We start from the raw sequence: 69,066 nt of genomic DNA, 5'->3' as shown, positions 1-69,066 counted from the left end.
ACTGACTGCGGGGCCCTCACCTCCGTCCGGTACACCAGCTGCTCGCTCTGGTCGCCGTTGACCCGGTACAGCTCCAGGAAGGGGTCCGACTTGCTGAAGACGTCCTGGGGAGCAGCAGGGTGTGGGGCGCAGCCCAGCCCAGGCCCAGCCCTCTCTGCCGTGTCCCGGCTGCGCCTGCACCCCCAGTTCTCTGTCTCCCCAGCGACCGCGGGGAGGGCACGGCCCGCCTGGGAGTGTCTCAGATGCCCGCGGCCTTGCCCTTGACCTCCAGAGCAGCGGCTCCCAGCCCTGTTTTGGCCACGCCCCACCTAAGCATCTCTAACACCCCCCGCCCCCCGAACCTGGAATTCTTATACAAAAAGGGAACTTCCGCCTCGTCACTAACTCGGTCTAACGAAGCTTCCAAAGCACATGGCGTCCACGAAAGAGAAAAAGAAAAGAACGGAAGGACAGTGTGGACGTGCCGAGGAAGAAATCACTAAGAAATGGTTTAAAAATAATAATACGAAGTGAGCCCTGGCTGGTTTGGCTCAGTGGATAGAGCGTCGGCCTGCGGACTGTGGGGTCCCAGGTTCGATTCCGGTCAGGGGCATGTGCCTTGGTTGCGGGCACATCCCCAGTGGGAGGTGTGCAGGAGGCAACTGATGGATGTTTCTCTCTCATCGATGTTTCTGACTCTCTATCCCTCTCCCTTCCTCTCTGTAAAAAATCAATAAAATATATTAAAAAATAATAATACAAAGTGATAGGGAAAAACAGCACATAAAGTTTCAAAACATAATAGAGAACTGAAATGCATAAAGACGTCACAATGTGTGTTTATGTGCCGTATATGAGGCCCCTAGGACCATAAGAAAGGCAAAAAATTCACGGTGAGTAACTCCTCGAATGGCCCCCCTTAAACATCCAACTGCCCCCCTGTGGGCGTGGCCCACGCGGGAACCACTGCTCCGGAGCCCTCGCTGGCCCCCAGCACCCTGGCTGCACCCCTCCCGCCAACACCACCCGCTCCCCCTCGGCAGAAAGGACGCCGTGGGGCTGGCGGCCATGACAGAGACAACGCCGCCACGGCCGCCCCCACGTGACCCCACAGGACGCATCCCCTGTGTCTTCGAGGCCAGTCTGTCCTGGGCCTCGTCTGAGGGGCGGCGGCCCTGAGGCAGGGCCCAGGCTGGGCTGGGGGTGCTCTCACCGCCCTGCAGCCCAGCCCCGGGCGGGCACCCCCACACTCACCTTGTCGTCCAGCTTCTGGGCCCGGAAGGAGAGCTCGACGTACCCGTTGTTGGTGGAGATGTCCTCGGCTGTCACCTGCACAGGCGAGGCCACAGCTGTCGCCCCACCCTTCAGTCCGCAGAGCAGCCCGGGCCTTGCTCTCATCTTCCCCCAGGACCCTCAGGGGCGGGGCGAGGGCGGGGCGAGGGCGGGGCGAGGGCTGGGCCAGGGTGAGGGCGGGGTCACGGCGAGGGCAGGGTCACGGCGAGGGCGGGGCCAGGGCGAGGGCAGGGTCACGGCGAGGGCAGGGTCACGGCGAGGGCAGGGCCAGGGCGAGGGCAGGGCAAGGGCGAGGGCAGGGTCACGGCGAGGGCAGGGCCAGGGCGAGGGCAGGGCCAGGGCGAGGGCAGGGCCAGGGCGAGGGCAGGGTCACGGCGAGGGCAGGGCCAGGGCGAGGGCAGGGCCAGGGCGAGGGCAGGGTCACGGCGAGGGCGGGGCCAGGGCGAGGGCAGGGCCAGGGCGAGGGCAGGGTCACGGCGAGGGCGGGGCCAGGGCGAGGGCAGGGCCAGGGCGAGGGCAGGGTCACGGCGAGGGCGGGGCCAGGGCGAGGGCAGGGCCAAGGCGAGGGCAGGGTCACGGCGAGGGCAGGGTCACGGCGAGGGCAGGGTCACGGCGAGGGCAGGGCCAGGGCGAGGGCAGGGCCAGGGCGAGGGCAGGGCCAGGGCGAGGGCAGGGTCACGGCGAGGGCGGGGCCAGGGCGAGGGCAGGGCCATGGCGAGGGCAGGGTCACGGCGAGGGCGGGGCCAGGGCGAGGGCAGGGCCAAGGCGAGGGCAGGGTCACGGCGAGGGCAGGGCCAGGGCGAGGGCTGGGCCAGGGCGAGGGCGGGGTCACGGTGAGGGCAAGGCCAGGGCGAGGGCGGGCTCAGGTATGAAGGGCGGGACCGGGCGGGAAGCGGGGCGGCCTCACCGTGATGGTGGACTTGCCCGCATTCCTGCCGAACTTCAGCAGCAGTGGTCGGGTCACCTTCTTCTGGGCCACAATCTGGAGGTCAGCAAGGTCAGGGAGGGGTCGGCCGCTGCCGCCCGGGAGACCCCGTCTCCCTGTCTCCTCACCCCACCCACGGCCCTCTCCAGAGACGCTCGGCCGCCTGACGCCTCTCTGACCCTCTGTGGCTGCCACCTGCTCTGCCCGTCACCCTCATTCCCCTCCTCATGGCCCCCCCCATCGCCCATGTATCAGAGGAGAAAACTGAGGCTCAGAGAGACTGCCCAGGGTCACGTGTTGGTAGGCCCACGTGCTGGCGTCCACAGGCCTGGCTCCACGGCCCGTGCTGGCGGGAGGGGGTGGTGCAGGGTCAGGAGCCAGACTGGGGACGCAGCCAACTCTCCACGCTCCTGCCCGTCCGTGCAGGAGATTCCTCCCTGGGGTCTCGCCCTTCCCCCCACCCCGGCTGCCTCCCCCACCAGGGTATGAGCCCTGCACTGGGCCAGTGAGGTGGTCCAGGGATGCCATATGCAGCCAGGCCACCTGCTCGCCAGGGCAGCCTCAGGTGGCTGGGTGTCCTCAGCTCTCGCCACGGTGAGGGTGGCCCTGACACTGCTAGCCTCACCTGACCCACCCCACGCTGGCTCCTGTCTGGCCCGAGCTGGGCGACCATGGCCAAGAGCCTGAGTCCAGACAGGAGACAGGATCTTCCCACCCGCCCATCAGGGTGCCTGCTGGCAGCTGCCGAGCCCTCGGGAACGTTCTGTGCAGAGAGAAGCCAGGCCCAGGGGTGGGAAAGCTCTCTGCGGGGTGCGGGGCCTCGTGGGGGCCCCCCGGACTCTCCCACTGTGGGCTTCCCTTCCGGGCGCTCCGACCAGGGACAATGGGCAGCTGGCCGGGTAGCTGTGGCCGTAGCGCTGCCTGCGTGCGGCCTGGGCTGGGCCTGCTGTGCCGTTAAAATCCACGCTTCCACAGCGGCCGAGGGGGCTGCGCTCTAAGTGCCCCTCTTTCCCGGGGAGGAGGTTCAGGCAGAGGTCAGGGACTCCCTCAAGGTCACGGCGCTGGGATGTGAAACCATCCTCTCCCCGCTGCCCCCTCCACCACTGACTGTCACGCCCCTGATGGCAGGGCAGTCCGAGGCAGTCGGCCAGGGAGGATGCCAGGCAGGAGGTTCTCAATGGGCGTGTTTGTTGTCTGAAGTTTATGTGAACATCCAGACATGCGTGTCCATGGATCTGCACCCGTGTGTGCATGCATGTATGTGCACACACACCCACATTTGGGTATCTGTACATGTTTGTGCACACATGTGTGCATGCACACACATGTGCATGTGTGTAAATAAGCATTCTGCACACATGCCCGATCACATGTTTATACATATGTGTTCACATACGCACATGTGTGTGCTGTCCTCTTCCGTGCTAATGATGGCAGGTGGGAGGCATGCTGCCCGGATGCCTTTTCCTGGGGCCATGTCCTTCCTAATTCTCAGTCCTCTCCTTTGTGAAATGGGTGACAGAAGATGTGTCCTAGACCAGCTCCGCCCAGGCAGCGAGGGGATGAGTCATACAGACATCACGTTGTGTAAAAGACTCAGGACCCACATGAGCACACCCCGTGTGATTTATGGACACGAGGCTCTAGAGCAGCTGCAGAGGAGGGGGGGGACCTGCGTGATCTGGGGATGCTCAGGTGTGCACAACTGTCTGAACTCATCCGTCTCAACCCTTCAAGTCTACATACCCCACTGCATGTAAATCAGACCTCAGTGAAAATACCGGTGCCCCTCAGGGCTCCTGGGCCATTAAGTGCGGGCACCGCCTGGCATGAGCTCTTGTTAACACTGATGGGGGAGGGAGGGGACACGGGTCCCCCCCCTTGCTGGTGGGGCTGGATGAGTAGCCGCTAAGCCGGCCTCTGCACAGAGAGGGCCGGGGAGAGCCCGCGGGCCGGTGTGGAAAGGCCCCCTCGTGCCGTGGAGGTGAAAAGAGCAGCTGCAGAACTAGGCAATTTGCTTTAAAACGATAGAGAAAAACCCCGTGCTTCTCTCCTCCTGTGAGATTCGTCTCTGGTCGGATGTAAGGAACCTGGGGGCAGGGCAGGAGGGAGACGGGCCAGCAGCTCTGAGTGTGAGCCGCACGAAGGCGTCACCCAGTGTCAGTGGCACATTTTTAAGAACGACTCCTAAGGAGCTTGTAAAGAGGAGCCGTGGAGCCGAAACCGGTTTGGCTCAGTGGATAGAGCGTCGGCCTGCGGACTGAAGGGTCCCGGGTTCGATTCCCGTCAAGGGCATGTACCTGGGTTGCGGGCACATCCCCAGTGGGAGGTGTGCAGGAGGCAGCTGATCGATGTTTCTAACTCTCTATCCCTCTCCCTTCCTCTCTGTAAAAAATCAATAAAATATATTAAAAAAAAAAAAAAAGGAGCCGTGGAGATGGCAGAGCCAGGATGCTCGTCCGCGGGAGCCGGCGATGCCCATGCCCACGCCACCCCGGGCATCGCACCGGCTCTCAGGACCCGCCCAGGTGCCGTCCTGCCCTCCTGGCCCCTCCGGCCTCGTCCCTCCGGCGGGGACGGCGCCCACCTGCCCCAAGGTGCACTCCATGCCGCCCAGGAAGTCGTCGTCCTGACAGCTGAGGCTGCCGGGCCCGTGGCTGTCGTAGACCTCGAACCGCAGCTTCTGCGCCTCCTCGAAGTAGTAGTCGAGCGTGAAGACCTTGGAGAACACGGGGTGCAGGCAGCTCCGCACCACCTCCGTCCTGTCGACCTGCAGCAGCGGGGAGCGGGCCGCGGGGCTTCCACCGGGCCCACCCCAGCCGGCCCCGGCCCCCGCCCTCAGGCGCCCTCTCCTGGGGGCCTGGCTCCCAGGCCACGCCCTGGGGAGACCCTTGCCCAACCTGCGCCCACCCGTCAGGACCCAGCTCACCAGGACCCTGGGCACCTCCCTCCCTGAAATGAAGGGGACCCCTGGCGGACATGGGCAGCCACCTCTCTGCACCTCCTCGTCTCGTGCCCGCCTTGGCCGGCTCCATCCCCATATCAGGATGGGGAAACTGAGGCTCAGCTCTCTGAGTGAGGGACGGAGCCCCGGAACCTGGGCTGGGCAAACCCAAAGCAGAGACCTCTCCCCAGCACCAGCTGGGCAGGCAGGGGGGCTCGGACGGAGGGCACAGAGGCTCCGGGTCCAGCTCTCTCCTCCATCCTACTCGCCCCCCACCCCCAGCACAATCCCCTGTCGGTGGGTTTCTGTGCGGCCCTCGGGGTCCCACAGGCTCCCGCACCCAAAAGAGTGTGTGCATTAGGCAGCGCCCCAGCCAAGGCACAAGGGCTAAGGGGGGGGGGGGCTGGGGCACAGGACTCCTTCCTGCACCCCCCTCCAGCGCCCCCCCTCCAGCACCCCTACTGCTAGTAGACCCTGGGCTGAGCGGCCCTTCACCCCTGAGGTGGGTGACCTTGGGGTTCCTCAGCCCCAGGAAGGGGGGGGGGGCGGGGGGCAGAATGAGGAGAGATTGCAGAAGCTCAGAGCTCGCCCCCTCAGGAGCGGGGTCCCCTCCAAGGCCCCCACCGAAGCTCCTGCAGCCAACACCAGCCCCCCCTCCCCCCAGCACCCCCTTGACGTGAGATGGTGCCTGAGAAAGCGGAGCGCCCAGGGCTGTGACCCGTCCAAAGGGAGGGCTGAGCCGGGTGACGGGGCGCCGGGCCGTGGGGACCCACCCTCAGGACCCGAGAGTGTCAAGGGGAGAACCCGGGGTGGGGAGACGAAAACGCGTCCGAGTCCGGTCCACGGGGCGCACGAAGGCGGCCCCAGCGATCCCAACCCGGGCCCCGGGCTGCCTCGGCGGGTCCCCCAGAGTCGCTCCAGGGTCGAGGCGAGCGGCTAGGGCACCTCTCCAGGGGCGACCGGGTTTTGGATCCAGTCCCGGCGGGAGCCCCGCCCCCTCCCTGCTCCGGACACGCAGCGGCGCCTCTGCGGGAGGAGGAGGACCCGGCACGAAGCGGAGCTCCTGGCTGCCCCGCGCAGGGGACCCGCCGTCCCAGTCCCACTCCTGCGCCCCACCCGCCACACCGCCCTCCTGCGCCCGCAGCCAAGCCTCCCGCCCGCACCCTCAGGACCCTGCGGGACCCCACTCAGCGCCCCCTCTGTCCAGGGAACTCCGCGTCCAGTCCAGCCCCGCCCGACTCCCTCCGCCTGGTGCCCACTCTCTAGCCCTGGTAACCCCGACCCCGTGCACCCCACCCCGACCCCGTGCACCCCAACTCCCGGATGCCCCGCCCTGCGCGCCCTGGGTCTCTGCGCCCCCAGCCCCGCCGCCTACCTGCACCCACTGGCCCTGCGCCTGCAGCAGCAGCAGCACCACGCTGGGGTCCGACTTGGTCAGCGGGTCGCGGTCCAGCAGGTGCCGGCAGCTCAGCCGCAGCTCCACCTTCGAGGCGCAGGGCGCCGGCACCACTCGGGGGGCCACCGCCGCCCCGCGCACCCAGCCCGCGCTCATGCTCCCGGCGCCGGGGACCGGCTGCGCGCACCGAGGGGCCGCTTCCCGCTGGTCAGCGCCGTGCCGTGGGCTAAAGATGGCCCGGCCCCGCGTGGCCGCGCGTCCCTGCCCGGCGCGGGCACACGCGGTTCCACGGCCGCCACCACGCGGGGACTGAGGCGGGCGGGGGCGGGCGGGACGGAGGCGCGGGCCGTGGAGGGGCGGGGTCTGGGCGGGGTGTGTGTGATGGCGGGGTGGGGGGGCGGGCAGTGGAGGGGGCCTGGGCCGGGACCAGCTGGAAAGGCTGGCCCAGGGGAGGGTGCCCCGAAGATTGGACTGGGACCCGCCCAGGACACGGGGTGCGGGGAGGGGGCGGCTCCTGGACGGCGCTGGCCCCACAGGTGTCCTGGGCCGGGGCCCCTCCAGGCAGGAAGCCAGGGCGCAGCGGCCGGTTTAGCACCAAGTCCCTGCGCCCTCCCTGAGCCCGCGCCCATCTCCAGATCCCAGGCCTCAGTCAGCCTTCAGCGGGCGCTGCTGTGTGCCAGGCGCCTGCCGGGCTGGGGCTGCTGACAGACGAGCTGGCAGCCACTTCGGTGGGACTTGCCCAAGAGGAGGGCCAGCCCCTTGCTGTCCTGGGGGTGCCAGGCTGAGGGCCAGAGTCTGACCAGGCGAGGGGGTGGGGTCCCTTCCACACCCTCCCCCACAGCCAGCCGGAGGGCAGCAGGTCTGGGTCCATGGGAGGGGCCCCACTCTGCCCCATCTTCACCCCCCACCACCCGGTCCTGACAGGTGAAGGGCTGTGGGCAGAGGCCGAAACCACCTCCCCACACACTCTCTGCCCATTTTTGCCTAAAAGTGGGGCACAGACCTGCCCAAAGCCATGGTGGGAAGAGGGTCTGGGTCAGTGGGTCCCAGCCTGGTTTTGGCCACGCCCCACCTCAGCATCTCTAACATCCTGATGCCCCCCCCCCCACATAGAATTCTCATTATTCACAAAGTGACTCCTATTCACGTGGAGGAAACCTAAGAGGCCATGAACTTGGTCTAAACAAGCTTCCAAAGAGCATAGCATCCATGAGAGAGAAAAAATAAAAGAACAAAAGGGCATTTCACTAAGAAATTTTTTAAAAATATATATTTATTGATTTCAGAGAGGAAGGGAGAAGGAGAGAGATAGAAACATCAATGATGAGAGAGAATCATTGATCGGCTGCCTCCTGCACGCCCCCCACTGGGGATCGAGCCTGCAACCCAGGCATGTGCCCTTGGCCGGAATCGAACCTGGGACCCTTCGGTCCGCAGACTGACACTCTATCCACTGAGCCAAGCCGGCTAGGGCACTAAGAAATTTTTTAAGAAAATATATTTTATTTTTATTTATTTATTTTTTTAAATATATTTTATTGATTTTTTACAGAGAGGAAGGGAGAGGGATAGAGAGTTAGAAACATCCATGAGAGAGAAACATCGATCAGCTGCCTCCTGCACACCTCCCACTGGGGATGTGCCCGCAACCAAGGTACATGCCCTTGACCGGAATCGAACCTGGGACCTTTCAGTCCGCAGGCCGATGCTCTATCCACTGAGCCACACCGGTTAAGGCAGAAATCATTAAAAAAAATAATAATGATATGAAGTGATAGGAAAAAATAGCAAATAAAGTTTCAACACATATAATGGAGAACTGAAATGCATAATAATGTCACAATATACACTGAGTGGCCAGATTATTATGATCTCTGAATGCATAATAATCTGGCTCCTCTCTCTCTCTCTCTCTCTCTCTCTCTCTCTCTCTCTCTCTGTGTGTGTGTGTGTGTGTGTATATATATATATATATATATATATATATATATATATATATGTGTGTCTTAGAGGCCTGGTGCATGAATTCGTGCATGGGTGGGGGGTCCGGCCAGCCTGGTCAGGGGGAGGGGACATGGGTGGTTGGCCAGCTTGCCTGCTGGTGGAACTCCTGGTTGAGGGGACAATTTGCATATTAGCCTTTTATTATATAGGATACACACTGAGTGGCCAGATTATAATGCGTTCAGAGATCATCATCATCTGGCCACTCCGTGTACATTTATATGCTGTACATGAGGCCCCTAAAGCCATAAGAAATGCAAAAAATTCACGGTGAATAACTCATTCTTGAATTGCCCCCCTTTGGGGCATGTGCCCCACACTGGGAACCACTGGTCTCAGGTGAAAGGGAACAAGGATGAGGGGAGCAGGGACCAGGCTCCGTGCACTCATGCTGCTCAGGGCTCAGCCTTGGCCCCCAGGACCCCAGAAGAAGAGCCGGGGGTCAGAGGGCCTGCCCCACAGGAAAGGGTGCTCCCCAGTGGCAGTGGACGGCGGGAGGCGCCCACGGAGGAGGAGTCTCTGCGGGCAGGAGGCAGCGGACGGCGTCCCTGAAGGTTGGACAATAGGGCTGGGCGCCGGTGCCCCTGGGAGGGTTTGCCGAGACAGTAACTGGCCCAGGGCCGCCTGAGTGAGCGGGATCCCGGCTCCAGACCCACTTCCTGAGCCTCTGGCTACTGAGGCGAGGGTCAGGCCACACACACAGGGATGTGGGGCCAGTCTGGCACCCCTTCTCCGGCCCCACCCGCCCTCCGTGTCCACCCCTCTTGGAAGCTGGCCCAGGTTCAGGCAGCTTTGGAAACCAGCTTGGACCCCATGCGTCCTTCCCAGCCCAGCTTTCCAGGGATGGAGGCAGGGAGAGGGGGACTCCGAGCCCTTAGCCCACCAGCTGAGCACGTGGGCTGTAGGGGTGCCTCTTGGGCTTGTAGGGGCTCCAGGCTCTCCCAGAGCCAGCTTCCCCAGGACACCTGCCCGGCCCGCATGCTGAGCGGCTGTGAGGATCAGGATGGGGACCCCGGTGAGTGGCTTGCTCCGGTGGGTACCCAGCCCCACAAAGGCACGTGCAGTGGCTCCTGGCAAGGCTCAGGGTCTCCCCCACCCCCCGTGCAGGCTCCTCCCGCCAGGCCTTGGGGCGCTATCGCGAGGACTGACCCCCAAGCCTCACTTCAGCACCAAGGACAGCACCAGCATCCTGGGCTCTTCATGTGCTTTACTGTGCTGACTGCCATGGTGTTAAGCCTCACAACCATCCCACAGAAGAGGAAAGGGGGGTTTCGGCCCGGCCAGCCTGGCTCAGGGGTTGAGCATCGACCTGTGAACCAGGAGGTCACAGTTCGATTCCCGGTCAGGGCACAGGCCTGGGTTGCAGGCTCCATCCCCAGTGTGGGGCGTGCAGGAGGCAGCAGATCCATGATTCTCTCTTGTCACGGATGTTTCTGTCTCTCTCTCCCTCTCTCTTCCTTCCTGAAATCAATAACAATATATATTTATTAAAAAAAGGCAGGCTTTGCCCTAACCGGTTTGGCTCAGTGGATAGAGCGTCGGCCTGCGGACTGAAAGGTCCCAGGTTCGATTCCAGTCAAGGGCATGTACCTTGGTTGCAGGCACATCCCCAGTAGGAGGTGTGCAGGAGGCAACTGATCAATGTTTCTAACTCTCTATCCCTCTCCCTTCCTCTCTGTAAAAAAATCAATAAAATACATATATATTTTTTTAAAAAAGGCAGGCTTTGCTGACTTGCCCAGGGCTGCCCCAGTTCAGCTTCTAGACATCGCTGCTCGCACCCCAGGAAGTAACAGGGAACATTTTCGCCAAAGAGTCGGATGGGCCCACTGGGGTCTCCGGCCACAGCCTCACAGTGACAGGTCCCACACGGTGACCTTGGGCCTCTGCTTCGGGGCACGGCGGCTCCAGAAAGCACTCACGGAGAAGCCGCAGAGGAAAACGATGGCCTCCGTGTAGCCCTGGTCTTCCTGAGGGTCTGGGGGAGGCAGCCAGGCTGTGGGGCTGCATGACCCTCCTCACCACCCAGCCCACAAGGGCCCAGGGACCCGGCGGGGGGGGTGGTGGCGGGGAGGGCCAAGCGCCCAGACGCAGGAAATGAGTTCCCCACACTTCATATATTTTGTTGCCATTTTCCAGGAAACAATAACACATGTTCCCTGCTGAAAAATTAAAGAATGGAGATAAGCAAGTGAAAATAAAGATCCAGACATAAACCGCGAACAGTCTATTTTTGTCCCCCAGCTTTTTCCCAGGCACATCTCTTCGAATTCATTTTTTATAAGTTGTCTCCAACCCCGAGCCCTTACCACACACGGCTGGTCACATGGCCAGCCTGGGGGACCCTCCGGTCACGTCTCAGAGCCAGGTCCCCGGGCCCAGGACTGTGCCAGGCACCGAGTTAGCGGCTCCGTGAACGTGTGGGCAGCGAGGTCAGGCTGCTTCTGTCTGGCAGCCTGTTTCTCTGTTGTTTTTTGTTGTTGTTGTTGACAACTTGAGATGGCCTTCCTCCTCCCACAGACGGAATGTTGTCACCCCAAGGCTCGCATGCTGGAACCCTGACTCCCAATGTGATGGCGTCAGGAGGTGGGGCCCTCACGAATGGGGTTCCTGTCTGAGGACACACGACAGACAGCCGAGGGCTCTCGCCAGACACCCCATCTGCTGGCACCTTCGTCCCGGACTTCCGGCCCCCCAGAGCGGAGAGGAGAAGGGGGCGTCTGTTACGGCAGCTGAACACACTGACATTTCACACCTACAGCAGGGGCCAGGGAGCGGCAGGCCCCGGGGCCAAATCTGCAGGCTGCCTGTTTGGTAAATAAAGTTTTTTTTTTTTTTTGCAATAAAACTTCAGCAGCTCCAGATGGCACCAACAGAGAGAACCCGCGGAGGAAAAAGTGGGAGCGTGTCGTCCTGTCCATGCAGATAGAACTGTGTCTGATTTCCCTCTCCAGGAACACAGCTGAGGCCTGTCCCAGGGACCATGTGGCCCAGAAAGGCAGAAATATTTAGTGGCTTTCTGGGCTGCAAGAAAAGGGTTCCAGGCCCTTTAAGAAAAGGGTTCTAGCCGTAACTGGTGTGGCTCAGTGGATAGAGCATCGGCCTGCGGACTGAAAGGTCCCAGGTTCGATTCCAGTCAAGGGCATGTACCTTGGTTGCGGGCACGTCCCCAGTAGGAGGTGTGCAGGAGGCAGCTGATCGATGTTCCTCTCTCATGGATGTTTCTAACTCTCTATCCCTCTCCCTTCCTCTCTTTAAAAAATCAATAAAATATATTTAAAAAAAAAGAAAAAAAAAGAAGAGGGTTCTAGGCCCTGTGAGCACATTGTGCAGGGCCCACTCTTCCCTCTGGCTTCCCTGCCCCTAGCACCCCAGGGCCCAGAGGGCGAGGGATGAGAGAGAGAGGGAGACCCACTGACCTAATCCTGGAGACCTTTGTATCCGAGTACCAGCCCCAGTGCCCTTTACTTTCGTCTGTTCACGTCGCTGGGCACCGCCCTCACCCCTCACGTAAGGACCAGGGGCCGAATTAGACCAGGCGTGAAGGCCAGGAGGCGAGGGCACGGGGCGGGAGCACGAGACCCTGACGTGGGCCAGGGAGGCGGACGGTCCACAGGGGCCGTGTCTCCAGCTGACGGACGGCCCGGTTTCCTCTCCCTGACTCATCCGGGCGTTTGATGGTATTCTGGGGAAGCGTCCTCCCGCCGGTGGGCTCCCTGAGCTCTCTCCGTCCCTTTCATCCGTGACCCAGTTTTGCCGCCTGCTCCCCAGGAGGCGCTGCCCTTTCTGGGGAATCTCCAGAAGGGTGGGGACTGGCCGGGCGCGAGGCTGGGCTCTGTTGGCCCCCAAGACTGTGGGGTTGCGAGTCCATCTGCGGCGTGGGGTGGGGACCGAGGCTTAATGAGGAGGGAGCCCCACTGAGGCCCTGAAGCCAGGCCTACCGCGCCCCACACCCCCTCCTCACCTCTGACCAGCTGGCCGGACCTCAGCGGTTGGGAGGCGCCCCGGAAGGGGGACCTGCCACGGAGGCCATGCCCGAGCCCTTCCCGGGAGGGGGTCTGGAGAAGGCTCCGGGAGACCAGCTCTCCTCCGGAACGTGCTCCTGTTGCCTGGCAACAGGTGGCCGTCTTCACTGGCAGCCCTTCACTGGGGAGGGGGTCCTGGCTGTCACATCACGGTCCGGAGCCGCCGCGGCCGGCCTTTCTGCACAGCCCGCACTCGGCAGCTGCTGTATCCTGCCTGCTGGCAGGTGAGGCGATGGTGCAGCTCCACCCTGTTCACGGTGCCGCCCTCAGGGCCCAGCGCGCAGTAGGTGCTCAATAAGTGTTTGCCAGGTGAGCGGAACAGAGAGCACCCAGAGGACAGAGAGAATCAGGAGAGAAACAAGAGAACGCAGAAAACAGAGAGAATGGAGAGATCCTTGACCTTTCAGCCTTGACCCTTAACCCCTGACCCTGACCCTAACCCATTTCTCCTGATTCTCTCTGTTTTGTGCGTTCTCTCCGTTTTCTGTTCCTCTCCCGAGAGGAAAGAGCTACCAGGCCCCTGCTGGCTCTTATGTTCACCATGGATGCTCCCTCCCAGCGAAATCTTCCAGAGAATTCGTTCTGTTTTTTGTTGTTGTTGTTTTTATATATATTTTATTGATTTTTTACAGAGAGGAAGGGAGAGAGATAGAGAGTTAGAAACATCGATGAGAGAGAAACATCCATCAGCTGCCTCCTGCACACCCCCTACTGGGGATGTGCCCGCAACCAAGTTACGTGCCCTTGACCGGAATCGAACCTGGGGCCTTTCAGTCCGCAGGCTGACGCTCTATCCACCGAGCCAAACCGGTTTTGGCTCGTTCTGTTTTTTGTTGTTGTTTTTTTTTTTTTTTTTTTTTTTTCAGAACGAAATCTCTGTGAAGACAAGAAAGATAGAGGTGTTTGTTTTGTTTGCTCCTGGCTGTGTCCCTGCAGCCCGGGACCATGCCTGGCACACAGTCGATGCTCAGAAAATATCTGAAGGAACGAATGCCTGTTTTCTCGTCATCTGTCTGTCGTAAATAATTCCCCCCATCATGTCCCGCCTCCCCTGGCCCCCACCCGTCTGCCTGCCCAGTGCCCACACCCCCTCAGCCCCCGTGTACTTTCCGTGGCCCAATACCAGCGGCGCCCGGCGTGCGGTCAGCACTCCGTGCCTATCGGGGGAGCGTCCTGATGGTCAGTGCCAGGCTGGCCCGGAGCCAGTGCTGGGTGAGCGAACGAACATAGGACATTATTATTATTATTATTATTTTTTTTTTGGGGGGGGGTTGTCCTAAAGCTCATGAGGAGGACAGCGAGGTGGCATCACCAAGGATGGGCCCTGCCTGGGACAGGGGACCACTCCCTCGCCTGGGCCGGTGGAGGGGGGGGGGGGGCGGGCCACGCCTGAGAGCTTGTTTGCAAGTCCGAGGGGGCCCGTGGACAAAGAACCTTTTGTGGTCGAAGCTGCAGAGCGGCACGAGCCCGAGCTCCCCCTGGTGGCCACCACGGGCATTGCTGGCAACACATTGGGAAATTGGTGTTTTCTGCTGTCATGGAATTGTACACCTTACTGCAACCGTTGAGCCCCACGGCCAGGCCAAACTAGTTTACATCAGCTCGTGGCCAGTCCTGTGTCACCTATTTGCCCCAGACGACGGCTGGGTTCCTCCCAGCTCCCTGGCAAACCCCATTTTTCGGTCTTTGGGTTTCTCCAGGCCCCTCAGTGCATTGACTGGACTCGGGAGGAAGGGACTTAGGAGCGGACGTTGTTGAAAGGAGACTCTCTGAGAAGGTTTGATGGAGTCACAACAAGATGACGCCGAGTAGGCAACTGCTCCCGGGAGCCAGAGGCTTAACCTCATCGACTGCCACCTGGAGACTGTTTAGGGGACAGGACATCAAATAAAAGGCGCTGCCGACCTCGCTGGATCGGCTCGTCAGGTACCTCACTGCGCACGGACCTTACCCGCCTGCAGAGGTGAGAGACGCCGGGAGGACGCCGCGCCGCCATCGGAGGCAGACCGCTCTCCCGAGGCACAAGGAGGCTGTGTGTAGAGGGGGGTCCCTTTTCCGCGTCCAGCATGGATAGAAGGCGATCCGGATCCTGAGTGGGGGCGACGGGGGATTGAGAAAATGAAAGAGAGAGACAGACACAGATACAGTAGGGGAAGCTGGGACCGGGTGGGACCACTGTCCTCTGATGGAGAGACAGGGACCCAGAACCCACACAGCGTGTTTATTTTATACCCCACATACCAGGAAGTCTTACTAAAAGTCAAGACAAAGGAGATTATTTGCATTCTTGGGTCCAGTCGTATTCATTCCTGGTGCTTGGCTGGATTTACATAATCAAACCCACCCCCTGACACCTGGGCTGAAGGTCAGGCTGACAACACTCCTGCCTTTTGGCAAAGCGTGTTTCCAGGGTGTGGCTTTGAGGACAATTTAAAGAAATGCCCCTGTGCCTTCCCAGATGCTCTGTGCACCTACAGAGCGACGCTGAACTCAGAAGCCAGGCGTGTGTCTCTGCCCGTCGGCTGATGACATTGGTCAGAACAATAGTTGCACGTGTGTGTTGTGTTTCTTTTGCCCACGATTACAGTAGATGCACAAGATCACGGCTAACACTCTTCGTGGCTTATGTAATTATCACCCGAGAGGCAAAACACGGGACGTGACACAGAGGCCACGCTTGGGCCGTCCTCGTTCACAGCAGGGGGGCGATCCAGAGTGCTTGTCACCAGGAAGGCCATGGACCGACCGCCTTCCCTTTGTGGGGAAATTTGGCCTCAGCTCACATCCCACGGTCACCGTGTCGCCCCATCCCAAGGGCCCCCCATTTCACCAAGAGAAGGTCGGGTCTGAGGCCACACTGTGCGAGGCCAAGGCTGGCCACCGGTCCATCCTTCCATGGAAACAAGTGCTTTGGAAAGTAACTCCTCTCAGGGGGGTTGGATCATAAACCCCTCCCTGAGCAGGGTGGCCACGCCCCAGGCACATGGCTGCTTCTTCAGCGAAGGGTTGGGGTTTATCTTTGCTTTGCACAAGCCCCGCCCCGTTTCTGTGCGTCCAGGACAGGTGAGCACACACCTTCCACCGCCTCTTCTCCTGTAATCTGATCCTGGCCTCCCCTCCGCCCTCCTTGTCATTTTCCTTAGATTCCAAGCGTGTACAGGCACCTGCCAACCGTCGCTGCCCCCAGCGTCAGGTCCTGCTTCCTGGCTACTGTCGTCATCGTCGGTTGGGGCCAAATGAACTCGTAAAACCCCTACAGCTTGGAGATCCCTGCGTGGCCACCCCCCCGCCCCCTTTCCCTTTCCCTTTCTCTTTAATGACATTGGTTGGGACTCACTACATTGATTTCACATTCCACTGGAGTGCGATTACTTGCATCGGAACAAAGCAACCCTGTAAAGCAGCCTCCCGCGTATGAAATGAGCTGAACGGTTTAGGGGTCTCAGAAACCTCTCGGCGTCCCCGGTCAAATCCTGTCACACGCGGCTCACTCCCATCCCAGGTCCCACCGACCCACATCATTGTCATGTCCTCGCTACAGACCCTCCTCCGTATGAAGAGGGCCCTCAGCAGCTAACGCGTGTGGCCAGCTGCGTGCAGGGTCAGCACAGAGCACCCGGGCCCACTGCGTGTCCTTGAAGGGGAGGGATACAGTCTTTCCAAGCATTTCCGCTTGCAGTGCCCACGTGGGCTTTGAACAAGCACACGCGTGACCAAATGTGTGCAGCCCCACCTCCCGAATCGCTAAGGGCCCAGGACCTACCCAGGAAGCAGAAGCGAGCCCAGGGCCCAGACAGCACGCGCCCTCCTTAGGGACCGGAACGGCGCGACCGCGAGGCGCCCGTGGGACAGACAAGCAGCGGCTCCTTGGGTTCTGACCGTCACAGGAGCGACACGCCGTGTCTGAAGCGCAAGGGCCTTATTTCCTATGTGCGCTCCACGCAAGCCAGCTCTAAAACCTCCTGGTGAGCTCTCACCACAGGACGCGAGACACACGGGACATCGTCAGCTGCCACGTCAGCTGACCAGCCAGCCGCCACGTCAGCCGACCCCTCCCGGGAACGTTTCTCCACAACAGCGCGGCACCCTCTTCTAGGCCAGAAAACTGCCAGTCATCCAGGAAGTGCTGTGACAGCAGTAACCCAGACGCACGTGCTGAGAGCATTTCACCATCTTCCTACTGATCCCGAGGTTCAGAAAACGGAATATTATGTCCGGTCAAGTAGGCTTTACCAGCCGTGGGCAAACTACGGCCCGCAGGCCGGATCCGGCTATTCTATCCGGTTCTCTTGCTCTCCCCTCCGCTCCTTTACTTTGAGTTTATATTAGTTCACACAAACACTCCATCCATGCTTTTGTTCCGGCCCTCCGGTCCAGTTTAAGAACCCATGGTGGCCCTCGAGTCAAAAAGTTTGCCCACCCCTGCTTTAGCCAAAGATGAGCTCAAGTCGCTGTAGCTCAGACAAGGCTCGTGTGGAATGACGTAGTATCTCCTCCACTCTGCGCTTGTCCGTCGCTCACCTGCCCCTGGGGGAGGTCAGAGGGTCAAGGACCCCATCGTCCAGGGGACAGCAGCCGGCCAGGATGAAGTGACTGGAATCTTTCAGTCCTCATGGAGCCTCCCCAGCCCCCGGGACCGTGGCTGGCGTTTGGAGAAGGAAGGGTCCCGGCAGGGGCCCTGACCCTGCACACACACTGTGCTTCGTCTGCGACTCCCTGCACGGGGTCCTGCCGGTAGCTCCCTTGGAGCACAAACCCTGCCGCCGAGGGCGGGGTACAGTCTAGTACCGCCTGGCCAGTCTAGATGTTTACAAAGGGGAACAATCTATGAACAATCTATGAATCTATGAAGCAATCGAAGCTCTGACAGTTCCGTGAATTTTGTTTTCCCAATAGGTGATAATTTCAACCACACCCAACTTAAAAGCAGTTTTCAGGAGCAAGTCAGCCTTTATCAGATCAAGTCATTCCTGCTCACTTTGCAGAAGCAACTGTTGGTTTTACCCCATTTTCCCGGGTTCAGGGGAAGGCTGGACTCACAAGCACAGGACTTCCTGGGAGGGGAGAGCGGGGGGGGGGGGGGAGAGGGGGAAGGGGAAGCAGCACTGGGTGCTGGGCAGAGATGGTGGAGTCACTAAATGGGGTCAGAGCACTTCCTGCACCAGAGGCCCCGGCTGCTGCTGCTCTGAAGCAGATGCGTGTCATCCTGTCTCTGGAGCAGCCGCCACCTGAGGCCGTCCCACATCATAGCTGCCCCCGAGGTGTGGTGGGGGCTCAGGCCAGAGGCCAGGCACCTGCTCTGGGCCGTCCGTCATGCTGCCCTCGCCCCCCTCCCTCCGGTGCTCCGTGAGAGCATTCATTTCCATCTCGGCGGGACCTGGTCACTGGGAAGGGGGAGTGTCACTGTGTGTGCGTGTGCGTGTGCGTGTGTGTGTGCACACGCGTGTACGCACGCGGGGACTCTGTCTGCAGGGTTTCGGCGCCCATGTTTCTCTCCGAAGCCTGAACACCGCCTGTGCGGCACCAGCCTCTGGAGAGACCCCAAGGCCACCCACACGGAGGGGACAGGCCTGGACCCTGCGCACATGCTCCCGAGACTCCGAATCCGAGAGAAAGGCCGCAGCTACCGCACAGGGACATCTGAGGTGAACGGGGTTGTGTCTGAGCAGGAGGATTTAAAATGGAGCCTGCAGCCAGGTGGCTCCGTGGTTCAGCGTTGACCTAGGAACCAGGAGGTCACAGTCCGATTCCGTCAGGGCACATGCCTGGGTTGCAGGCTCGATCCCCCGTGTGGGGCGTGCAGGGGGCAGCCGAACCGTGATCCTCTCTCATCTTTGATATCTCTCTCCCTCCCTTTCTCTGAAATCAATCAAAATATATTAAAAAAAAAATGAACCCGCAGCCCATCAGGCTGTGCCCTGCGTGTGCTCGCGCCCTCAGCTCTCCCCAAGTGTTATCACGCATCATCCCGACTGCAGAGGCTCTCCTCCGGGGGCACAGGAAAGGCGTGATTCAGGCGTGCCAGTCGCATGATCCAAGAAGCCCAGATACCGTCCATTTCTACTTCAACAGGTTTTGATAAGAGCTGAGCAGCCGGAGGCCAACGTGACATTCCTCTGGAAGCTGCTCAGGAGGAGTGGACGAGTAGAACATCACGGGAAGTCACACACACACACACACACACACACACACACACACACGCGGCGATGCCTGTGGAGACTGACTTCACTCTAACCGCAAGGGGACGTGGGAATCACTCCCAACGGCAGGAACGGGGAGAACGTTCATTTCATTGGCCATCTTGGTTTAATTAAGCGTACAAAATGCTTTTACCAACAGCTTTACATGCCCCGTTATTAGAAATTAATTATGAAAGCAGTGACCGAAACCTTGCGAGCAGACGCAGAGCCCTCGCTGTTCAGGGGTGAGTGGGACTTAGAGGCACTTGGGTACTTGGAGGGAGGAAGTGATCCGCCCCCGGGCCCCTCACAGTGACACTGGAGACCAGTCAGACTTGGTAGGAAAGCGCCCTCTGCCGAAAATACTGTATTAGTGACTCAGTTAAGATACAATATTTAAAAATATTCAGACTGTGCAAGGTTCTAGGCTGTAAAAAATACAAAGGCTAAAAACAAAACGTTTATAAAATCTTGCAAACCCAGTAAATTTAAACAAGTAAGAAATAAGGAAAAGTTATCTTTCTTGCAGGGTAGGTTAAGTGGTGTCAGTAGGTTTAAAATGAGGACACTGGACAGGGACACACACACGGCCACACACACATTCCTGCCCCTTTAAAGACTTACAACGTGGAACCGGAAACGTTTCTATGTCCGGCACTAACACATGCACATATATGCGCCCACGCACACACATGCACCCCACAGTACAAGACACGTGTTACACGTTACATTTCAGACGGAGCACAGCAAAAAGTTCTGGTTACAAGGACCTAACATGATTGTTTTGGAAATAGTAAAAGCATGGTAATTTGAAAATATTATAAAACGTTTAGGTGAAACAGGACAATAAAGAGCCTTTAAAAAGCCCCCGGGGGCCTTCACTAGTGAGACAGTGTTACATGATTGAGTTACGCACCCTCGATGCATTTCAGCCACCGCGGCCGGAAGTCAGCTGGAAGCTCAGAGGGTTTCAAACCCTGGACGGGCCACGGATTTCCCACAGGACACGCGGCTGTTCGGGCCACCGATGGACACGTGCTGTTTCCCGGCCACGGAGTCCTGCGTCCCTCCTGGGAAGCGGAGACCATTTAGGCTGGAGAACGTCCCAGGAAAGGACGGAGACGAGACAACGAAGAAGCTGGCAGAAGATACTCCAACGGCGGGGACAGTAGTGTAAACATCGCAGAGCGCAGGGCCTGCTGCGGTCACAGCGCTGAGGCTCCAGCCGCCATCACCACGACGCGCCAGCTATCGCGTTTGCCCCGACGGAGACGGAGCGGGAGGCCCCGCGACTTCCTTCTGGAGCCTGTAGACGTGGAAGGTCTTGTTCTGAAACACGCGGGTGAAGAGGGCCGAGTAGGCCGGCAGGCCCCTCCGTATCTCCTCGCAGAAGCGGGGGTGGCCCGCGGGCTGCAGACCCGCCTCGTTCTCTCCCGGGCCATCCATCATCTGAAGCCAAAACAAAACCAAGCATAATTCGGTAAAAAAAAAAAATCAAACTTGTAAGAAACAAGACGGTAGGGACAGGAGCTGGGTTTCTTCAGTGAACGTAAGGGACGTGGTCCCAATGGCAGGGGGAATCCCAGCCCCGGGGTGGGGGGTGGGGGTTGGGGGGGCCCAGGCTGAGAAGGCGCAGGGTGTGGGTGTGGGGTACAGGGCACCCTTAGCGGTAAAGCTGAGCTTGATCTTGTTCTGAGGGGACCACACTGTTTTTCTTACAAATGTGACCAGGACTCGCTAGGACCCAGCAAACCTCAGCTCATTCCGTGGCCGCGTGGAAACGCCACGCAGAGAACTCACGCCGGGGCCTCGCCCCCTGCATTCGAGGAGGCGAGGAGGTACTCCGCTCGGGCAGAAAGCCGAGGTTCACATCCTTTTCCCCAGCTTCCCTGAGGCCTTTAGGGTGCGGGAGCGGGCGGTGTGGCGGTGAATTGAGTCACACCCTGGGTCGGTGGAGGGGGGGGAGGGCTCTGGGCCAACCACAGCTGGGGGCCACAGTTCTGGATCCCGTGCTGGGCACCTGAACTTCTCTAGAGACCAGCTCTTAGGTCTCTGAGTCTTGAACTTTGTGCAGTGGAGTCTTTCCCAGAGTGCACCTGGGCCCCGCGGACAGGGCCCGGGAGAGCAGGGAGACGGCGCGGCTGCCACAGCCACGCGGGGCCAGCCCACTGATGCTGGAGCAGAGGCTTCAGAAAGGCTGAGGTTTTGATTTTAACAGCAAAACCTTCCACGTGACCTGTGGGCAGAGGCTCCTGACCAGCCAGCTGCAGGCCGGTGCCCTGTGGGCGGACGCCTGGAGACCATGCCGGCTCAGGGCCGGGGCCATCCACACAAATGCAGGGCGCTGGCCCCTCTCAGGGCCCCAGAGCCAACCCACGCCCGCGCTCACGTGTCCATTGGCCACGTCCAGCAGGTCCCGCAGCCGGCAGCCACGCCGGTGCCTGCGCTCGAAGCAGATGCTGTCCTCCAGGATCACGAAGTCGGTGCCCAGGGCGCGCAGCAGCGCGTGCACCTCCTCGGGGGGCCTCCGCGCGTAGACCTGGTACACCTGCGGGGCGATGAACCCGTGATGGGGACGGGGCAAGTCCTGTTCAGGCCAGGCCAGGCCCTCACCTCCCACGGGGCGGGACCTGAGCCCTGGACACGCCCCCACCTCGTCCCTGCCCCTTCCCAGGTCCCGGGTCCCACACAGGCCAGGCGGCTCCCGGAGCATTTCCGCCCCGCCGCCCAGCCGCCCGCCCCCAGCCCAGCGCAGGGGAAGCGCGGGGCCCTCACCGCCCGGGTGCGCGCCCGCAGGCCGCTGTCTTCGTAGTGCGGGTGGTTGGTGAGCGTCCTGCCCGTGCACAGCTTGACCCCGGCCAGCAGCTGCATGCTGCCCGCGAACACGGCCGTCCGCGGGGTGTTGGAGCTGAAAGGCGAGCGTCTCAGCCCCAGCGCGGGTTTCCCACAGCTCAGGTGACGGATGGGGGTCCGCCTGAATCGTTAACCCCCACGCTCTGCAGAGGAGCGGGCGGGCATCCTCGGGGTTTGACCGGGGCTGGGACCTGCGCCGAGAGCAGCCGTGACCCATCCCCGGGGCTGCGCCTTTACTCCCACTGATGCCGGGACCACAGCCCGGCGCCCCAGTGCACCCCGAGCTGCCTGCCAGCAGGCGCCCTGCACCGCGGGCCCCGCCCGTCACTCACTTTCCAGCAAAGGCTCGCACCCACTTAACGCCTGGAGCTTCTAAGGGAGGAGACAGCGGCGGGATCCCCGGGAGAGGCGGGCGGGACCCAGGCGCAGGTGACCCCTGAGTGACGGGAAGGGCCTCTTACTTAATCCAGTGCATCAGCTCCACGGTGTCGGGGTCGTAGAACTCCCTCAACTCCGACAGCTCGTCCATCACTCCCGGCCAGAACTGCAACGAAAAGCAACAACCACAGTCTCCCTCACCCCAGCGGTCCCTGCGGCGGGGACGGGACAGGAGAGCAGGGGCTGCAGGGCAGGAGCTGACGGGGGGGGGGGGGGGGGGGGGGGGGAACTGCTCGCTGCCGCCCCCTGCTGGGCTGGGCCACCCGCAGGCGACAGTCCCCGCCTCTAACTATCGGAGGTGACAAAGCCTCAGGGTCCTCTCTCAACGGAAGGCTCCGACCTGAAGCCAGGCTGTGCCATTTCGTCGGCGAGTCCACCGCCAACAGGGATCGTCTCCCCCAAACCTGCGTGGGGGGCGCCGCGCCTGGGCTGCCCTGACCTGCGTGTGCCCGGCCGTCCTCACGGGACGGGAGCCTCTAACACCCGTGGCGAGGGCCACCGCACTCCTAGAGAGCAGGTCACGGGGGAACAATGCTCCTCCTTCATTCACCTCAAAACAGGTCTGGAAACACGTCTACACGCAGGATTCGCATCATCTGAACAGAGTCAAACCCGAAGCTGATCAGAATGATGAGACTGTGGTCGTGTCTACCTGGCTATTTGGACATGGATCAGTCCTCCTCCCTAAGCCAGCTCCCCAAGGCCGGGAGGGGGTCCTAACCCCGCCGGCCCCTCTGCCGGTAGCCCACCAAGTCACCGCGTCACAGCGGCCGTTCGGCGCCACGTCAGGGACAGGGAGGAGGCACCGCGGTCCTACCTTACAGCCCAGACAGAGCAGCATCAGCGCGGGGACCGCGTGCCGCAGCACACACACCTGTGGAGACAGTATTCCGTGACACGTGTTTGGAACACGTGTGGCTCACAGTTTTGCTTTGAAAACGTATGACTTTTTTTAAAAAATAACAGAAATACGATGTAAGGGAGCATTTGACAGAGTGTCCAACATGCACAGCCCCGAGCCAAGGTCAGAGCTGGGGTCGCTGCCCACGCTGCCCCCTAGGGAGGCCGGAGGGCAGGACACTCGGAAGCGCACCCGGAGGCGGCTGGTCGCCGCTGCCCACGGCCACCACCGCCAGGTAACACGTTACAGTCACGCCAGTGGCAGCTCTGGGCAGTAGGGTGGTTGGTGACTTTTAAGTTTTATTTCTGTGCTTTTCAGGATTTCTAAACTCGGTAGAATGAGCATATCTAACTGATGGCTGGGGGAAAAAGAAGTGATTACAAAATAAAATTTTAAAAAATTCTCATAAAATCACAATGTGTCAGTTTTCTACTTTTAGCTTCACATTTCAGTATCCGTTTTATCGGGCGGATGTCTGGGCAACTCCTACATACAACAGAGCTGGCAGGAGGAGACACTGGAAGCCGTGACATGGGGGGGGGGGGCGGAGGCGGGCACTGACCCTTGCTGGGGTGTGAAGGCGGGCGACCTTCAGAAGCGACCCCCACACTTCAGGGCTGCACAGGCCAGAAGCTGCAAACACACACACGTGTGGCGTCCACAGGTACTTCATTCTGCGGGGACAGCGGGCAGAGATCAGCCCCGGACAGCCGTGCGGTCAGGCCCCACCCGACCGCGCAGAAACGCCGGCCAGGGGGCCGATAACCGCCCGGCCCGAGAGCCGACGCAGGAGTCGACCCAGCGACGCTCTGACCCGGGAAACCGGCTGCAACTGCGGTTCTGCCCTCGGAGGGGACGGCAGACGAGGACGCTTTGTGGGAACCAGGGCCAATTAGGAAGGCAGGGACAGCTCCCGTGATATTGCTGCCCGAGGCCGGGTGAGGAGGGCTGGATGAAAGGATAAGCCAGAGGTGAGACGGGAATACCTCATGGTGCTCAGCGCCAGGGCTCCGAACACGACGGTGTGTGTTAGGTGGTAGGCGGTGTCGGGACCCAGGCGGACCGCGCACCTTCCCGGGTGACCCTGGGCCGGGGAGTCGCTGGACAAAACAGCACACAGACACATGAGAGCTGGTACAGGATTTTAACGAGGTCAAATCTCTTGTAGAGACAACACACTACCCTCTCACGTATCTAGAAATGTATTATTTCCCTAAGATAACATGAATCGCCACCGGTCATTTGAATTTGTTTATGAGGCTAAAAGTGTAATAATAAGCAGAAAAACTAAAATGTAACGACTTTAATTTTAAGTTAAAAAAGTACTTCAATCCTTAAATGATAAGAGAATAGCAAACAAAACAAAAAAATCCTTTTGAAATGTGGAAACTAAGACCTTGAAAGCTGTTTTATGAGTTACCAGTATCTTTAAAGTTTTCACAAATCAGCAGAAGTAAAGACGTGCCACGAACGTGGGCTTCGGTGCCTGCTGAACCGAGGACAGTGCCCCTCTACCAGCCGCGCCCACTGGAGCGACGCGGCCACGGTTAGCCACGCGCCTCATGCGTCTGCACCGCTCGCCCTGTTTTCTGTTCACGGCACCTGCTTCTCAGGTGGTTTCCGTGAGTCAGGGCCACACGCCTTTCTAAGTCATCTTGCCGTCCATCGAGTCCCCCACCCGCCCTGGGGCCGTGAGGCCGACCGGTGCCGCCTGTCCTGTCTGCTTCCCTCGACACCGAGCCTCACGGCCCAGCCTGGCGTCTGAAGCCCACGCACCTGAGGTGACGGAGGGCGACGGCCAGCGCCGTGGTCGCCGTGACGCCCAGGACGAGCACGTAGGCGTGGAGCAGCAGGGTGTCCGAGAGCCGCCCGAAGGTGTCCCAGGGCAGCGGGCCGAACGCTTCCTCACACAGGTACAGGTTCGCGTCGAAGTCTCTGCGGACGAACGGAAACCTGGGGTTAAACCCAGCGTCAGGAAGCTTCCGCCTCTCCCTCAGAACGAGCCAGACGTGAACAGCTGAAGGCACAATGACGACTTAACTTTTAAAGTCCTCGCTGATTTAATATGAAAATAAACACACATTGTATTGTTTAAAGAAAAAAAAAGAGATTTCAAATGTAGCCGTACCTTGTTGCTCCAAATCCAAACTTTGCCTTCAGAAATTTAAATATGTGCTCGTCTGACTTGAGGTTCAGCGTTTTCTGTGGGAGGGAGAGGCCGGGAACTGTCGGTGCCCTGCGTGCGGCTTCCGGGGCCTTCCAGGCACAGGCTCGGGGCCGCACAGAACCAGCGGTGGCCACCACGTCCTCAGGGTCCAAGACTGCTAAGCAGGGACCCCGAGGCTGTCCCTTCCTCTTTTATGGCGGAATCATGGTGTCAGACGGAATCTTAGGCGCAAGTTTAATACGTAAAGCAGGTAAAAGGTGGACTTCTTTGGCTTTAGAAGCCCACTGAGTATGATCTTTTATGTTTTTGGAAACCTATTTCTTTATTGATTTCAGAGGGGCAAGGAGAGGGAGAGAGATAGAAACATCAATGATGAGAGAGAATCATGGATCGGCTGCCTCCTGCACGCCGCCTACCGGGGATGGAGCCCGCAACCTGGGCATGTGCCCTTGGCCGGAATCGAACCCGGAACCCTTCAGTCCGCAGGCCGATGCTCTATCCACTGAGCCAAAGTGGCTAGGGCTGAGTATAATCTTTTAGATCAGAAAACCAATAACCCGATAATCTGCAGCCTCCAAGGGCCACAAATAGAATTTTTTAAATTGAGAGAAATACTTGCTTAAGGCTTTTACAGTCCAGTTTGTAAAAAGTTTAATAACTCAAAAGGTGAGTTCAAGGTAGAACATGTTAGAGTGAATAGAAAGCGAGGACTAAAACCAAGAAAATAATCCCGTTACTGAAACAAGTTAAAACTAAGCCTGTTCAGATCTTGGAACATAGAAACCCACACCTGAAACCTGTATGCTCATGTTGAACAATGTCACCCCAATCAACTTAATAAATAAATATAAAAAAATACACCCCCCCCAACTGAGCCTGTTTAAAGTAAAACTGTTAACTCTTTAGAAACGCTAAATTACATATGCCACTTCATCAACCTACCTTAATCACGTTGTTGAGAAAAAGCGTCAAACATAAAACCACAAGTAAATGTAACAGTAGCTTCCCAAGCCTATGAAGGAAGTTTCCAGTTTTCAGATTTTTCTAGAAATTAAAAGAGTTGAGTTTTAATTCTTAAATTTTAATATAACTTCATAAACACTTACGGTTACAGGAGGATTTAAAACATCGGGTCACGCAACACACAGGGGGAATATTTGGAAAACGTAACCTACTGGTTTCCTTACAACCTCAGGTAACTTCGCAGATGACCAAATGTAACGGCATCTGGGGTTCAGGCATGCGTGACGTTACTTACAATTAAGGTTGAAAGCAGGAAAGAGAACGAATGCTTTTGAGTCAACGGACAGCCTGTTCTAACCATCTCTGTGACGGCTTGTCCGTGGCCGCTCTCGCCCATGCTAACCACGAATTTCCAAAAACCCAATGATGCCCCTCCCACTTTTTACTGGGAATTGGGTCGTAAGTTTTCCTTTGAACGCTGCATGAAAGGTCCCACGAACCAAAGAATTTACAGACCGAAAAAAAAAAAAGAAAAAAAAAAGAAAAAAAAAGAAGAGAATTCCTACCTGAAGCTTTCTTGCCATTAACACTGAGAGGTTAAAACTGATAAGCAAGGATCCAAGGATCATGGAATTGAAGAACTGCAGGGCACAGACCAGGAGCAGAGCTGCGACCTGGATGCAGTACAGCCACGTCGCCTGCCGGAGGGAGAGCTGAGGTGAGGCGGCTTATCGGGAGACCAGCGCCCCATCTCGGGTTACGGACGCGCAGGGAACACCCACTGGAGCACAAGCTAAAAGGAAACTGAATCACACACACTTCTGTTTTGGAAGTTTTGTAACGTTTGGAGTTTTGTAACATGAAAGAGGCAACACACTGGATACTATGAGGCAGGGGAAGCAAACGATGCTTTAACTGCATTCTGGACACAGGCAATCTGTAGCCTTCGGCTTTCTTCTAAGTTCTTTCAACTTACTGCTGACAGCCGACCGACCACCCGTATTTTATCACATTCCGTTCCGTCCCAACCCCCCACCCATATCGCCCGTTGTTCCCTTTCATCCGCGCGCACGCGCCCACTTCCCCAGGGACCGGACTGCAGGCGTGGCACCCAGGAGGTCGGCGGCCCTGGCGTGGGGACCGGCTCCTGGCAGACAGGGCCGCGGGGGCGGGCACAGGTGCCAGCTGAGGCGACTGGCGCAGGGGAATGCACATGAGCGGCTCTGGCCAGGGACACGCTGGACGGAATGAAAACTACAAGCAGCAGCACTCCACCCACGGGAGCCACACAGAAATGCCTCAAAGAAAAAAATTAAGAGCTGGTACTTTTCCTCTTCTCTTTCAATTAGACCATCCCAGGTTCACTGGTTTATGAAAATGTTCTTATTCAGCAGCAAGTCACATTTCCCCCCGTTTCGTGTTCCGACCTCAAAGGAAACAGATCCTCGTCAGCATTTAATGAAAAGTCAGGCCCTCAACACACATGGGGAACAAACAGGGTTGAAATTCCTTATTTCAGAGGGAAGTCCGTGTGGCCGGTCAACAGGGCTCACGCCCCAGGCTGGTTAAATGTCGCCGTGAGGATTTGATAAGGGACCACAGGGAAGTTGCTACAAACCCTTTGATTTCCTTGGGGGGGGGGGAGGGGCGGGGGGAGAGTCGGAACACAGCCACACATTTTGAGAGCTGTCTTATAAACTGAAATGTAAATCTTCTCTGTAAAGGACCACTGATCTAGACATGTGCGCACCAAATAAATCCGCCATTTAACGTACACTAAGCAGAACAAGCGTTAAGATGGGCACACAAGGCTGTGTTAACCACCAGCTCGAACAGCACGTTTCCGCCACGTTATACACGCGCGCGCGTCTGCGACAGGCACAGCACGCGCGCCGCCTCCCCGTCCCCGCCGCGCGCTCACCTTGGCGGCCGGCAGCATGTCCAGGGAGTCCAGGGCGAACAGCCCCAGCGCCTGCACCAGCATCGTAAACTGATTAAACTGCCAGGTCAGACTGAACACAAACGTCGACATGAAGATGGTGAGCAGGGTCAGCCGCTGTGGAAAGAAAACCTCCGTAATTCACGTGTCGTGAGGAGTCGAGAGCCTTGCAGGCGGGTTTCGAGAGCGGCAGGACCTCGGTGAGCCAGCAGAGGACAGGGACGGCGGCTCCGAACACCCGAGCGCTGGAGGCAACCACGTGCTGCGCGGGCCCCACATCAGCACGGCGGTGACCACGCGCCCAGCTGCATCGCGAGGGCAGAGGCTTGAGGGTTCCCACTGTTTGGTGGAAATTGTCTGTGGGTTTGCTGCAACTGCTTAAGGCCGGGTTACGGAGAACACATTTTAAAAAAATACATTCTTATTGATTTCAGAGAGGAAGGGAGAGGGAGAGAAGCATCCATGATGAGAGTGAATCATGGACCGGCTGCCTCCTGCACGCCCCCTGCTGGAAATGGAGCCCGCAACCCGGGCCTGTGCCCCGACGAGGAATTGAACCGTGACCTCCTGGTTCACGGGTTGACGTTCAACCACGGAGCCACGCCAAACAACAACAAAACCAAACCCTTTTCTTTGCAAAGGAGAAGGCTCAGAAGAAAGCATTAACTCAGAAACCGGTCATGAACCAAGGACCCCGCACAGGCTCTGGGGCACCCGCATGTCACCACTTCTATCTATCTATCTATCTATCTATCTATCTATCTATCTATCTATCTATTTTTATTGTTTGAAGTATTACAAATAGTAGTACATATGTCTCCTTTTTTTTTTTCTTCCCCCCATTGACCTCCCCCCCGGCCTCCCCCGTACGTCACCACTTCTGAGCTTGGATAACGCTGGAGGTTAGAAACACAGGAAGGATTATGGGACTCACCTCGGACACAGGCCGCAGGTTTGGCCTTAGGAAATACGTGATGGCCGCGACCTGGACCGCAAAGAAGGGCAGCGCCCAGTTCTCCCGCAGCGGGATGGTGAACTCCACCCGGGTGGTGTCTGTCCTGCACACACAGAGAGCACAGTCCTCACCTGTGCGTGGTCACCTGCGCGTGGTCACCTGCGCGGTCCTACACTGGCGGCTATGTCACATGAAGGACACCAGACTCTGGTTACTGGTTCTCAGTAATCTGTCCCCGCCCCACCATCCCCGCAACGTAAACTCGGCAGGGAGGATGTCCAGGTGCCCGTCCACACGTATGCAGCCAGCCAAGGGTGATCTGGGCGGACATCTGGTGCTCCTGTGACTGCCCCTCTGCCTCCCACTTCACCCGTGTGTGCTCCCCTGTGCTCTTCACGCTTTACACGTTCTGAACTTGTCACCATTTTTACGAGCCCCTGGCTTCCCTAGAAGGTGACCCCTAGAGGGCAGGTAGAGGTCAGGTTTCATCTTTGTCCACTGGTTCCAAGAACTATCTGTACACACTGTAGGCTTTCAACAAATACCTTCATTTACTCTGAAAACGAACACGTTTGACTTCCATCCACTCTTAGCAGGAATAACAGGTGAGATCCAAATGCTAAGAGGCAGCCTGGCACAGTGGTCGCACCCGTTAGAATTCCGACCAAGACTTCGCAGCGTGTGTGCTGACACAGATATGCACATGCCTTGACATATACTTATACTTATTCTCACGGGTGCACAGACGCCCTAACACTGTAAGTGAGCCCCGGAGCTTCAAGGTCCGCATCCCTGGGATGGGGTGATAACAGTCTCTCCTCCATAAGGCTCGTCAGGGAATACACGGAAAGCATTCTGCAAAGTGCTCGGCCTACGGGAACGCCTCAGTGAGGTTACGGGAGAAAGCAGTTTGTCTGGGATTCTGACGTGAGATCGACGTCAGACCCTGTGCCCGAGTGTGTACGTTTCCTCCCCAGGACTGGTGTTGCAGGTCAGGCAGTTTTTCTATCCTGAATATGTTTCGTAAAAAAGCGATTTCGTTCTGCTCCGTATTTAGAACAGAAAGTTACATGACGTAGCGTTCCCCACATGCGCAGGGCCTGCCGCTCCGCCAGCCGTGAGCTGCACCCGCGTGGAGGGCGCTGGTGAGGAATCACTCGTCTCTGAGGTGGGGGGGGGGGGTGGCCGGAGACACTGGCCGCACAGCCCCCCTGGAACTCGGGCCAAGCGCCGGGCAGGTGCTCCCTCACGGACAGACGTGCAGACCAGCTTCCTCGGAGCTGGGAAGCGAGCGGCCGCCCCTTTGCTTACTCTGCGGAAAGGGAGAGGGCGGCAGCGACGCCAACTCACCTGTTGGTGACGTACCAGAAAGCCGCCAGGAGCCCCGACAGCCAGGTGCCGCTCAGGAGCCAGCTGGTGGTGTACAGGGCCGCGACGTAGACCGCCTGGAGCCCGAACAAGGTGTAGATGTAGAAGTAGACGGGCTCGAGGTACTTCTGCAAAAGGGAGCGATGCACGTTACTCGTCAGGGAAGCCCGGGCCCCCTCCTCGCGCTGAAACAGCGCGACGGCAGGAACCCCTCAGGAGGTGGTGCTGATCCCGCTCCACGGCCCGCAGCCCCTCGAGAAGGGGGCCTCACTCTTCAGACGGGCGCACGCCCCGTTTGGCCCGGGTTGACCTGTTCACGTGAAAAGGGGTCGCTGTGATTTGGCGACTTTCCAATGCCTTTTATTTCAAAGGGAAGCGAGGAGCGATCACACGTGTCCCCCTGAAAATGTCCATCGCTTCCAGACGGCACACACACATCGTAAGCCAGGAAGCAGCACATGTACCACAGAGCTTGTAAGACGTGAGTAAAAAGCAAACGCCAAGTATTCATGACGGTGTCTAGGATACCGCTGTTTCTCCACCAAGCCGGCTGAAGATCAGAATAACATACGTCAAACTTTAACCCGGAACGGCAGATTCTGACGTTCACCTGCTCTTAACAACGCAACGCTGCACACCACCACATACCTGTACGGGCAGAACTCGGTATAAAGCACTGAGGAAGACCTCCTGGTAAATGTTCATTCGTTGAAGGAGGTTAATGGTCCGCATAGATTCTGTTTTGTTATCATACATTAAGCCACGAAAACCTAAGGTTGATAGTTGAAAAATCAGGAAAAAGAATTACAATTAAAATAATTCATTTATTCAAAACGACTCACAGATTCTTTAGAAAGGGCCACAGAACGTGCCTGCTGTGGAGCGGACGACACCCTCCGGGAGGCATCCTGACCGAACCAGAACCTGGCCCCAGCCAGCGCCAGACCCACCACCACCTGATGGGCCACTCAGACCACAGAAACACGGAACGGCGGGCGCCAGGGGCTCCAGCAAAACCCAGAGAGTGGGACACTCTATCCGATAGATCAATCAGCGTTTCCCACAAAAATCACAAGGAAAAATGGGAAGAAACCTAGATTAGAAGAAACGGGCAGAGACGCAGCAAACGACTGCCGTGCGTGGGCTTCCTGTGGCTCCCGGGGACTGTTAGATCTGGGAGACACGGAGCCGCTGCAGAGCTCTCGCCACCTCGTCACCTGCGTGCAGTGCTCTGGAAGAACCACCGGAACAAAGGGCGGGCGAGCCGGGCCCAGCGATACTTAAAAAGGTGGTCCCGTCACCTCTGCAGCGGCTTCTCACCTCACCACTGACTTCTGACACGTTGGACTTGATGGTTCTTGGTTGTGGGGACTGACTGACGATGCTTCTGCTTAAAGACACTGTCTTTTTCTTCTCTTTTGCAGGGAGGAGCTCGTGTCTGGCCCAAGGCCATGCGTCCCCCACCCCCCCCAAAACTCCACCCTCTGTCCAGTCCCAGCCCGTGGCCTGAGCCCGGGTCATCAGACAGGAGGCAGGGTCACCCACTGGCGGCGAGACATGCCACTGCCACCCCCCACCCCTCCCCCCATTCCTTGTGTGTCCTGCAGGGGCGGGAAGGACAAACGCTTGTGTCCAGGGCTGACTTCCAATCGATCACAGCGAGGGAGCTGCTTGCTCCCCACGAAGCCCCACCCAGAAGCAGGTAGACACCCACTTTAATGCCCACGCTGAGCCCTGAGCGCCCTGACTCACGCTCACCTTAGCCTGCCTCTCCTGTACCGACTGTACCTCGAGGCCCCCGAACAGCTGGTGAGAAAAAGGGTCTTACAGAACAGAGTTCCAGCTAACCGATCGGGAGGGAGGGCAGAGTCGGAATGGCGCTCTGCAACGCGACTGAAATCCAGGTATAGGCAACGCACCTTCCAACAGCCGCTGAAACCACTACGTTTGGGCTGATCGGTAATTAACCTCAGTAGGGGCAAAACTGCCTTTCTGCACAGGAACTGACTAATTTTTATGGCGCAAAAAAGAAAGATAAGCGAAGTCGCATGCCTCTCATTGTGACAGAGGAGCACAGAACATCACCTATGAAGAGTTCTGGCCAAAAACATATCTGAACCCAAGAGTCCGGGACACAGGGGTGGGCAAACTTTCTGACTCGAGGGCCACAATGGGTTCTTAAACTGGACCGGAGGGCCGGAACAAAAGCATGGATGGAGTGTTTGTGTGAACTAATATAAATTCAAAGTAAAGGAGCGGAGGGGAGAGCAAGAGAACCCTCCGCTCTTTCGGCTCCGCGGGCCGGATAGAACAGCCGAACGGGCCGGATCCGGCCCGCGGGCCGTAGTTTGCCCACGGCTGGTCCAGGACAGGACAGCTGTGCCACGTGTTGGGTGAAGCGCACCAGCGCCTAAGAGAGGGGGGCCTCCCGGCTTCCGTTCGCTGGAGCAAAGGTGAAGAGCGGGGGCCGTGAACACTCAGAAACAGGGAAAATGGGGGGAATGGCCATTTCAAGAATAAAGGAATGAATGGGGCACTGGGCACGGCTGTAAATCACTTGGTTTATCAAAATCCCCCCATTCAGACAACAGCCCTTTCGCCTGCAAAGACCTCTTCCCAAAGGATGGTGAGAGAAGTCAGTGGCAAGACCGAGAACTCACAACCGTGAGTTACGGGACGGGGTGGCTCGGAGAGGCGGGGAAGGGGGGGCACATGAAGTGTTATACAACTTCTAGAACAAAACATTTTCGTGTTGTTTAACAAGCAAGGACGACCAAGGGTCAAAGAAAAACAACACGCGTTCTGTGGAGCATGGCACGGGCCTTCGCGCAGACGTGCTTTCTGGCCGACGTGGCGGGAGGAAGAACGTGGGGCCCGCGGGGCGGGAGCCTTACCGTGTGCGAGGCTGGGCGCCTGCAGCATCTGCTTGTAGTAGGAGTAGTACAGCCCGCACTCCGTCCGGAAGGAGATCTCCCGCTCCACCTCCTGAAACGAAGGCGGATTGTCACGGGGGTTCCCACAACCCCGTGTGGTTAAGTCTCTAGTGTCACTATCGAGACAGGGCACAGAATGACGACGTAGAAGGGAAACCAACTCGGAGACACAGTTTCGGGAAATCTGGGCAAACGGAAACGACGACGGCTGATAACGGCTGAGGCTGGGTGTGTATTTTAGGGGTCTATTATACGATTCTCTCTGCTTTCTTAAAAAAGGGTGTGTAACATTTTCTGTAAAAGCGTTTTTAAAAACAGAGACAACCAGTTCCATTTAGTTGATGTTTCAGAGGCAACGTTTTTTCTTGTATTTCACACAAATTAAAACAAACAAAAAGATCCCCCCCACCATTCTTAGGTAATATTAGTGAGAAACAAAACCCAAACAGCGTAAAAAAATCCCCCAAATGAAAAGAACTGTAATTGCATTAGACACTTGCCTAAAAGCTGACGATGTTACACGAGGTGAATAGTTTTCCTTTTATTGTACGAGTGTGAGGAAGTCGTAGTGAAACGCGACAGACCTTTTTCATGTGAATTTTACTTTGACAAATGGAAAGTGTTCATGCAGGAAAACAGATACAAGATATTTAAAGGGCTTTCACACACACAGTCCATTTTTAGAAGAACGGAAATTTAAAGCAATAGCTATTAGCCAATTTGGTTGTAAGATGCTTTTATAAAAAAATTTAAGACATTAACACAGAACATGCCGGAAACGGGTATTGAGGATAGGAAGACTTCTGGAATAATCCCACTCCTCCTCCTCGATCCTGTATTTCGTGTATGTATACGTGAAGCATTCTGAGTGAAGAAATGGTTACAATCTGTGTCATTATAGATTCCTTTACACCAGCGTTCAAAACCAGGCCCTGAGATCTGCGTCTCCTGTCACAGTGGGTCCACATCCCTGGCTCCACTGGGGAGACGGCAAACACCACACATCCGACTTCCTCGCCGATAACCCTCTTCTACCCCCTCTGTAGTTCCCTTACCGCCAACTATTTTTCAAATACTAATAAATATTTCATTAAAGGAACCGCTCATGCTATTTATTTCCTTAAATATCTTTCTTATTCTTAAAAAAAAGGTATTATAGATCAATTCATGAATAGCGCATTGAAAAAATATTCAATTGTGTAAGAGTATAAACATCTAATTATTGATCTTGAAAAACAAACTATTATGTTCTATCATTGTTAACTCTTTTAAAAAACGGGAGGAGGGGTAGGGTAGCAAATCGGATATAATGAGCTTCCTTTCATGGGAAAAAAAAATTATTCTGGAAAAATAAAATATTACAAAGGCCTAGCCCGGCCGGTATGGCTCAGTGGTTGAGCGTTGACCCATGAACCAGGAGGTCACTGGTTCAATTCCCAGTCAGGGCATATGCCCAGGCTGTGGGCTCGGTTCCCAGTGTGGGGGGTGCAGGAGGCAGCCAACAGATGTTATTTCTCTCTCATCGATGTTTCTATCTCTCTATCCTTCCTCTCTCTCTAATCAACAAAAACGTATTAAAAAGGAAGGCCCAGTCAGGCTCTGAAATTTAATCTCACTAGCACACCTGCTGCGCGGGAAGGACAGTATAGAATGACGTGGCTCCCCGCGGTGTGCCCTCCACAGCGGGGCAGACAGCGTCTCCGCAGTCCCGCCGGCAGCCTGTCTGACCTCGGCAAACGGCGGCCCCGTTGCCTTTGATGACAATAAAGTAAACTGGTATCGCTCCCCTCTACGATGTTCAGACTCCTACTTGGTCAAGGACCCGCAGAGGCTGGGCATTGACGTGAACTGAGTCAACGTCAGCTTTCCTCCATGCAAAACTGCCACACTCGGTTTAACGACCCCCCTTTTCTTCCCTCCGGCTGCCTTAAAGCGTTCAAAGAAAGGCCGCCTTCCATGGAACATATTGACGTCACACCGACACCCCAAATCAGCCTGCAGAGCCCCATCAGTCACACTCCTGGGGGGGCTTCTTCCCCAACACGGTTTCTGAGAGGAAATGACTTTTGTTGTTTTTTTTTTTTTTTTAAAAAAAAACACATGTATTTTTATTGATTTCAGAGAGGAAGGGAAAGGGAGAGAGAGATAGAAACATCAGTGATGAGAGAGACGCACTGATCCTCTTGCACGGCCCACACAGTGGATACAGTTCACAACGGGGGCATGTGCCCCGGCCGGGAATTGAACCGTGACCTCCTGGTTCATAGGCCCGTGCTCAACCACTGAGCCACGCCGGCCGAGAGAAAAAGACTGATTTCATCAAGACGGGGAAAGAAAGGCATTGCTCGAAGTACTCACAGGAGAAAGCTTTTGTGTCCCCCCCCCCCCACCTTAATACACCCGGAATGGGTGAGGAACAGAGGGTCGTAATCAGGAAAAATGCATGCAAACATGATGAATTGGTTGATCTTGGCACCAGCTGTATAGGACCAAATGCTATACTTTATCAGACAGACATTTGCAAGTTTTACATCTGCTTCCTGCTAAGACAACATCTGCTTCCCCCATTCAAACACGTTCCCAGTGTTACAGCAATTCATGCTTGGCTGGGAGGGTGGGTGGTGCCAAGGACGATGCACAGCAATAGCGTTACCTCTAAACGAGCAAATACCTCCTATTTTACTGGCGTAGGTTCCACAGGGAAAGCGGTGCCGAGAGATGGCAGACATCTTCTGTACAGATAACGACAGAGAGAAGTGGAAAGACAAAGGAATGGTATCTTTAAGGAACTGTACAGCTCACACGGTTCTGTAGTCGTGAATGGAGTAATTTAACAGAAGCGCTAAAAGGAGAGCATCAAGAAAAACACACACACGGCTGCTCAGAACGAGCGATCCGCCTCCTGGGCAACACGGAGGGTACCAAGTCCTTTCAGACAAACGACACCAGATGTGCAAAGGAAGCAACACCTCATTCGGTTTTTAAAATCTCACGTGAATCACTTTTGCTTCTAAAAACTGTCGCCCGAATGACGAGGCTGCAGGTCGTGGGGAAGCCACAGGAAGGTGAACCTTGTGACTGTAATCTGTTTCCGAATTAGGTCAACAAATCATCTCACCGGCAAACAGTAGCTCGCAGGAAGACAGCTAGCTGTTCCCCGCCCGTCCCGCGCTGGGAAGCGAGCCCTCAGCAAACATATTCCCGGCACAGACACGGTCACTGCCTGGCAGGTCCATATCCATCTGTCAGAAGGCACGCCTCTCGCCCTTGGGGTGACTGGAGCTGTGGCCCGAGAGGTGCCAAGTGTAGAGGCGCTTGGACGCCTGTCGAAGGGACTTGCACTCCCACCGGCTGACCCTGAGGCGACCAGTCCTGGTCTCACTGTGGCTGCCACGCTGTGGACTAACCCTACCAATTCTCAAGACTCCTTGCTTTGTAGGAGTATTCAATGCGAAGACATTCAAATTCTGTGATGTCAGATAAGTACGTAACAGTGGGAAATGCTGGCATGAGGAAAAAAGACTAAAAGAATCGAGTGTCTCGAGTGCTTTCAGCCCAGGGGGAACTGCTTTTCCTCATCACTGAACTTTTCCTTGCTGGGGAAACAAAAAGGTGGAAGAAGGTAGCCCTTGCCCTCACCAGTTTGGCTCAGTGGATAGAGCGTCGGCCTGCGGACTGAAAGGTCCCAGGTTCGATTCCGGTCAAGGGCATGTACCTTGGTTGCGGGCACATCCCCAGTAGGTGGTGTGCAGGAGGCAGCTGATCGATGTTTCTCTCCCATCGATGTTTCTAGCTCTCTATCCCTCTCCCTTCCTCTCTGTAAAAAATCAATAAAATATGTTTAAAAAAAAAAAAAAAAAAGAATGTAGCCCTTGTTGTCAAGGGGTTTCTTTTCCAAGGAGAAGGAAGAATGCACTTTAAAGAAAAGAAAATGACTTCAAGGAAAGACAGGCATTAGTCTGAGGGAATGAGGGCCTTTTGCCTGAAGCGCCAAACCAGCCCCCGCACTGGACGCTGTGTCTGACGGCCTCTCCTCCCTCCCTCCCCCCTCTCTCCTCCCCCCTCCCTCCCTCGCTCTCTCCCTCCTACAAACACCTGCTGACCGACTGGTGACCTGACAGTGTAAAGCTAAGTTATGGGACCCTTCTGCACCCTCCTTACTCTTCATTAACCAGCACCTGATCTCGGCTGTGTGCCCACACAGGGGTTATTTGAGTCTTTATTCAAAATACTGGGCTAATCAGTAAACATTAAACTGCTTAATTCCAGGGAAGCTGTTTGTAAACATTCCGTTTCAGAGAGACATAGGTGAGTGAAATTCTTCTTGACAAGAAAAACTAGCAATTGTCACTAAAGGGTAAGGGTCATAATAATTTGTATAAAGGTATAATGATGCTTGCTGTGCCGCCAGCCTGTGAGAAATCAGTCAGGTAATTAATTTGCCTTTACTACAAGGGAACCAAAGCTCAGGATATTTTGGTAAAAGCTCTATGGGAACTATCTTTAGGTCCCACCTTGTTTCTTTTGAATATTCTCACAGACGAGAAATTCTTGGCCCTTGAAGGTTGAATTTTACCTTTGTAAGCAGCCAGTCATGAGACACCACGGTGGTAAGTAAGGTCACAAGTCTTGACCTTTGGGTTAAAAAAGAAAAAGGTATATTTGGTTCAAAAACACTGTCAATACGTAACTTTCCTTGCGTAATATACTTGTTCTGAAAACAATGCCAAATTAAAAAACACTAGAGCCGGCTGGTGTGGCTCGGTGGTTGAACATTGACCTATGAACCAGGAGGTCACGGTTTGATTCCCGGTCAGGGCACATGCCTGGGTTGCAGGCTCGATCCCCAGTAGGGGGCGTGCAGGAGGCAGCTGATCAGTGATTCTCATCATGATGTTTCTATCTCTCCTTCTCCCTTCCTTTCTGAAATCAATAAAAATATATCTATTAAAAAAAACAACAACACTAGAAATGCTTACAAAGAGAGAGGAAGGAGGGACAACAGGAAACTGGTGTGTAAAACACCACAGACCTTCCTGAGAGTGGGATGAGAATTATGGCTCCTTCCCCGGGAGTCATGGCCGGCTCCCGGCCACATGCATATCCAGTTAGACGTGGACACACTGCGACCACTGGGTGGGGACTCCATGGCTCAGAGCACTGCCTTTCGAATTTCTTTCTTTCTTTCTTTTTTAACACTACCAACAGAAGAAAAAATTTTATACTGTGACCTCATTTGTACACACACATACAATTAAGTTTCATAGCGGATCCCGCACCTCAGCACCCGAAGGAACGCGTTCCTCATGACCCACGGCACCAAGTTCACTGGAGTTTGAAAAGTGGGCCCTAGTCTGTTTGGCTCAGTGGACAGAGTGTCGGTCTGTGGACTGAAGGGTCCCGGGTTCGATTCCAGTCAAGGGCACGTACCTCAGTTATAGACTCCTCCCTGGCCTGGGGCCGTGGTCAGGGCACATGCAGGAGGCAACCAATCCATGTGTTTCTCTCACATCGATGTTTCTCTTTCTTTCCCTTTCTCTTCCTTCCACTCTGTCTAAAATCAATGGAAAAATATCCTCGGGTGAGGATTAACAGAAAGAAAAGCGCTGGTCAGAGTAACTGCTGCTTCACTGGAATAAGTTAGGAAATCCACTGGATTGTAAAGATTCTGGGAAACCGAGATGGCGGCATAAGGTAAACACACCTGTACGTGCTGCCTCTCCCAACCACACCAAAACTACAACTAAAACACAAAACGACTATCGCCGAGAACCACGGGAAAGCTGGCGGAGTGGAAGTTCTACAACGAGAAGGAAAGAGAAAAGCGCATTGAGACCGGGTAGGACGTGCAGAGCCGGGGAAAAACAGAGGTACCAAGGCGCACGTGGACAAGCTCCGGACTGCTCTGAACTCCAGTTTCCAGCGAGACTCTGGGGACCCAGACTCCTACGGGGAGAAGCGGGACTGTCTGCCATCGGGTTGGAAAGTGAGGGTGGCTTTCTCGCAGAGGCGCGCACAGGAATCATTGTTTACTGCGCTGGGGTGCGGGACGCTGGGACGCGGAAGAGACGCAGAGAGGGCTGACTGGCAGCCATCGCTGGTTGCCACGCCCTAGTGATTCCCTGAGACCCCGCCCCGCCCAATTTACAAACCCACGGGAGCTGTGCACAGCGGCTTTTGCATATGAATGGCCTGCCCTTTCGCAGCCTAACCTAACAAATTTGCAGCTGGGTCAGCTCCAAAACGTACAAACCCCAAGCAAAGAGGAGAAATCTGCAGATCTCCCTGTAGCTCCTGCTGGGTGGCCTCAGACAGGAGCTGACCTGCACCTCCTTGAAGATCCAGGAGCCAGTGTACCTAGTGGTCAGTGTGAGACGACACCAGATTTCAACTCCTCACATCCATAAGTGACACACTCAAGAGGTAGACTCAGTGAGCACCAAAGCCCGACGGAAGCAAGTCCTGCCCCATAAGGGTGTCTCCAGCACAGAAGTTCTCCCATCGTAGACACAGCTGATCCTCACAGCCAGTTGGCCTGGAGGTCAATTCCTCCCAGTGTACCAACAGCAATCAAGGCTTAACTACAACAAGACTGTGCACTCAGCCCACAAAGGGGTGCACCAAGAGTGTCCACCTCAGGTAACTGGGGAGGCTGAGCCACTGGGCCCTATAGGACACCTAGCACACAAAGCCACTCTATCAACTCAGGGAAGCAGCCAAAATGCAGAGACAAAGAAACAGGTCACAAATGAAAGAAATGGAGGAAAGCAAACTACTGGATATAGAGTTCAAAACCACAGTTATAAGGTTACTCAAGAATCTTCTAGAAACCGCCGAGAAACTTAGTGAGACCTCCGAGGAACTTAGTGAGACCTTCAAGGATCTTAATGAGAATGCCAAAAAAATGGAAAAGGACCAGTCAGAAATTAAGCATACACTGTCTGAAAAAAAGAATAATATACAGAAATCCAACAGTAGCCTAGAGGACCCCAAGAATCAAACCAAAGATTTGAAATATGAGGAAGCAAAAAACACCCAACCAGAAAAACAAAAAGAAAAAAGAATAAAAAAATATGAAGATAGTGTAAGGAGCCTCTGGGACAACTTCAAGCGTACCAACATCCGAATTATGGGGGTGCCAGAAGAAGAGAGAGAACAAGATACTGAAAACCTATTTGAAGAAATAATGACAGAAAACTTCTTCCACCTGGTGAAAGAAATAGACTTACAAGTCCAGGAAGTGCTGAGAACCCCAAACAAAAGGAATCCAAAGAGGACCACACCAAGACACATCATAATTAAAATGCAAGAGCAAAAGACAAAGAGAATATTAAAAGCAACAAGAGAAAAACGGTTAGTTACCTACAAGAGAGCACCCATACGACTGTCAGCTGATTTCTCAACAGAAACTATGCAGGCCAGACGGGAGTGGCAAGAAATATTCAAAGTGACGAACAGCAAGAACCTACAACCAAGATTACTCTACCCAGCAAAGCTATCATTCAGAATTGAAGGGCAGATAAAGAGCTTCACAGATAAGAAAAAGCTAAAGGAGTTCATCACCGCCAAACCAGTATTACATGAAATGCTGAAAGGTATTCTTTAAGAAGAGGAAGAAGAAAAAGGTAAAGATAAAAATTATGAACAACAAAGTGACAACAAATACATACCTACCAACAAGTGAATCTAAAAATCAAGTGAATAAAAAATCTGAGGAACAGAATGGACTGGTGAATATAATAGAATCAGAGGCATAGAAAGGGAGCGGACTGACCATTCTTGGGGGGAAGGGGACATGAGGGGTGCGGGAAGAGATTGGACAAAAATCTTACACCTATGGATGAGGACAGTGGTGGGGGGTAAGGGCATGGTGTGGGGAATCAGGTGGAGGGGAGCTATGTGGGGGGGTGGGGAGAAAGAGGAACATCTGTAATAATCTGAACAATAAAGATTTATTTAAAAAAAAAAAGATTCTGATCTTATTTTACCAAAAAACACCAAGTCTTTTTACTCCATCACCAAAATGTTTAAGGGACTGGATTCTTTGTGGGACCCACTGACGGAGAACCTCATGCAAGGCTCACAGAAACCCCATACCTTTATGTTGGAAAACCATAAGTCATTTTCATGTAAGGTGGCCAGGTAGACAGACGTCAGGAGTCCAGCACAAAGGGCAACGGCTCCACCGACTGTAAATGACAGAATCTTCCAGAATCTCCTACTGGTACAACCTTCTGGAAAAATCAAACCGATAAAGAACTAGGTCGGTAAAGAATTGCACAGACCGCCCTGGCCGGTTTGGCTCAGTGGATAGCGCGTCGGCCTGCGGACTGAAGGGTCTGTCCGGGGTTCGATTCCGGTCAAGGGCAGATGCCTGGGTTGCAGGCTCCATCCCCAGTGGGGGGCAGGCAGGAGGCAGCCGATCAGTGATTCTCATCATTGATGGTTCTATCTTTCTTCCTCTCTGAAATCAATACAAACATGTAAAAAAAAAAAAAAAGAATTGCGCCCTCAGGGATGCTAACTTATTCATCAAACTGAAATGTCGGGGTGTCACGACAAGGGAGGTCGCAGGGTGTTATCTTGTGGGAGTGACAGAGGCGCAGAGAGCAAGCGACCCCCAAGGCCGTGTGCATGACCCACCGGAGGACAGTCTGGGTTCCAGCGCCACGTCCTCCTGCTGGGCTGCGCCGTCCCCCGCCGCGTCTGTGGCTGTGACTCCTTTCCTCTGCCTGATGGACATCATGGTGTCAAAGGCGCCCACGCATGGCTCTTCGGGTTCCTGCACAAGCACCTGCGAGGAGCGGAGTGAATGGCGCCGCAGCCAGAACGGTTGGTCCCCCCACCCCCGGCTTAGGTGACCTTCCTGGGCGCTTTCCCGTCCCCTCTTCACATCTCCTCCTCCAGCAAAGCTCCCGGAACCCCACACGGAACCCCACACGGAACCCCACACGAGAACCAGCAGGAGGCCGCTGAGTCCTGGCAGCCCCGCCCGGGTGGCTTCCCCGGCGGCCACCGACCTGCACCGCACCCCACAGCTGCCTGCCCCCAGGGGCCCAGCAGCAGCGAGCCTGGCGGGGAGACCCCAAGGGCAGGCGGGTGTGTCCCGTGCGGATTTCAGTGGCCGCCTCCCTACCACCCCTGAGCGCTGCCCCTGGGGCCTCGGGAAGTGGACCCTCCACTGGTCACCTGCCCCGGGGTGAGCGGGGGCGCGTGGAGCTTCGGGTGGGTTAGGAGTCCCTGGAGGAAACCACCGGCTCCATGGAAAAAGACCCCGCCCACGTGACACCATCCGCCCGCTCACCCCTTCCGGCCTTCGCTCCCTCGTCCCTCGTGCGTTTGTTCACACATCCACTCATTCCTCTGTCCACTCCCTCCCTCCCTCCTTCGCCCATCCATTCACTCACCGTCCACTCGCTCATTCATTCGTTCGTTCACACATTCATGCACTCGCTCACTCCTCCGTCCATTCATTCATTCATTCACACGCTCATGCGTCCATTCGCTCAACATTCATTCATTCATTCATTCATTCATTCGCTCGTTCGTTCACACAGAACCACGCGACCCCAGCGCACGCGGGACGAGCTGGGAGGTCCCCTCATGCAGGCGCGGAGACTGCCGGAGCCCCACGCGGCCACCCTCCGGGGCGCCACGACAGCGGGACACACGCTACGCCCCGCGGTGACGGCCGTGGGCCGCGACGCCAGTTCCCGTCCCCGGAGGCCCGTACGCTCGCGGCAGGGACGGAGCGGCGTCGGTCCCTGCGGACCAGCCCGGCCGGCCTGGAGCACAGACCTGCGCTCAGCCGTCCTCGCGCCGCTCCGGGCGGGCAGGGCTGGCGGGCGGGACGCCGAGGGCCGGGGGACGGCGCGCGCCGCCTAGGAAATGGGGCCTCAGGCGACAGCAGCCCGGGAAGGGGCGCGCCAGGGAGGCCAGGCAGGCCCAGGCCGCTGCGGCCGCGCTCATAGGTTCCCGGAGCCGTCCGTCAGCGTGGCCCCACCCCTGCCCGTGTTGCGCTGGGCCGGAAAAAAGCGGTGAATTTCCGGTCGGTTGTCACGCAAGCGGTGCCGCCGGAAAGAGAGCAGTACACTTCCGGTCATCACCCCGGCGGGACCACGTTTCGGTTGTGCGCGCAGCGCTGCGCCGGCGGGGCAGGGACTTGGCGCGGTGGTCGTGAGGAACACAAAACGCTACTGTTCGCAGCATTATCTGTGTTATTATTTTTAATCCTCACCCGAGGATATTTCTCCATTGATTCTGAGAGAGTGGGAGAGAGAGGGAACAGAGACAGGTTGCCTCCTGCAGGTGCCCCGAGCAGGGCCCGGGCTGGGCGGGAGCCTGCAACCCAGGTCCGGAATCGAACTGGGACCCTTGGGTCCGAAGGCTGATGCTCTATCCACCCAGCCGAACCGGCCAGGGCGCATTACTTAGTATTTAATTGTGTGGTTATTTTAAACAAGTTGTTTGGTTTTCCATAGCAGCGTGACGATGCAGTGAGCTATGAGTTATGGATGAGGCCTCTAGGAGACCAGGAGCACTTTATAAAAATACCGAGAAGGAATATTTTAGTCCTGAAGTGGGACTGAAGGGTCCTGGGTTCGATTCCGGTCAAGGGCACAGGCCTGGGTTGCGGGCTTGATCCCCAGTAGGGGCCGTGCAGGAGGCAGCTGATGAATGATTCATGTTTCTAGCTCTCCCCTCTCCCTTCCTCTCGGGAATCAATAAAAACATATTTAAAAAAAAACAGCCTTCCTCTCTGGGAGCTTTAAAGCACAGAGCATACTTTTCCTACGGGACTAATGTGGGCCTTGTGGGCTGTACCATCGGTCACAAGTCCTCCAGGCTGCCGCCCGCACTTGAGAATAGCCACAGGCAACACGTAAGCCCGGGGGCGTGGCTGCGTTCCAATGAAATGTTACCTACACAAGTGGAGGAGGGCGAGGTTTGACACAGGGCTGTCTTGTAATCAGTCTTCCGTACAGGTGTCCACGAGCGGCTCAACGTGAGCCAGGTGTAAAAACTTTCTAGTCGTCACATTAAAAAGATAAAAACAGGTGAAGTCAATTTTTAATGACCTTTAATCCAAAATGTCATTTCAACATATAACTGATATAAAAAAAACTATTGAGATACCGCCCATTTTTTTGTACGGAGTCTTTGAAACCGGTGTCTTGCACACGTACGGTTTGTACCCGTGGCATCTGTGCTCAATGGCCACGTGGCAGGATGGCTCCCACACTGCACCCTCCCATGCTGGGCTTTCTACAGTGAAGCTGGAGCTTGGTGCGGAGTGGAGTCTGGTTCTGGAAAGAGAGGGGACGTAGCTGTGGCCCCTAGGGAGGCAGGATGAGGGATCACAGCTATTGTGAGGGATCGTTTGGCCGCAGACATGTTAACACATTGCAGACGGATCACGAGAATCCTCGCTTCGTATTGCAGTGTTTGTAAAAACAATAGTATCATACTTTAATAAAAAGGTATTAGCTTGTAAGAACATGTGATAAATAACCATGGGCTACTCAAAATGCAACGGGTATTTAATTTCAAAGCGTGCCTTTAACATTTATGTAAAGCGGTCTTTGTACTTGTTCAATAGAAACTTACCTGGCCCCTGGTTAAAGCCAGCAATAAAACTACTGGTCCACAGTGTGTTAGGAGGCGGCGGCCCAGGATTCTCGGGCGCAAATGGACAACCAGACCAGTGACAGCATGACGTTCGCTTCACGTCCCAACGCAGCAAGTCCAACGTGAGCAGACATCTGGTGTGGACCGCACGATGGCCGGGGTGGCACAGACGTCGTCTTTCGCCTTCCATCAGGAACGTAACTGCCACGCACAGAGCTAGTCTGGAACTTTGCATAAGAATGTAAAGCATGCCCTGGCTGGTTTGGCTCAGTGGATGGAGTGTCGGCCTGTGGACTGAAGGGTCCCGGGTTCGATTCCGGTCAGGGGCATGTGCCTTGGTTGTGGGCACGTCCCCAGTGGGGGGGGGTGCAGGAGGCAGCTGATCGATGTTTCTCTCTCATTGATGTTTCTGGCTCTCTATCCCTCTCCCTTCCTCTCTGTGGAAAATCAATAAAATATATTTAAAAAAAAAAAAAAAAAGAATGTAAAGCATGTGAGGATGTGACCAGGAAGACAGAAGGAACGTGTAGCGAGGAAAAGGCTTCCAAACTGGCCGAGTTTTCACAATCGCGTGGTGCTGGTCAGCATTAGTTGGACGAGTTACCAGGGGGCGATCCTAAGCCTTCGCTGACTCCTTGGGAAGTTCTTTATCTAAACCTAACTTTCTAAGCGATCAGATCAGTATTTCCAAGGTAAGTACAGATACAACCTTTTGCTAATAAAGCCTCGAGTCAAGTTTTTTTTTTTAACAAAAAGTTTATTACCAAAATACAATATTAAAGTCAATACATGACAAATTCCTATAAAGCAAAATAAATTATTCTACCATTGTACAGTATTCCCGAAGGCAGCTGACACACGGCAGCTCTGCCTCACTGGTGAGCGGGCAAGCTGTTCTGCCGTGAACACAACCCTGGAGTTTCGGGCATTAAGGCATGCAGCTCGCTGTGCAGGATAATTTCACAAAATGCAAACCATCCCATTTTACACATTGTCAGGATGAACTGTAGTCTTCCCATGTCAGTGTTCCAGAAATGTTCAGACTTTGGCTACAGAAGCAATGCTATAGTGTTACACAATACTCATTTATTAAAAAAATACATGTCTTCATGTCCTTGAATAGCAAACTCAAGTTCCTATTAAATATATTTTATAGAATATGACTTAGAGCACCTTGCTGTACAATAAAAAAAGGTTAAATAAGTGACTATGAAAACTGAAAATATACCGAGTCTCACCAGGGGAGTCTGCTCCTCTTTGCCAAGCCTCATACACTGCAGGAGATACAATGTAAACATGGATGCCCGCCCCTGCTCTGTGAGGAAAGGGAAGTAACACCCGGCCACCAACAGCCACCTCGGACAGGATGAAAGACCTGGGCGACGGCTGTACAGTGTCACTACCACGTGGTGCCTCCCGATCACCGGAGTGTTGGCACTTTGGAGCCTGGCCAGTGTGTTCTGAATTATTAGAGAGAGAGAGGAAACGGGAGCCCTGAAAAGTGTTCCTTATCATGGGCACATGCATCGCCTTCCCCTCCCCACCTCTGCCTTATCCAGTAAGTTTATTTGAAAAACTGTTTTCACTATCAGCTCTTAGAATTATCAAGTGTTCAGAGTGGAGAACACAAGGTTTTGTATGGCAACCGGTCTGAGCCAGTAAATAAAATGTTATTCCTAGAAAGGGGACTCCTGCTGGTTACTTTAATACCTATCTCTTCCTCAATTACCACTGCATGTTTAGTCTTTAGAAATACTCAGTTGTCTTTGGGAGAGAGATTTAAGGCTGGCCACAAACCGGTAAGGAGAATGCCTTGGGTTTGTGGTTCCCCCTAGAGGCCAGGAGAGAGCTTTTGAGGATTGTCTAGGCCAGATGAATATTAAAAGACTTTGAACTTCTGGGCTAGTTTTTATCCCATGAGCTAGGGATACTTTAAATCCATGATTCCAAATGAAAAATTTAAGTAACAATCAATGGAAGTGGTTTAAGAAAATGAAGAAAGATAATTTAAAAATTCACTGTTGAAATAGTTGGGATTTTTTTGGTTATTCGTATTTTCCAAATGATTACATAAAATTAAAGCCAAGGAAAATTTATAAAACAAAAATCTTCGAAGGTTGTTAATTTTCAGAATCAGAGATTTTTGTAAAGAAATACCGGGTCATAGCTACAAGCAATGGAGGAGTGGACTGAGTGGTAACAATATAAGTGATAATAATGGAACTATTTAAAGTATTTTATTTGAATTTGAAATGAAATTGTTTTAATTCTGAAAACAGGAGGAAATGAACATAAATCCACAGGCAGTGGACTTGGGGAATATAATTTACGAGATATAAACTTGTTTTATCTTTGTACAATCCACATATCCGGAATGGAGTAACTTTCATAAGTAACTTAGAGCCACCTAAACTAAAATGCCGCACAGTTACGATCCATTCTGTGTGTTTAAGTCGTCATGAAGAGGAAATGATGCCTGGCCCCACTTAAACAGTCCCTAATGCCGCCTTACAAACGGGAACTCGTCCGGGTTACACCTGGCTTGGGGAAGAGCATTCTTTCCTAGAATGTGTCCCTAGAGCATCACTTCAAAACCTGTCTTCCCCATTTCCGGCTGATCGGCGCCAGGGCAGGAGCCGTTCAGGAAGAGCACCAGGAGGGGGCCCGCACGGCCCGCCTCCGACTGTGGGCACAGTTTCCTTCAACAAAACAAGGCGTAAGTAAATGACCAAACTACCAATGCAAAAACAAAGCACCCTCCTCTGACTCTGGAGAACGCATTAATACAAAACATGTAAAAAATGAGAAGTCACATCTATCTGATGGCGCGCTCCAAAGCAAAAGCCGACGGAGGAATTTCCTAGAAAGGAGAAACCCTGCAGACTTGCCAAATGTTATTTGTTATTCAAAGCTTCATAAACAACCCGAATTTTCATATTTTAACGACGTGTTTACATCTCTTATGCTAAGTGTAACTAAATCAATGAACTCCAGGGAAGTAAAACCTCAGAGCCCACATTTTAACAGATTCTGGATCTCACCCTTCTTCCCCCCAAATGATTTTCATTTAAGAGATCAAACTATTAAAAAAAAAGAGAGCTCAAACTACTTCCAAGGTCTGATGATCAAGTGCAAATCTGTATACTTTGTTGTTTTAATAGACTCGTCCAGCTAAACACTCGGACTGGTTCAGAAGAGGGGCAGATGGCTGTGTAATTGCCGAGACCCCGTGGTGACCTGTCAGGTCCCGAACGGAACCTCTGGGGAGCACCTGCCCTGGGCTGAGACAGTGTTAGGAACCCCAAGGTCTGACTGAGTCTGGTGTCCACAGGAAACCCTGTAAATTTAAGACATTTACTCCTTAAATGCCTATTTACAATCTAGGTGTAGATTCAGAGGTCTCCTTTCTTTCCTTTTTTTGAAGGAGTAAAGCAACGTGTCTGAGACCGAGTCTCTGACACTTCCTCTCCGTTGGGGAAGACTCAGGTAGAACACGGGGAAGCCCTCCCTGCAGAGCCGCTGTCTCGCTGCAAAGGAAGAAAACCACGTCCTGCTTGAGACTGTGTCTCTTTTACAGCAATAGTTTTAGGACAGTTCCTGAAAAACCCTTCCTGGCTCTTCTGTTTGGATTCTACACGTAATAGCTTCTAGTAATAAATACACTCAACGCTAATAGGAGGTAACGGAGGGTTGATACAGGGTCACTTCTTTGCTTCCTCCCCAACCCATTTCCCCCGACTCAGAATACTTAAATATTATTGCTGCTCATCCATTTGGAATTCCTTTGATTACATTACACATTTGGTTCCAAAGTCACACCTGTCAGTCCCCCTCCTGTGTCTGCGGGCGTCTGAGGAGGTGAGACGCAGGCCCGCGGCGTCTAGCTCGTGTTGAGAGCTGCGCCGGGCTCCTTGTTCAGGATGATGTTGACAATCTCACCCTCGTGCTCCTTCATGTGGTCCAACAGGTTTTCTTTGCTGGTGGATTCGAAGCCACAGATGCAGCAGCAGAAGAGTAAGACGCAGTACTCCATGCCCGGGGGGGCCGCCCCGGGGTTCTTGTCTAAGCGACACGAGGAGTTACTTGTGGGGCTCAGTTTCTCGCGCTCGGTGGGAGCCTGGGGAGTCGCCTCCGAGGACGACACCACAGTGTCCACACCCCCAGAGGGGGGGTCAGCTCCTTCTTCACTGCTGTTTAACGGAGTCTTTCCAGGGGACTTCCCGAGAACCCTTAAAGCCAAACAAAGCACCGAACCGTGAGTGGGTGAGAAGGCAGGGCTTGAACTTACACGTGACGGCGCAGGCCGCGTGGGGTCCGTACCTGCTGCTCTGGGAGATGGCGTCATTGATGGCCTTGTTCACCTGCTCGTAGTTGTAGTTGCGGTCGCTGGCGTGCTTCCACATGTGCGACTTCAGGGAAGGCGGGTGGCTGCACACGTACCCGCACAGAGAGCACCTGCGGCGGGAGGGAACCATGTCTGTGGAGGGAGCCCCCCGCAGGATGAAAGCAGGGCCTTGTAAGGCATGTTCTGTCAGGTTTCACTGAGAGTCACACAGACCTGCCCACACTCCCCGTGCAGCACCCGGGACCCCAGGGGAGAGCTGGCACAGAAACAAGTGTCCTCGGGTGCGAGTGCGAGCCAGGCCCGGCACTCCCTGTCCTGCCGGCCTCGCTGGGCTGGGAACCGGGTCCTCCGGCGCCAGCAGGACAAGCGGACAATGAAAGCTGCGGTTTATGCCCAAGAGGCCCGTTTACTTAGGAGTCATGACTTCTATCTGCCAGCGTATCTCCATCCACTGAATGCTGCTATTTCCTGAGAACGACTAGAATTAGCCTCTATGGAAAACCAAGCAGTAAAACGATCTTCTTCTACACATGATGGGTTAATTTCCAAAAACAGGATCTTCCACAGGGAATTTTACTGCTTTTAAGCGCTAAGACTCTTTTGCTGGAATACTCAGGGCCCAAATGACTGAACATTGCTATGACGATCCATTGCTATATGACTGGAACCCGGGACTGACAGCCACAGGCACCGTCCCTCACTCCAGCCAGTCACAAGGCTGCGGGCCGGGACTCCAGCTTAGAACTCAGTCTTAACCAGCTAACAGCACCTGTGAACGCTGCTTAGCGTCTGTCTGTGTTCAAACGAGAGCGTGAGTGTTTAATAACTCACTCTTTTTTCTTTATGGAGTGCTGGAGCACAAGCATTAGTACCAGGCCACCACACTCACCTGTACGGCTTGTCCGAGTTGTGGGTCCGTCTGTGGTTTCTGACACCGACGTATGTTGTACTTGTGTAATCGCACACGTCGCATCTGTACTGTTTCTGGGTTGAAGACTTATTCTCTGGACAAGGCATTTCAGAGTTTTAGTGACAGGCTTTCATTAGGTTCAAATGGCAGCACTCACACCCATCGTCAATGAGCATTTATACCAACAGCACTAATACCTCCAGCCAGGCTCTCTCAAGACCAAGTTAACAAGTCAGAAAACGGCTCACAGGTCACCTGGACCTGGATCACCAGCAGATGTAAAGTGAACGTCACCTGACTGGGAGACATAGATACACTGGGTTGGTCTCTACATAACCTTGCCCCAAATTCTAAAAGGATGGACTTGATGCCAGTGCCCGCTGACTACTAGCAGCGGAATTAGCCAGAGATACAGTTAATGTGAAAGGTATTAGTCTAATCAACATGGGTACATTGTCTTAGGGAAACAACCATTTGCCAACAAGCTGTAATTTAGTATCAGAATCCAATAATCTGAAGTGTGGCTACAAAGTATCTGTGACAAACGGAATACAAACAGCTTAGTGCTTTTTCAGTCTGTGGGTTTCCTCTGTTTATGACTGTCAGCTGTCAATGCAACAACCAGGGAAAAGCAACTGTCTGCTATTACACGCCAGGTAACACTGTGCCGCTGGTGACATCCAGCACCCTGGCCGGTCCGAGGACAAAGGTTATAGCCAACGTGAATATGCAACTCTGAATCCACAGGCCACCGTGCAACAGGGCTGGGATGCTGAGCCCGGAAGCCTGGACACGCCGAGTGACGTGAGCAATGGAAACTGCTCCTGAAGACGCCCAAGCCTTGTCTACTGTGTGAGCACCGAGGCCACACCACCCCCAGTCCGACGGCTCTATACTCAGAACAAAGCAAGCGCAGCCACCGAAGAGGCAGAGCGGGGGGAGCTCAGAGACAACACACCACAACACAGGGAGGTGAAATGCAGGCACAAAAGCAAATCCACACTAAATTTTAACAAAACAAAGAAAATCCTTAATTTAAAGCTTTGTAAAATGGGTATTTTCTTTTGCTAGTACCTACTTTTGCCAGACAGAACAAAATGTCCTAATATCCTGGCATAAGTCTATTACATTAAAGAGACACACTAATCATAATTATAATCTAAGTGTTACTCCTAATTGGTAGGTTAACAATTTGGACTTCTTATGAAGGGCACTGCTCCAAATATAGTTTAAAAACCCCTGAAAAATAAAGCCTGGGAGGCCGGGTCCTAACTCCGTGTGAGCAGCATCGCAGACAGGCCACGAACAAAACCACCACGAGAGCGGCCTGCACACAGGACGGGAGGCTGTGCTGCCCTGAGCAGCTGTTTCCAGGGGGAAGGTACTGGGTTTCAACTCAAGACCTTGGGCTTCATCTTTGCTGCCAGCACCGTGTGATCACAGGCAAATCATTTCCCCTCTGGGGGACCTGGCTTTCTTATCTACAAGACGGAGCGACCGGAGGACTCCAGTGCGGTCAGCACGCCAGGGGCACCGTGTTCTTCCTCTGCCGCAGCTGTAGGTTCCTTCTCTGACGTGTCCTAGCTGCTAACTCCCTGCGGGCAGGAACCTGCCTGCTGTGTTTACAGCGACTCCCCAGGGCTTGGCAAATTGCAGGTTTGCAACGAAGAACGGCTTACTTAGATCTCACAAGGAAGCACACATGGAGGTGCTCTGCCCCCGGCTCTGGTGGAGCACCATCTGTCTTGGTCACTGGGCTCCTCAACGGCGCTGCCGCCTTTACTGTGCTCCCGGCACCAGGGCCGGCCCAGGATGGTCCTGACTTGGGCAGAACACACGTCCCAAGTACCACGGCCCTGTGCCTCTGAGCTGAAACGTGCCCTGAGGTGCCCGTGCCGTCCTAACGGGCAGAGACGGACCACAGGGCACACGCCTCCCTCTTTTTGAATGCGATCACGAAGCGGTTAAAGCTTCAGTGAATGCCAATGACTCATCTTTCCCTTCTCTGTGAGCTGGGCACTTGTTCTTTGGTCTGACGACCAGATTTTGAAAGCTCAACGCTGAATGAATAAAGCGCCCAGGAGGTCGTCCGTCACCTCAACTGTCACTCTCTGATGACAAAGTCGGGCGAGTGGGCTGGGTGGGGAAGGCATGGCCTGCATGTGAAATCCACACTCGACCCCAGGCGGCTACAAGGTGGAATGTGGCAGAGACACTAACGTTGGACAGCTCGCCATATAATAATGAACTGGCTACTTTAATTTTGAGCTCACATGTTAATCTTTCCATTAAAATGGTGAGTTTTAACTTGTTAACGGCCCATTTGGACAGTTAGGTGACTGCTTGAAAGGACATGTTCCAGCCCTGGGCTCACCGCAGGCGGTGGTGCCACTGAGCAGGACTGACTTTATCCCGCCATTCGGGATTCACGGCCCAAAGCTGTCGAATGTTCTCAGGCTCCTTCACAGGGATGTGGAGCAGAATGTGTAGAGGGAGAGGAGCACTCGGCTATGCTGCAGGAAGGAAGCAAACTGTTTAGCTCAGCCATCTCTGCAGAGGCAGATGCTGTCATAAACTCCTTTTGCCTGGGAGACGTTTGCAGGGCGACAGCTGCTTGACAGGGGATGCGGGTGTCAGCGCAGTTCTCTCAGAAACATTCCCGCGCCGGTTATGCGTGCTGGGGTATAATGTGATGAACATTACAGGAAAACATTTCACTCTGCAATCGTTTCTAACTTTAATTCTTACGAAATCTAAAAAGGAAAGTCACCCCAATATGTTTTATTTCCCATAAACACGGTGCACCATACTCAAGGCACTTGGGAGTTTATCAATTTAAGTGAGCTGACGCAGGGAAGCGCAGCTCAGCACGCGTTAGCCCAGATTCTCCCGATGTGGCTCCCGCCTTTCCATGGGGCGCGAGTGACATCTTTGGATGCTAATATTCCTATCAGCCGAGCCTTGACTGAGCGGTGCCTGACTCGCACATAAAGAGATCTGGTGCCGTGTTTTAAAGGGAGTGCAGATGACATCTGGCAGCAACCTTGGTTACGGTAAGATCACAGCAGGGGCCTCAGTTAGAGTCGGGGGAGGGGGGGGCTGCCATCTGTGAGCTGTTTCCTCGGGTCAGCTGGGCTGGGGGAGGGGCAGGCTGCTGCTTCGCTGCGGCTTCCCTGGCTTGCGGGCCTGGCACCTAAGGTTCATGCCGCCTTTGGCTCTTACAGGACAGCAGAAATGTCAGTGTCAGATCTCCCTACAAGGTGAAGCTGAGGACTTACAGCACTTCGATCAGGACTCAGCGTGTCCCCAGGAGGAGACCAGAACCCACAGTGCAAAACAGAGGAGGACAGATGCAGCTTTAGTCCTGAAAACCCCCACCTGACAGACCGCTCAGGCGCTCCTCACCTGGGACGCACACCTACCTTCCTGGGCACACTTCGCCTCAGCAGTGTCCCTGGGGATCCGGGGCTCAGCAGAAGCCGCGACTGACAGGGGATCTGGAAGGCTGTGCTGCTCTCTCTCATGGCTCCTCAGCTGACTCTGGACACGAGAGAAACGAACAGCAATTCCTAATGAACTCACTGCAGTTACAGGAGCCGTGCTTCCTTGGCCTGGAACCTCGAACACACCACCAAGGCTCCAAAGCAAGCGTGCCCCATCATTCTCTGAGCCTTTGGCCGTTTATGGGAAGAACGGCCCCGGGGAAGCATCAGGAAGGCAGTGCTCTCCAGGTTCCGTCCTGGGTCCTGGAGTGGTGTGTGCACACTCACCCCAGGGACAGGCCCAGGGAGAGGGCCGGAGGGCTCCCAGAACCAGCGCTTTCACAGAAAGAAATCCCACCAGCCACTGCTGGCCTCCTGCAGCTGTATCCCAGGAATCAGGAGCATAGTCGCTGCAGGCACCCCTGGGACTGGCCCTGCCCCCACCGAATTCCCCCCGTCCAGTGGCCAAGGCCATTCCCGATTCCAGGAGGGCAATCTGAGTGGAGCGGAATCTCCCTCAAAGGCCTTTCCTTCCTGAACCATCTCACTACCAGCCACCCCTGGGTCGCCTGAGAGAACGTCCACGTCCCTGTTTCCCAGTGGGCCCTTTAGGGTAGAAAAAAAGGCCTAAGTCACTGATCCAAAGAATGCAAATTTCCTTTACAAAAACAGCGTTTCATGCTGGTTGTTGGCTTCGAGGTCGCACATAAGGTGAAAGTCACACAGTCAAGGTGACCTTGAAAGTTCCTTAAAGTGCCCATACAGCTACCACATGGCTCTGTGTCCACGGCACTGTCTCATCCAGCCCCTTCCTCCTTCTGCAATGAGACGAGTCACTGGGCTGGCTCTGCAGCCGTGGAGGGGACGACGTGCACTTCGGGGCCGTGTGCTGCTGATGTGGGTTACATCTGCGCATCTGTGTGTGTGCATGCTGTCCCCGCTGCACATCCCCTTGCACTGTACAAGCCACACATGCTGAAGAGACACTAAGACACTACCTAAGGCCAGAGGCGGCCAGGGAGAGCCCTACTCCAGAAGTCCCGATGACCCAGATTTCAGTCCCCATCGTCTGGGCCAACTACCAAACCTTCTTGGGTCTGTTTCCCGATCGACCAAATGTGGGTGGACTGTACCCACCACGCCTGTCCCTGCTCCGAGTCTGGGCTCCCGAGAGCACGTGGGGCCGCGTACCTTATAATGGAAGGCCTCGGCGCAGCGCTTGCACTGGTACAGCCGGGCCTTGCAGTGGTGGATCATGTGGCTCTCCAGCTCCTTGCTGCTATCGGCCACGTGCTCACAGATGGGACACTGGTAGGGCTGCCTCTGCCGGTGGACCCGCAAATGCTGCTTGATGTAGCCCTTGTTCCCGCTCGCGTAGTGGCAGAGGCGGCAGCGATAGGGCCGCTCGGCGTTGGGGATGTACTCCACCACGCCGCCGCCCGACAGGCCGGCCTCGCCGCTGGGCTGGCACTGGGCGTTGTCCTGCAGCTCCTTCAGGATGTCCTCGTCCGAGGCGTTCTGGTCCGTCCTTTCCCGCAGCTTCTCAATGACAGTGAGCAAGGACACGCTGATGCCCGTCTTCACCTGCCCGTCCGACAGTTCCTGCCTGCCCTCCGGGAGTGCCACCAAGGGGCAGCTGCTCTGGTTAAAACTCGTTAATCCGTTTGAAGAGTTTTTAAGGGGTGACATCATTTTAGAATAGGCTGCCAAGGTGCTATCCACCTGCCGCTGCCCGGTGTCTGGGTCTAAGAGGTTGACGTTCCCGTAGTGCCCAAGGTTGGCTCTCGTGAGCTCGGCGGCTCTGATGGGCATTGTGACCAGGGCTTCTGCCGCCAGCGAGTGCAGCCTAAGGGACTCGGAATTCGTCCTCCTTCGGCCCGGGGGGGCGTTCTCATCAGGGGCCAGTCCCTGATGGATCAGCTCGCTCTCCTTCTTCTCTGTGTTGCTCCAGCCTATGATCAGCCCCCCGATATCGACGGTACACTGATCGGCACGATAGGCCTCCTCTCTCCCCTCACAGCCTGTCGGGGGCCCTGGAGGGGCCGGGAGGCTCCCCTCCTCTAGCGCAGCGTTCATGAGGAAAGGCTTCTGGGACACGGTCCCCTCGGCGCTGGGCAGACGCTCCACGATCACGTTCACGTGGCCTTTCTTGTTGGGGCTGCTGCTGATGATCTTCTGTGCCGACGAGAGGAGGCTCTCGGCCACCAGACTCTCCTCCGCATCGGAGATCACCTCCAACACGTCCTCCTCGTCAGGCCCCAGGGCCACCGACCCGCGGAGACCCGTGTCCCGCTCCGCACCCGGCAGGGCCGACGCCGAGGACGGAGGCTCTGAGCTGCAAATCTGTACCTGTACCGCCGGCCCATTGTGGATGCTCAGCTCGTTCTCTCCGATGGCGATGACCACGGCGTCCACTCCGCCGGGCGCAGCCGCCACCGAGGAGCCCAGCAAGCCCAGGGGCTCGTTCTCGTTTTCAAATATCGGGTAGGAGCAGTCCACCTCCCCGGCATGCTTCCAAGCGTGTGTCTTCAACATTCGCTGCTGCCCGCACGTGTAGCTACAGAACAAGCACCGGTACATGCCGTACTGTTCGTAGGCGTACCACTTCCTCCGCCCCCCGTCCTTCTCAGACGCGGCGGGGACGACGTGCGTCTGTGGACCACGCACGCGAACGGGGAGGTCGGGGGTGCCTTCGCGGTTCCGCTCTGTGGGTCTCAGACACACGGAGTGGGAGGGGCTCACGCACGGTTCGGCTTTGGGTTGAACGGGGCTGTTGGCATAGTTTTCGTGGTCATTCACCACGTGGGCTTCGAGCTCCTCTTGGCTTCTGGAGGTAACGTGGCACTCGGAGCACATCAGTATCACTTCGTTCTGCTGGCCGTGCTGCTGGATGTGGTCCTTGAGCACAGAGAAAGACGAGGACAGGAACTTGCAGAGGCTGCACTGGTAGGACATAGCCTTCCCGTCGTTCCGGGCGGGCGGGTCCGGGCTGGAAGGGATTTGTGACGGCTCGGCCCTTCTGATGTCAGCCACAGGGGGCGGCGCTCCTTTCGCTGGAGTCTCACCGAGCTCCTGGGCTTCAGGAGAGCTCGTCCCGGCACTTGGACGTGAGCGCTTCTTCCCAATCAAAAGACATTTTTGTGACTTTTCATGTTCCACTATCTTGCTCAACTTCTGGATAACATGGATTAACGGGTCTGTTTTAGCTGAACTCTGTCCATCGATTTCCAGTGAAGAAGTGATGACAGTGTCAGCCGTCAGTATAGCTTCCTGTTCCCCAAGGTCTGGCACCAACATGGCGACGCTGCTGCTCACTTCCATACCTAGAAAGGGGGGGCAGACCACAGAGAGACGCCAGGTCACAACCGGTTGAATGAACACAGCCATTCCCAGGGCAGAACCGCCTTAACTTACTATGAAATACCATCCCTAGAGCCGATACATGACTGATGCAACTTCTTACACCAAATATAATTGTAGTTTTTCTTCTCTGCAAGCCTTTGGACTTGTGAAAATACATAATTAACTGACCAGGAAGGACACAGTGAACTCTGAGAAGTACTATGCAACGAAACTAAAGAAAAGCAATAGTCCAGTTCCTCCTTTTACTTCCTTCATCTTCCTGAAGATAAACCACAAACGACGCTGTGGGTTTTCCAGAGCTCATATTAGTGGTCAGCTATCACCCATACATGTTATTTTTTTCCCCTGAAAGGAAAGGGCCATCGAAGACGGAAGCAATTGACATCCTAGTTGTCCACATACGCACGGGTCCTTAGAAAGAGATGCGTCTGGCCAAGGAAGTCACTCAATAGAAAATACAATCCCTTTCAGCCCAATCTTAAACACCGTTCCCTGACAGTACCTACGTTCCTTTCAAACTCCCTTTGGCTTAAAGTGAGATTATTTGTTGACTTGGATCTCATTTTTCAGGTTTAGGCTTTTCTTTTTTTCCAGCAACAAGTTTTGTTCTTCCAGATTTCAGGTGCATTTTGGAATCTCACAACATTCAATAAACTCCAGCAAAAGTTTTAGTGGCCCTAGCTGTAGACCAAAGACCATACCCCCGCCACAGGCTCTGAACTCTTACTTCAGGAGTTGAATCGTGGCCCCTGCTAGGACTGTACCCAAACTCCCGCCAGACCCCACAGTGCTCAGATGGCTCAGCACCGTCTCCCCTACCCACTCACAGCAGTCAGGGTGCTCCGTACTTCCTGCTCTCAGGCACACTAACTTTCCGTCTGGGCCCACATCACGCAGAAGTGCAAACCTTTTACCCCGGGGTTCTCTGGTGCCCTTCGCCCCCACCCCCTTCCCGACTGACCACACTCACAACCGGGATGCGCTCCAGCCGTGACAACAGGGATGACCACCCAGCAATCCGGGCTGTGGCCCTGTAGCCACTCTCTCCCTGAACAACCTGAGGGTATTACCTCCCAAAAGACGACAGATGCTCGTTGACTTACTAGTAAAAAATCACACTCCATGCTGTACTGTGGGGTCTGGGTTGCTGACCTTCAGGACCGTGACTGGCGGGGGCTGCCACTGTCCAGAATCAGAGTATCTTTCATACACATATTACCAGCCCAGGGAAAGATCAAAACTCCAAGTATGGTGTCTACCGAACATACAGCTTTTGCACCATCATGAAGTAGAAAAATCCTGTCCGAGGACCATCTGTACTCCCTTACAAAGGTCTTCCTCAGGCAGAAAGAACAAGTGTCTTAAGTCTTTACACTCAACCTCCGTCACTAAGAGGGACCAGTGATTGAGAGAACAATCTGTTTCTCTAGAAAAACCCTGTGTGACTTTCTAAGTCACTTTGCTGCCTGTGAATTCCACACGTTTAGGTCAAGGGAGCTGTGGCTCCGCACATGACGACCAATTCCCCTCCTGGGCCGCTCTCAGGCTTTATTTCTTCCGTTCAGTTAAATACAAACTAAGGATAGGAAACCTGCAGCATTCAATGTCTTGCACAGACGTGGGGCTCTACTGCAGACCTAAGGCCTCCTTCCCAGGAAATGTGACCTCAGCAAGCTGACTGATAACCTGGAGGCTAGCTTTGCACACCCACAGGCTGTCCCTCTTCACTCCTTGACATGACAGGAGCGGGGCAGACCATGCCAACTGCTCCCTGTGCAATGAAGAGGAGGAGGAGTTATCTCACCACAAGCAAAACACATTACAAAACAATCTGACAAGAGACTCACGTGGAAAGCCGTGTGCTCAGGGAAACCTGTGGCAGGTGCCCCATCTCCCTGGGCATTTACGTGTCTCACTGCAGAGGCTGCACATGTTGGGGATAAGTACAGAAATGGCATCTCTAAAACAGACAGGATAACATCAAATACACTGAGAAATACCTGAAAAACCAGTTTGGGGACACTTGCAAAAATCAATGCAAAAGTTAAGTCTCAGTGGAACAAAGTCTCTGCTAATCAGATTAGATAACAGCTCTTAATAAAGTCTACAGAGAGAGTTAAGTTGACCTTAAGGCCAACTCTAAACTTTCACAGAGTTCACTTAGGCCTGTGGTTGGCAAACTGCGGCTCAAGAGCCACATGCGGTTCTTTGGCCCCTTGAGTGTGGCTCTTCCACAAAATACCACGGCCTGGGCGAGTCTATTTTGAAGAAGTGGCGTTAGAAGAAGTTTAAGTTTAAAAAATTTGGCTCTCAAAAGAAATTTCTATCATTGTACTGTTGATATTTGGCTCTGGTGACTAATGAGTTTGCCGACCACTGACTTAGGCCACCAATGTGCATAAGTATATGGGACTGCATGTCAAGTGAAGTAAAATTTATTTGAATAGTAAGAGATGAAAATAAGGACAACAAAGACAATCCTAGTGGCTTAATAGCAACATGGACTGTGCTAATCCGCATACTATGCCTGGTCTCCAAGAGATCAGTGTGAAAGCAGCTACGGAAAACGTTACCCTGATGGGAGGCTGGTGGGAGAGAGAGGGTTAAAGACTGGCAGGTTTTGTAACTGGAGAGATGAGCAAGCAGGGGCTCATTATACTATTCTACTTGTGTAATGCTTAAATTTTTAATATAAAAAGTCATAGAAAACATTCATATGTGCAAGGCACCAAGCAAAGTACCAGGAAGAATGAAAAAAATTTAAATTCACAGTTTAAAACTGAGTTGAGAGAATAAGACAAACCTGGTTAGAAATTTAAAAGAATTAACAGCTTTTAGACAATGCGACAGTACACCAGGTAAAATCGTCAGCAACAGCCAATGACTAAACCCTAACAGAGAACGAAGCGCTCTTTAGGTCTGGAGAGGTAGGCAAAGGCTCCGTGAAGAGGTAAGACGACACTGAATTCCAAACGATGCCACCGTCGGCCCTCCAGGCTGTCCCAGGAGGCAGCACATCACCAGGACCCTGTCCTCTGGTTGCTGGGGTATGTCAACGGGGAGCCATGCCAGGAGGTCAGGAGGCAGCAGAGTAACATCAAGATCCTCATTTCCCTGGCCTCCTCCCCCCAGGTGGCCTTGAACGGGCTGGCTGTGTCCCTCCAGGCAGGCTGCTCTTCAGGACACTCCTGGTTCTGGCCCCTCTCCCTGCTCCTGACCTGCTCCACATCACCGTGCTATCCCCGGGGTTTGCCTGCCCAAGCCCCTCACCTGGACTATGAGCACCTTTGTAAATACATCCTCCTTCAATTATCCAACGTTGAGGGTGCCATTCGCTTTCTTGGGACTCTGTTGACACAAGGGTGACACTGACAATGACAGCAGCCGTAACATCACATTTTCAGGAGTGAGAATAAGCATGTTACCCAGGGGCTGGTGAAAAGACCAACATGGTTGACTCGGAAGACCTACTGGGAGGAGGAAAGACTAGAGGTCTCAGCCAAAGGGGTTTCCTGTTTGCAGCCTTCAGACATAACATGAGACCAAGTATATCAAATTGTCACAAATAAGTAAATAGCCCTGGCCGGGTTTCCTCAGTGGTCAGAGCAGCAGCCTGTGGACCGAAGGCTCTCGGGTCTGATTCCCAGTCAAGGGCACGGGTTGCAGGTTCCCCAGCCCCAGCAGGCGTGAGTGCAGGAGGCTACAAATCAAGGTTTCTCTCCCTCTCCCTCCTTTTCTTCCTTTCACGCTCTAGAAATGAATGAAAAAAATATCCTTGGGTGAGGATTAACAACAACAAACAGACCAGAATAGTTCTACCACCTTTCCCACTAAGTCTCAAATCTTTCCCAGACAACACGATTCCACAGGCAAAAGCTTATAATTAACATCTTTTTCAAACAAAAGAGCCAAATTAGCTGTTTCCTTGTAATTTTCTATTTGGTTTATTTATGTATCTAATTAGTACCTTTCAGGTACAGCAGTCAGTATGGTAATCAAAGTAAAATCAAGCTGAACAACTCACGTGGGCCTCGATGGGACTGGAGAAAGGCTATTAGCTTTCCTGTGTATGTACGGAGACAGTTCAATGTTATAAAGAACCTTTTCTTTCAGACTAAGAATTTGCTCTTTTCCAATTAGAAAAAAATTGTGCTATAGAAGTAATGGCCAATTCCCCATTCTTCCAGATTACTGTAATTCTAAAATACGAAACATAACCTGTTAGCTGTGTGACCTTAGGCAAGTCAGTTTCTGTGGGTTTTATTTTATTTTTATTCTCTCCCAAGGATATGTTTTTTATTGATTTTAAAGGGGGGGGGGAGAGGAGAGAGAGAGGGTGGGAGAGAGAGAGAGATGCCTTCCGTATGTGCCCTGACTGGGGATTGAACCCAAAACCTTCTTGGGGTATGGGAGGGTGCTCCAACCAGCTGAGCCCCCGACCAGGGCTGTTTCTGTGGGTTTTAGATTCCTTAGGTATAAAACAAAAGCAGGGGGCTGGATGAGCTTTCCTGTCCCTGAATTACAAACTATCTGTAAAAAATTACCCCAAACTGCTCCGCATTTAGATTTACCCTACTAGTCAGCTATAACTTATTTGCATTAAAATCTCCTTAGCTCAATGTAATTATTGCTACCGAGAAAAAAACTGAGTATAAATATCACAGGTATATGAATTTCCAGTATAAAATTCCTTAGCTGGCATCCAGCCTGAGGTAATATTCTAGTTTGGCAGCTACAATGAAAACATCAGGTCCAACTAACGTCAATCAATATTCAGATTTAACATTTACTGAGCACCTGTAATGTGCCAAGCATGTCCCAGGAGACCGTGAAGATGAATTGGGGGGTGGGTTCCTTGCCCTTGACAGTGTCTGTGCAGATTCTGTATATCACTCATGTAATTCCTGGTAATGTTAACCTTTTTTTTCTTCCCCCTTTTTAAATCTTTATTGTTGAAAGAATTACTTATGTTGCCGAAACCGGTTTGGCTCAGTGGATAGAGCGTCGGCCTGCAGACTGAGGGTCCCAGGTTCGATTCCGGTCAAGGGCATGTGCCTGGGTTGCGGGCACATCCTCAGTGGGAGGTGTGCAGGAGGCAGCTGATCGATGTTTCTCTCTCATCGATGTTTCTAACTCTCTATCCCTCTCCCTTCCTCTCTGTGAAAAATCAATAAAATATGTATTAAAAAAAAAAAAAAGAATTACATATGTCTCTCCTTCCACCCCCCCCCCCCCCCGCCGTTGACCTTTTCTATCCTGCCCCTGGTACTATTAATCTCTTTTTCTGCAGATGAGGAATCTGAGACTCACAGATATAAAGTAACTAATGGTTTAAGAATTGGAATCCAAGGCTATATGATTCCAAATCTATCCTTTCTCAATACACCAACTTCCTTTTATTTTTCAGTGAGAACAAAGTTTGTAAGTAGTGATACTGAAAAGAAACGGCCTCTCACGGCTAGTTTGTGTCAACCGGGTCAGCATGTGTGTGATTTTTTTTTTTTTTAAATATATTTTATTGAAATTTTACAGAGAGGAAGGGAGAGAGATAGAGAGCTAGAAACATCGATGAGAGAGAGACATCGATCAGCCGCCTCCTGCACACCTCCTACTGGGGATGTGCCTGCAACCAAGGTCCATGCCCTTGACCGGAATCGAACCCGGGACCCTTCAGTCCGCAGGCCGACGCTCTATCCACTGAGCCAAACCGGTTTCGGCGCGTGTGTGTGATCTTGGGGGAGGGGGGGTCAGGGTCTAGGATGTTGCCCATACGGAAACAGTAGTGCCCCGGTCAGTGACTTAAAGGTCACGTGGCTGTTAAGTGGCACAGTGTCTTTCAAATCCGTTCCTGAAACCAACAGATCCTCGGATCCTCAATCTTCAGAATCCAGCTGTGGCCAAGAAGGAAAGCAGGTGGCATCCAACATTTCTCTTAACTTGGAGAAACAAAGTAATGATTTTTTTTGGGGGGGGGGGGGGCGGTAAGACATTTCTCAATATTCTTATGGCAAAAAGAACCCAACGATGGGATGCACATTTACATAATGTATCCAATAAGGCGAGTTTAGGACGTTGTGTAAGTTATCACAAAATACCTCTGGGAATGTCTCCCATCATTTTAATGTATTTTATGCTTTAGCTCCGAATTTACCTAATTGACTCGAGATACTATTGGTTTTGCTGGTACCACTTTCCCATGAATAAGGAACGATGATCTGCATACTGTTGTTGTGTGTGAGTTTTTCTTTTTTAAAAAAAATCTTAACTGAAAACAATCGAATAACAGTGATTCTGCAAACGTCAAACACTCCCACGAGCAAGGCGGGCTGAGGGGCGGGCAGCATCACGAGGCGGGACGCCGCCGTGTCCGGACCCACGGACCCACCTCCCCGGGAGCGCAGGGCCAGCGCCGCTCCCACGTGTCCCCGCGCCCGGTGGTTTCACTCTCTAAGGAAGAACCTGAAAGTTCAAAGGGCGCTTATTCGTTTCACCTGGATGCAACCTTTCGGCGGAGGAGGTCACTGCCGGGGCAGAAGGTGTTTGCTCTCCCCGGGAAGTGAACGCTAACGGGGTTCCCCGGGAAAGGAAAGGGGGGGGGGGCCGGGGTCCCTCTGCCATCCGTGGCGCACGCGCGGGGCCCCGCGGAGAAGCACAGAGAAAGTGCGCGGGAGGCGACAGCCCCGAGGCCGCCTGGAGCAGAGATGCGGGCTGAGGCCAGAGCGCAGCCCGGCCGGCGCCGAGGCGGCTTCCGGCGCGGAGGCAGCCTGGCGGGCCTGTCACTCAGCCGCACGAGCCGCTCCCCGGGCGCCCCCGTCTCACGGGCGGGAGCTCTCCTCACGGCCGGCGAGGCTGGGACAAGGGGGCGGCCGGGCTGCTGCGCGGGCTGTTTCTGCACCTGCAGCGCTGACGGGCCGGCGGCGGGGGCGCGGTGCGGGGCAGCCGCGGGCCTCGTCGCGGGCGCACGGGGACCGCAGGGGGCGGCGGCGAGGCCCGCGGGGAGGCGCGCACATGGCCGGCGGCGGCGCCCGCAGCGGCGAGGGGCGGCCTCGGGACGCAGTACCTGCGATTGGGCGGCGGCTGCTGCTCCGCGGGCCTCTGGGGGCCGGCCGGGCGCCCCTGTGCCCTCGCCCTCGTCCTCTCCCGCCGCGTTCCCAGCTCAGCGCCTTCTTTCCCCCGCTTTTCCGCTCCTCACCGGAGATCCAAGATGGCGGCGCAGAGCCGGTCACGTGAGACGCGGGCGGTCAGGTGACAGAGGGCCGCGGCGAAGGGGCGGGGCGATCCGCAGGCCACGCCCACAGCAGCCTTGCGAGGGCGAGCTGGGCGGGCGCGGGGAGGGCGGGGCGACGCGCAGACCCCGCCCACAGGCTCTCGAGGGCGGGGCGGGCGTGGGGAGGCGCGGGCGCGGGGTGGGCTCCCGAGGCCCCTGCGCTGCTCTCGGGGGCGTCGGGGCGGAGTCCGCGCGTGTCACCTGCGTCTGCTCACGTTGCAGCGTCCGTGCGCCAGGGCCTCGCTGCAGCCTCTGGATTTGGTGCAGTTTCTGGATTTGGTGCAGCTTCTGGATTTGGTGCAGCCTCTGAATTTGGTGCAGCTTCTGGTTGGGCTGCCCCTTGAGTGGCTGATCACGCAGAGAGAGGTCCCGCTGGGTGCCCGGCTCAGCGTCAGCGGTGCGGGGAGATGGGCAGGGCTGTGCGGGCACCTCTGTGGAGGGATTGAGGGTGTCCCGGGGAAGAGCTGGTCCTAGGGGCTGCGGGCCAGACCTGGCATCTCCACCCGCTCACGCAGTCTCTCCGTCCGCGGAGGGCCCTGTCCGTGGGGCCGTTGGGATCTGGCTCCTGACAGACACGCCAGGGACGTGAGCAGCCCGGCTCCCACACGCAGTGAGAACAGCGCTGCACCTAGCGTCACCCTGGATGCTGGACGGCGTGGGTGCCTGGAGAAGGACCCCGCTGGGTGCTGGGGCTGGACCAGCAGGGGGGCTTCCCGCAGTGGGAAGACAGTAACACGGAAGGTTTGCTCACAGATCCCTCTGGGGACTGGCAGGTGCACTGGGGTCTGTGCGGCAGGCTGGGCTCACGGGGGCAGGAAGCGCCCACAGGACTGAGAGTCGCTGTTGGGACAGTGGGTAGTTCCCGAGATAGGCATCTCTATACACGTTCACCTGATGTGGGGCGTGGCAAGCCAGCAGCTAGAAATCTTATTTATTTTTTTAAAATATATTTTATTGATTTTTTTTACAGAGAGTAAGGGAGTGGGAGAGAGAGTTAGAAACATTGATGAGAGAGAGAGGAACACCGATCAGCTGCCTCCTGCACACCTCCTACTGGGGATGTGCCCGCAACCAAGGCACATGCCCTTGACCGGAATCGAACCCGGGACCCTTCAGTTCGCAGGCCGACGCTTTATCCACTGAGCCAAACCGGTTAGGGCTAGAAATCTTATTTTTTAAAGAATGTTTTGCCAATTGAACTAAATAAGAAAAGGGAAAAATGAAGGGTTGGAGATCTATATCTATGTGTATGTCTATATATTTTCAATAAAAGAGACTGAGCAGGAGAGTAGTGTGGAAGAATGGAAGGAAAAAAAAAATGGAGGCAAACCAGAAATACCTAAAAGGGAGACCATGAGATCAAACAGTCCGTGTGGGCAAGTTCCTTCCCGTCCCTTTTGCTGCCAACACGAACAATTCTACTTAGTAACACTCCAAAGAGGGGCTTTTCCGTAGTAATGTCCTCAAATCTGAATGTGGGCAGAACCGAAACCAGAGATTTATTTGCTGGTGGGGGAGTGTAGAAACATAGCGGAGAAACCACAATCTAGGGACGAGAAGGAAATTCTAAAACAAGGGAAGGAAGGCAAATGCGTAGGTGGAGTCCCCGCGTCCACCAGCTATTTCCAGCCTCCACGTCCAGCCCCAGGCTAGACAGGACTCCTGGCCCCTCCTGGCTCGGAGGTGTGGCCTGTGGCCCGTGCTGGCTATGAACAGCGGGCGGATGTGAGGGGTGCCACGTCCATCCTGGAGCAGTTAGTGGCCAGTGCAGTTTCGTCCAGAGCACTCGTTTCCCGCTGGCTAGGTGGCCGGTAGTGTTTGAAACGGTGGCCACCCTGTCACCCTGCGTTTCAGCGTGACACCAAGGCTCTGCAGGGGGAGGGAGTCCTGAGGTTTTAGAGCTGTTTGCCACGCAGTGTGACAGCCGCCGCTGGCTGACACGCCCCTGCCCCCTGCTCACTGAAGCCACTGGAGGAGGCAGAACCGATGGGAAGAAACCATTCCCGGCAGACAGGAAGGTTAATGGAAGATCAGCACCTTCCCTCCTGAAACAGAGATGGTATCCGATGCAGAGTCTAACAGAAAAAAAACTAGGTAACTTTAAAAAGCCGGTATAGTCCAGCTGGCGTGGCTCAGGGGTTGAGCGTCGACCTATGAACTAGGAGGTCACAGTTTGATTCCCAGTCAGGGCACGTGCCCGGGGTTGTGGGCTCGATCCCCAGTGGGGGGCGTGCAGGAGGCAGCCGATCCATGATTCTCTGTCATTGATGTTTCTACCTCTCTCCCTCTCCCTTCCTCTCTGAAATCAATAAAAAAAAATTAAAAAATAAATACAAGAGGAGTCTGATAATAATACACGGTGTTACCTTGACAACCCAAACCGGAGTGCTGTTTACCTTTTGTGAACCCCAAAGGGCCACGCAGGAGGTAAGATGAATGAGACGCCGAGGCAGGCGGAACTTGACACCGACTGGTTCCCAGGGACGATACTCGGGAAGGACACCTTGCCTCTGGTGTGATAAGATGAGGTTAGATTTCTTTTGAGGGGATGAATCATGGAAGCCTCTGGCCCGGCACAGAAAATCGGAGGAGACAAGTTAGCCTGTATTTCTTTTTTTGTTGTAATTTTTACCATGACCTTAAAAAATATATATATACTTTGAATAGAGTGCCTCCAGAAAGCATAGATCGTGGAAGAGTGAGAGCAGGCAGGAAGGCAAGAAGGGGAGAAAGAGGATGTGGTATTGCGGGCTGAGAAGATGAACAGACACGTCCTCTGACTTCCTCCGTGTTTCTGACAGTGTTCTTCCGCCTGTAAAACAAGATTTCAATCCATCCTATTTCTGAGCCTCAGATGTGTGGTATATGGAAATGGGGAGTTTAATTATAGGAGTCCTCTGGGTTCAAAATGGGGTGTCACCATTAAGAATAAGACAAGGCTAAGCAGATGACTGGATCAGAAAACTATGGTACATCTACACAATGGAATACTATGCTGCCATAAAAAAGAAGGAATTACTACCATTTGTAGGCACCTGGATGGAATTAGAGAACATTATGCTAAGTGAAATAAGCCAGTCAATGAAAGAAAAATACCACATGATCTCACTCATTTGGGGATAATGAAAAACAGTATAAACTGATGAACAAAAAGATAGATACAGAGGCAGTAAAGCATCAAACAGACTGTCTAATTACAGCGGTAAGGTTAGGGAGAGGTGGGGGAAATAAGAGATCAACTGAAGGACTTATGTGCATGCATATAAGAGTAACCAACGGATGCAAAACATTGGGGGGTGAGGGCATGTATGGGAGTGGGGTGGGGGGGCAATGGTAAGATATGTACACATATAATACCTTAATAAAAAAATAAAATAAAATAAAAAAAAAAGAATAAGACAAGGCTAGATTTTGTTAAGGAGTGAAAAGGTGGCTTGCTGTAAGTCAGAGGGGATGTAAGATGAAAAGACACGATGTGTTATTCTCTATACGGCTGTCAGTAACACGTTAACATGAGCTCTGGGTCCTTTGCACGTTGCGTCCTGGATATATACCTAGAAATACTTGATCATTATAGTTCAGGTCTCAAGCATCATCACAAATTATCCGTCTGTCACTCATTCTCCGCTAAAAAGCCTACATGATTGCCGCAGCACGCCGACGTCTGCAATGCCACGTGCTATGAGGCACCCGTGTTAGTTCATTTCTTATTGCAGACCCGGGTGTGCCAAGACACACCCCAATGTAACCGAGGACGACGAGGAAGGGCTGGAGGCAGAGCAGGGCGCCGACCGGGAGAGCTGTCTGGAAGATCACGGTAAACATTTTAAATATATTTTTATTGATGTCAGAGAGGAAGGGCGGTGGAGAGAGAGAGAAGCATCCATGATGAGAGAGAATCACGGATCGGCTGCCTCCTGCACGCCCCCTCTTGGGGATCGAGGCCACAACCTGGTGCATGTGCCCTTGACCGGGAATCGAGCCTTGACCTCCTGGTTCATAGGTCGACACTCAACCACTGAGCCACACACTGGCCGGGCGACGGTAAACATTTTAGACATTCAGACGTAGTTTCACTGGCTCTAGCTGGCGTGGGTCTTTTTTTTTTTTTTTTTTAAATATATTTTATTGATATTTTACAGAGAGGAAGGGAGAGGGATAGAGAGTTAGAAACATCGATGAGAGAGAGAAACATCCATCAGCTGCCTCCTGCACACCTCCCACTGGGGATGTGCCCGCAACCAAGGCACATGCCCTTGCCTGGAATCGAACCCGGGACCCTTCAGTCCCCAGGCCGACGCTCTATTCACTGAGCCACACCGGCCAGGGCTGGCCTGGGTCTTGCTTAACGTTCAGCTCAGCTGCTCTGGGTCTGAGTGGCCGAAGCGTGTGGCAGAGGCCCGTGGGTGCTCATACTCTCATAGCATCTCCAGCAGCTCTGCCGTCCAGGTGGGGACGGAGTTCCCTTCGTGCTCCCTTAGTCCCTGGGATGCTCACTGTCTGGTACCCAGGACCTGGGAGCAAGGACCACAGTCTGTGATGGTGACACCTAGTGGCTCACCTGGGATGTGCGGTGAGGCGCAGCACGCACACCCAGGAAAGACTGCCCAGGCCGGCGACCCAGTCCCAGCCCCAGCCCCAGCCCCTGGATCCGGAGGCAATAGCGTCCCTGAATTCATGTTGATTGACGGCTGGGCTCCAGGAAAGGCACCCGCAGGCCAGGAGTGGGGGTGCAGAGGGGCTGTGGGAGGACATGGGGGCCTCCTTGGGTTGGCATGTGCCACAGCCAAGGCTGTCTCTCTTCCCCCC

The 69,066-nt window shown here is 54.6% G+C and overlaps 3 protein-coding genes across 9 annotated transcripts in view; all 3 read right to left on the bottom strand.

The window, feature by feature from the left end:
- Nucleotides 1–6,693, bottom strand: part of CPNE7 (copine 7) — a gene marked incomplete at its 5' end in the record, with an annotated part of 13,500 nt that extends 6,807 nt beyond the window's left edge. Inside the window, 5 exons of the mRNA XM_080644954.1 lie at nt 21–104; nt 1,234–1,308; nt 2,180–2,254; nt 4,785–4,967; nt 6,517–6,693. Of these exons, the coding sequence (XP_080501080.1) occupies nt 21–104; nt 1,234–1,308; nt 2,180–2,254; nt 4,785–4,967; nt 6,517–6,693 (594 nt within the window). The remainder of the gene's footprint in view (nt 1–20; nt 105–1,233; nt 1,309–2,179; nt 2,255–4,784; nt 4,968–6,516) is intronic.
- Nucleotides 6,694–13,828: 7,135 nt separating this feature from the next.
- Nucleotides 13,829–43,229, bottom strand: DPY19L3 (dpy-19 like C-mannosyltransferase 3). Of its 6 annotated transcripts, none has more exons than XR_013959152.1 (20): nt 43,061–43,229; nt 41,906–42,056; nt 41,360–41,496; nt 33,224–33,314; nt 30,978–31,099; nt 30,312–30,457; nt 28,941–29,064; nt 27,989–28,123; nt 26,634–26,765; nt 26,047–26,148; nt 25,066–25,139; nt 24,714–24,872; nt 23,924–24,037; nt 23,500–23,611; nt 22,854–22,910; nt 22,060–22,142; nt 21,521–21,741; nt 21,135–21,293; nt 19,662–20,194; nt 13,829–14,655 (listed from the first exon to the last, which is right to left on the bottom strand). XR_013959152.1 is itself a non-coding variant. In XM_080643500.1 (19 exons), the coding sequence occupies exons 2-19, from the start codon at nt 42,006–42,008 to the stop codon at nt 19,994–19,996; spliced, it is 2,184 nt and encodes a 727-aa protein (XP_080499626.1). In that variant the 5' UTR covers nt 42,009–42,056; nt 43,061–43,229; the 3' UTR covers nt 18,847–19,993. The 6 variants fall into 6 exon arrangements, 4 of the variants coding, with proteins under 4 accessions (XP_080499626.1, XP_080499627.1, XP_080499624.1 ...); XR_013959153.1 differs by having other exon boundaries at nt 21,521–21,653; XM_080643500.1 differs by lacking the exon at nt 13,829–14,655 and having other exon boundaries at nt 18,847–20,194; nt 21,521–21,653.
- Nucleotides 43,230–45,636: 2,407 nt separating this feature from the next.
- ZNF507 (zinc finger protein 507) lies at nt 45,637–64,200 on the bottom strand. Of its 2 annotated transcripts, none has more exons than XM_080645324.1 (6): nt 64,051–64,200; nt 54,819–56,950; nt 53,568–53,685; nt 50,125–50,239; nt 49,211–49,345; nt 45,637–49,119 (listed from the first exon to the last, which is right to left on the bottom strand). In XM_080645324.1, exons 2-6 carry the CDS (start codon nt 56,946–56,948, stop codon nt 48,771–48,773), a joined length of 2,847 nt encoding a protein of 948 aa, XP_080501450.1. In that variant the 5' UTR covers nt 56,949–56,950; nt 64,051–64,200; the 3' UTR covers nt 45,637–48,770. The 2 variants fall into 2 exon arrangements, with proteins under 2 accessions (XP_080501450.1, XP_080501451.1); XM_080645325.1 differs by lacking the exon at nt 64,051–64,200 and adding an exon at nt 58,838–58,913.
- Nucleotides 64,201–69,066: the final 4,866 nt, after the last annotated feature.

The sequence above is a fragment of the Plecotus auritus genome (genome assembly GCF_963455305.1).
Source record: "Plecotus auritus genome assembly, chromosome: 10".
NCBI classification, from domain to species: Eukaryota; Metazoa; Chordata; class Mammalia; order Chiroptera; family Vespertilionidae; genus Plecotus; species Plecotus auritus.
Note: the sequence above shows the minus strand (reverse complement) of the source record. Positions and strands in the feature narration are given on the sequence as shown.

Bases quoted from the DNA above. Each gene is read 5' to 3' on its own strand.
- ZNF507 (XM_080645324.1), bottom strand. From the start codon at position 56,948: ATGGAAGTGAGCAGCAGCGTCGCCATGTTGGTGCCAGACCTTGGGGAA. The intron at 53,686-54,818 runs GTACGCGGCCCC...TCTCGTGTCCAG, and splicing joins CCGAGGCCTTCCATTATAAG to AGTCAGCTGAGGAGCCATGA. The intron at 49,346-50,124 runs GTGAGTGTGGTG...CTCCCGCCGCAG, and splicing joins AACTCGGACAAGCCGTACAG to GTGCTCTCTGTGCGGGTACG.
- DPY19L3 (XM_080643498.1), bottom strand. From the start codon at position 42,008: ATGATGTCCATCAGGCAGAGGAAAGGAGTCACAGCCACAGACGCGGCG. The intron at 26,766-27,988 runs GTGAGCGCGCGG...TCCCTCCGGCAG, and splicing joins ACATGCTGCCGGCCGCCAAG to GCGACGTGGCTGTACTGCAT. The intron at 21,742-22,059 runs GTAAGAGGCCCT...GCTCCTCTGCAG, and splicing joins GAGCTGATGCACTGGATTAA to AGCGTGGGGGTTAACGATTC.